Genomic DNA, 72,089 nt, shown 5'->3' with positions numbered 1-72,089 from the left:
ACTAGTAGTTTCGATTTTTGAAGAGTTGTGAGATACTTATTTCACCAAGTTGTGACTCCATCACTGCCCCTGACTAATTCTGTTATGCAAAATAAATAACTAACCGCCAGTCCAACAATATCCAAGTCAATCTCTTACCGTCCAAAATTTCTGATCAACTCCATCAAAAAGATTAACGACCAAGATTTAAAAAAAAAAAAAATTAGAAGAACAGTATATAAGCAAGCAATACTGACAGCTTTTCCCTCCTAAATATTCAAGCTCTTCAAAATCTCTCTCTCTCTCTCTCAAGGTGGAAATGCAAGATCGTGGGTACAAGGACAGCGATTACATTCTTCTCTTCACAAACAAAACTTATCCTTATCAAGGAGATCACTGGTAATAAATTTCTTCGTTTCACTTTGAAATCTCACCTCTTCAGCGTTTTCTAATGATCTTCTATGTGAATTTGAGCTTGGAATTTGAATGTGTTTCTGATTCTTTTGATTTGATTGTAGTATTTCTTACATAAACTTTGGTTTCTGAAAGTTTGATCTATTGAAAGAGATGAAAAAATAAAGTAGAGTGGACTTGGATTTTTTCTAGTTTAAAGAAATGAAGTTTTAGGTCTCAATATTTTGATTTTGTTTAAGAAATCGTTTCGTTGCTTGAGAAAATAATCACACCAAAAAAAAAAAAAAAAAGATTTCAAGTAAATCATTTGTTTAATGTTAGTGAATGAAAATAATAAAGTTCAATCCGATTAGATGAGATCCGTATTGAATTCTATTCATATTGTTTGTGAGCAACAAAGGTTGTGTATGCTTTTTGTGAATGCCTGAGATAATTAAAAGAAAAATACTTTCTACTCAATCTTTGAATTTGTTAAATTATTAAAAGTATAGATTCAGGAGGAAAAAAAGTTATTAAAAGTAGGCAACTTTCTGTCTCTTTTTCAGTTTTTCCACTACCAGTCAGTATTGCTAACAAGCTATAAACTGGAAAACACAAATTCCACCTGGTTAGTTGGTCTACAGTGAGTAAGCCAACACAAGAAGGGGGCTAAGGTATTAGAAAGTATGCTCTGTTTTAATGGTGCTCTACTGCACAAATGGCTATGGAGGTATGGTTTATATGTTCACTTGAAGATGTTTTTAAAAGTAGTGAAAATTCTTGAGTTTCACGTAGGAAAGGAAAAAGATAGTATATGAGTTTACATGTGGAAAAAAATAAATAAAAAATCAAAGTTCACATGTACCAATTTTAAATAGATGGGTATGGATTAATAATTTGCAGTGGCTAACAACAAAAATTGTATGTTGATTGTTGAAAGCAATCATTGCTCCAATCTGCAGTCTACGGAAGGAATAGCAGAGAGACAGAGAGGGAATAACATTACTCACTCATACAGTAGAGTTAGAGTACCTTGGGTAACCGATGGCCCCGGCCTGGCCCCAACATCTGAGCCAGTATCAGTCAGTTTTGGCCCATAAGGCCCCAAATTCAGTGACCCAATAATGGAAATGAGGCCACTCCAACAAACCCTTTTAAGAATTTCTTTTGTTAACGAGGCACCCGTTAGGAAAGTTTCTAAAGTATCCTACTTACATTGCAAAATAGCAAAAAATTAATAAATAAAACTCAACTAGATGTTTAAAGTGGCTTAACACCTTATAAAAATGAGGATAAAAGTATTAGGTGCACCAATTTTTGTCATTTTGATGGACTTATGATCTATTTGAGATTTGCTTATTTTGCTAAAACTGAATTTTTTTTGCTAAAAGTACTGAAAATAAAGGCAAATATTAATTGAAATAGTACAATAGGATCCATAAATAGTACCAAAAAGTGTAGTGGAACCTATGAATAGTAGCAAAAATAAGCTGAATAGTAACATAAGTTGACAAAAAATAAGCTAGCCAAACAGACACTTAATAATACGCATTAGATAGAACTAGCATAAAGAAGTACACTGAAAATAAAATAAAGTAAAATGACTAAAATGGGAAGAAAAAAATTAAATGATTAAATTGAAAATAGATCAAAGTTAGGGATTTGGCTTGGGTTTAGAATCTTGGAATTGATAGGATCACGGGCGGAGGGAGGCTTGGACAATGAGGGGCAATGGCCCCCCTAAATTTTTTTTTTTTTAAATATTAGTACATACATAGGTATCAATTTAGCAATTTTTTTTATAAAATTACACTTTACCTCCTTTAACAACTATCATCGATCTTTTTAAGAGTAATGTTATAGTCATAAAATTTTCTCACAACATTTTTACAAACTGCTGAGCTAGTACATTCTTATTGATTTGTATCTGCGCACCACTTACATTTAGGGGTGTTCACCAAACCGCATTACTTACCCAAGCCACTAAAACTGCCTGCAAAATGAAGTAACCGCACCGCACCACATTGTGTAATGCGGAGGTAGTTTTATAATATGAAAACCACACAAAACAACACTGCACCGCACCCATATATATATATAATATATATATTAATTATTTAATATTATAAGAAGTAAGTGGCCAGCCTAATGCTAGTGCATTCCAGTTTCACGTTTAAACGACTTCGTTTTGGTTAAATACAAAATCAAAAGTTCAAAACATCATTCACTTCTTCATCTCACACTCTCACTCTCACTCTCAGAAAATCAAAATTTCAAAAGTTTAATATAAATTTTTTTTTGTATATATACTATATATTTGTGATATTTTTAGTTGATTGTCAATCTGTCATGGATTTTTTTTGTTTTGTTTTGTATTATGGTATTGCTTTTTTTGTTACATATGTTATATTAAAAAAAAAAAAAAAAAAAAAAAAAAAAAAAAAAAAAACTTACTGTCATATGTCAAGATTATTAATAGTAAATTAAAAATTGACCATGATATCTTGAAAAATATACCATCCCAAAACCGTTCAAATTGCACCTTGAACCACTTATCACACAGCACCTCAAAAGTGTGGTTATAGTTTTGACCAAACCGCACCGCAAAGTGTGATGCTTAAAATGACCCCCAATCGCATCAAACTTGTTAGGACATATGTGAATCATGTTAAAAACATATGTCATTTAAAATTGGCTTATCCTTTGACAAAATGCACTTTATTTGTAATTGGTAAATTTAAGATGGTTTATGTCTTCAAGAAACATGTTGTTCGAGTCAAGAGTTAAAGCCATGCAAATCTGTCCAAGAAATAAGTGAAGAAGTGTTGTATTTTAAATCTCGACAGCTAGCTCAACAGATTGTATCTATCGAGGTTTAAAAGGGAAAATTTAGCTCGATGCTCGACAACTTCTCGACAAATACCCTATTTATCGAGATTTACAAAAATCAGTTTTTCAGATCTAATTTCATGCATATCCATGTGTATGTTTAGGCTTTCTTTTCTCACAACCCTAAACATATATAAGGATTATTTAAGGGTCGTCATAAGGTTGTTGCAGTTGTTGTTGCAAGCATATTGTGACCGGAGACACATGCCTTAGTTCATCTTTCACTTGAAGAAGCTGCTGCATTTGTACGCCGTATAGGGTTTTTTAACAATGAGCTTCTTGATCTTCATCGTGTGGATGAACTGAAGAACTTTGCAGCCAACATCCTCTCAAGTTGGTGTGTTAGTCACGTACTTGGATCCGTGCATTGATTGGTTAGTCACGTACTGGGAGCTGTGCATTAAAAAGGGATATTGTCACTACAAAACAAGTCCAATTGTGTATTGGGGTAAGGGTTCAACTATAGGTTGGTATAAGCTACTGAGATTCCTTTACTTGTAACCGCTTGTTGTGATAATAGTGGATTCTCATAAGTTGTGACCTTAAATAACTCGGTGGAGTTTTTGCCTTGGAGCTTTCCCCATTCGTAAACAAATAACCGTATCAACTTTATTTTCGCTGCATTTAACTTAGTTGGTGATTTGTTTGTGTACCACGCATATTGCATGTTAATAACTTAATTAATTCACTTGGCTAATTAATTAGTTAATTTATCACAAGGGTCAATAAATTCTTGGCCTATCGAAACTGTACCATGAATACCAGTTACATCAATTATTTATATTTACTAATAACCACTGACCACATTAACAATTTGTAAAAAAGTTTGTAACTCTAACATTTTCTCTTTTAAAGGCCAAATCTAAAATCTAAAACAAAATAAACAAGCTCAAAAAAATTAGCTCAACAAAAATTACCAATAGTAAAGCTAAAAACAATTAACCCAACAACGCCAATTTTACCTAAAACAAAAATGCCTCCCTTTTAAAAATTTTCAACAAAATAATTTTGTCTATACCTTTTTCTCATAGAATACAAGTATTTTAACACACACACTCACGATAAAGCTTGTGCTGTGTATCCAAGAGTTAGGTCATCTAAGATATACACTTAAGAACTTCTCCCTTCTCCCATGTGAGTATGTGTTAAAATACTTAGTATTCTCAAAAAAATAATTTTGTTCATACCTAGACGCACTCATAAAACCACAAATAAATAATAAATCAATAATAAAAAACCCTTAGGGGTTAAGCAGTAGATCCGGAGGCAGGAGTCGCTGTACGCAACTAATAGCAAAGCCTCCTCTCCCCCCCCCCCCCAAAAACTTAGCCTCACTGTCCTGGATGGATCCTGCCATGTGTCCAAGAATTGCCACATGGTTGCATCCATTAGATCCAATGCACTGGACTTAAGTCTTTCCCTAAAGTTAGAGGATATATTTTGTACTTTAGCCTAAAAATAATTATTTCTTAACTAATGATTACTTAGATAAAAATTATGAGTATTGATGGATAATAACTCCTAGGCCAACCCTTTTTTTTATATTCTTTTTACAACAATCAATGATTATCCATGGTATTTAACTATATAATTTATCAAGTGAGTTAAAAAAAAAAAAATCACATAACTATGAAATAAGTCATATAATTAAGTGAGTTTTCAGTTAGCTTAACTGGTAAAATCTCTAATGGATTGAATAAGAGATCTGAAGTTTAATCTTCGCCTACACCAAAAACCGTTTGTATCTTGGTTTGATGAAAAGTTATTATCAGGAGGGAATACTATATGTTGAAACTCTAAAAAAAAAAGAGTCATATAATTAAAATTATATTGTTTTCTCTAAACTAGTTTGGACAATTTTGGTATTTTTCTTAATATTCTTTACCGATACCCCCCCCCTCTCCACAAAAAAAAGGGAGGCCAAAAGTAAACTTTAAGAATTTTTTTTTCTTGTCAACATTAGAATGAAGCCAGCTATTAGATGAAGAGAGACACAATGATGGATTAAAAAAAAAAGTAGAACATTTTATTAATACACGGGAAGTATAAAAAATGGTTGAATAAAACTAGGGCATCCCTCTAATTAACTACATTGAGGGCTATTAATGAAGTATTAATTATTCTAAATTATTTATTTAATTTTATTTGAAAATAATTTGTGTTTGAGCTTAGCAAAGAATTAAATTATATATTTAAACTTGGTTGATTTTATCATCAAATGCAAGTCTGAACGTATTCACAAGTTATCACGACTAAAATTTTGTATTCGTTCATAAATCTATGTTGATATTGATAAATAAATTATAGTTGAAAATATATTATTTGAGTTACATAGATATAATGATTTTCATTTATGAACTTAAAAAATATAGATTCACTAACTTTATGTTATAAAAAATTATATCTCAAAGTGAATAATTTTGTATATGATATATTTATGAGTTATAACTAATTTGAGTATTAGAAAATTAAGAGTCGTGGCTTCAAAAAAAAAAAAAAAAAATTAATATTTGCATTCACACAAACATGTGTGTGTGTGTGTGTGTTTTGAGTTTATTTTACTTGATTTATCACTTTAATAATTTGAACCCCAAACAATTTTTTTTTACTCTATAATTGCTTATTTGATACTAATGTTATGATGATTTTCGAAGTAATGTCAACAACTTTTGACACAAAACCTCCTTATTTTTACTATTAATAAAGAGAGTATTTTCCTTTTCTAAATGGTCATCTTCTTTTTTCTAAACTACTACTATATTTTGTTAATTATAAAATTTTTTATTAATTTTAATTGTTCAATAAATAATCTTAAGCATATGCATCGTAACCAGAAGATAATATATATATATATATATATTGCTGAATCTAAAAGAATCTAAAATGATAATTATGAATGCTATGAAGTATAGTATAATTTTTGACAAGCTAGGGAACTAAATTTTAAAAGAAAAATAAAAAGCAGGAAAATATATCACCATAACGTCATTAATAAATGAACAACTATGAGAGTGTCAAATTAAAATGAAAAGACAACTTTGAACACAATTTTATTTATTTATTTATTTTTTTATTGTGAGAAAAGAGAGGAGGCATAGATTGCCATTAAATTCAAAGTACACAAGAAAAGAAGGAAGTCTTAACTCTTAAGTGATTTCTAAAGAATAAAGTGAATTAAACCACCTTTATTCTTTTCACCTCAAAATGCCACTCTCTTTTGAGGACTATCCATATATTAATGACAATATAGGTGCTTTGCTTTCTATCCTCTCTGGAATCCTTCCTCTCTTCTTTTCTAAGTTGGCAAGATTTGAATCTATTCTCTAATAAGACGTGCATGGCTCATACTTTAATTCATTCTAAATACATACTTGCTGTATCAAAATTAAAAAAGGGGATATTGTTTTTGTGCTAGCATCATATGCTCCTCTTTGGTTCCCTCTGTCTGTATTATTAAACCAAATCTCATCAACAAACAATCTTTTACTTCAAAGTTAAAACAAGTTAAAAAAAAATTTTAATAAAATTTCTTCATCCTTATTTATAATTATTTCTTTAAAAAAAAAATACTAAGCCATTTTATTTATATATAGACAAAATTTGATTACAAAATTAATTGCAGCATCGGGCATCAACTTCCTCTAAGAAGTTGGCATGTGTATAATTATTCGAACCCCAAATAATAATTCTTGACTTTGTCATTGCTTATTTGATAATAGTTATGAGGATTTTTGAAAGAATGTCAACAACTTTTGACACAATACCTCCTTATCTTTACTAATAACAAAGAGAATTCTAAATTACTGTATTTTCCATTTCTAAATAGTCATCTTCTTTCTTCTAAACTAGTAAACTGCTACTATATATATATATATATATTTTTTTTTTTTTTAATTATAAACAATTATATTTATTTGAAATATTTTATAAATAAACTTAAGCATATGCATTATAACCAAAAGATATTATTTAATATAAAAAAAAAATCAAAATTGTAAAAGCATATCTAAAATGGCGATTTATGAATGCTATGAAATATAGTATAAATTTTGACAAGATAAATTTTTTTTTTAATAAAAAAAGCAGGAAAATATATCCGCACAAATGACATTAATAAATGAACAGTTATGAGAGTGTCTAATTAAATTGAAAAGATAATTTAACTAGAATTTTTTTGATTATGAAAAAAGAGATGAGGCATAAGTTACAATTAAATTCAAAGTTATGAGAAAAGAAAGGAGTCTAAGTGATTTGTAAAGAAAAAAGTGAATTAAACCACCTTTTTACTTTTCACCTCAAAATGTCACTCTCTTCCGTGGACTAGCCATTAATGACAATATAGACGCTTTGCTTTCTATCCTCTCTAGAATCCTTCCTCTTTTCTTTTCTAAGTTGGCAAGATTTGAATCTATTCTCTAATAACACCGCACATGCCTCATACTTTAATTTATTCTAGATATATACTTGCCGTATCAAAATTTAAAGAAGCGGACATTGTTTTAGTGTTAGCATCATATGTTCCTCTTAGAGGGCACATGATGCTAACAATGCGACTACAAAGTTGTTACCTTTTGTGGAGAAGTATGGCTTTGTAATATATTTGCTTTCACTTGAAGAATTATTAATATTCTTTGCGCAAGCATCATTAGAAGACAATTATAAGAAAGCCTATGGAAGTCCGTCCTAAGAAGCCTTCAAATTGAATATAGCAAAAGCCAAAGTGAACTTTCATACGTTGGTTACTTTAATTTATTTTTGATACATGCGTTGGTTCTTGCTTTATAATTTATATATTTACGTAGATGGCTTGAAGTACTTGCATCCCACATGGAATAATTGGTTTATTGATCGCACAATCACCATTTTTTTTTTATCAACCAACAATCCTGGCTACACAATAAGTTAGTTTTTCCCTTCCAAATCCATCTACTATTCCCTTTCATTAGCTAAATCTAGCCCACTATTAATAATTAAGAATGAAAAACATGATTAAAAATGGTGAAAACAACAAAAATATATACCTATAGTTGGTTCAACGTAATCTAAGGAATTTCTTGATTCCTTACTTGATATACCTCCCAATAATCTTAAGGATCACAAAAAATGGATGAGAATTGAATGGAATTCGACTAAATTAAAGGTACCACAGGAAGAAAAGAACCTCGAACCACTCACACCATACATGAAGGAAGGAACTATTGCAAAAGTTAAGTGTTACCTTTTGTCGATAAGCATGGCTTTGTAATATTATTTGCTTTCACCTGAAGAATTAATATTCTTTTTGCAAGCATCATTAGAAGACGATTGCAACAGACTAGAAATGAAATTAATGAGCTACTCGACAGTGAGGAAACTTACTGGTGCCAGCAGTCAAAGGCTCACTGGCTCAAAGAGGGAGACAGGAATACGAAATTTTTTCATGCCCGAGCCTCAAAAAGAAGGAAGCAAAATACTATTTTGGGCATCTGGGACAAATTTGAGAATTGGTGTGGTTGCCAGGATAGTATTGCTAGAGCAGCTGTTTCCTATTTTGAGGAAATATACACCACTTCCTCGCCAAGCCAGCTGGAGAAGGTAACTGATCTCATTCAGGTCAAAGTGACAGAGGAAATGAACAGGGAGCTTACCAGAAGTTTCACAAAGGAAGAAGTAGTTGCAGCCCTGAAGCAGTTGCACCCAACTAAATCTCCTGGCCCTGACGGTATGTCCGCACTTTTCTTTCAAAAGTATTGGAGCATAGTAGGCACTAATGTATCTAACTTAGTTCTGAATGTTCTTAATCATGGCATGTCTATCTCTGAAATTAATAAAACTAATATAGCCCTTGTGCCGAAAAATAAGAACCCTCAAAGAATGTCTGATTTTAGGCCAATTAGCCTTTGCAATGTGGTTTATAAGCTGATTTCAAAAACTTTGGCTAACCGTCTCAAAGCTATCCTGCCATTTATTATTTCAGAAAATCAAAGCGCATTTGTGGCTAATAGGCTCATCACTGACAATGTCTTGATTGCCTATGAAATTATGCACTATCTAAAGCACAAAAGAAGTGGAAAAGATAGTTTTATGGCGGCAAAGTTAGATATGAGCAAGGCATTTGATAGGGTTGAATGGCCATTCATTGAAATGGTTATGAGGAAGATGGGCTTTAATGAATCTTGGATAAATCTGGTGATGAAGTGCCTAACTTCTGTTACCTATTCAGTAATTATTAATGGCTCGGTCCATGGATGCATTGTGCCCACTAGGGGACTCAGACAAGGAGACCCTTTGTCTCCTTATCTATTTTTGCTGTGCTCTGAAGGTTTCTCAGCTCTCATAAATGAAGCGGCAAGGTGCAAGCAACTAAATGGTATATCCATATGTCGGGGGTCTCCAAGGATAAATCACCTGTTCTTTGCTGACGACAGTCTTCTTTTCTGCAATGCCAATGGTACTGAATGCAACAAGTTGAAGGAAATTCTTGAAATTTATGAATCCGCCTCAGGGCAAAAGATCAATACTGAGAAGTCTTCAATCTTTTTCAGCCCAAACACTTCACATGAGCTTAAAGAAGAAATTTTAAACATACTTGGGCCTATGAATGATTCTCGTCACACAAAGTACCTTGGCCTTCCTTCTATCATTGGTCGATCAAAAAAGCTTATTTTTGCGGAGATAAAGGAGAAAGTGTGTAAGAAGATGGCGGGTTGGAAGGGTAAGTTGCTCTCCTTGGCGGGTAAGGAAATTCTCATTAAAGCGGTGGCACAAGCCATTCCCTCTTATACGATGAGCTGTTTCCTTCTCCCTAAGGGCCTATGTGATGACCTTGAACGAGAAATGAGAAGCTTTTGGTGGGGCCAAAAACAACAGGAGACAAAGATTGCCTGGGTTGGTTGGAAGAAAATGTGCAAGCCTAAATCACTTGGCGGGATGGGCTTCAGAAACTTGCAAGCTTTTAACCTTGCCTTGCTGGCTAAATAGGCTTGGAGGATTCTTACTAACCCTTCCTCTCTTGCTGCTCGTGTGCTAAAAGCCAAGTATTTTCCCTATGGTGACATCCTAAATGCAAGCCTAGGCAGCAGCCCCTCTTATACTTGGCGGAGCATCTTTCATAGCCTCGAAGTCATTAGGAATGGAACACGTTGGAGAGTGGGAAATGGGCGGTTAATTCACATATGGGAGGACAAATGGCTCCCCACCCCCTCCACTTACAGAGTCATCTCCCCTCCCAGGAATTTTAATGACTTTCCCATGGTTTCCTCTCTAATTGATCAAGAGGCTAAATGGTGGAAAACTAGTGTTGTAAGGGCACTCTTCTTGCCTTTTGAAGCGGACACCATCCTAAAAATTCCTCTAAGTCAGAATTTGCCGGAGGATAGTCTAATTTGGATTGGGAACAAAAGAGGTGTGTTCACGGTCAAAAGTGCTTATCACATAGCTGCTAATCTCCTGGATGATTATGCTTCTGGGGAATGCTCTAATGGAGACCCAAATGCTTATCTTTGGAAAAGTTTATGGAAACTAAAACTCCCTGGAAAAATCAAAATTTTCTCTTGGAGAGCTTGTGTAAATGGGCTCCCGGTGTATGCAAGGATGGTGGAGAGGGGTATTAAGGCCGACTTTGATTGTCCTGCATGTGGAGAAAAGCCCGAATGTCTTTTACATGCTTTAGTTTCTTGTGATTTTGCTCTCTCGGTGTGGTCGCTTTGGCAAGACTGCCCTTTAGATTTGCTGTTGAATGCAAAGGATTTCACAGGTCTAGTGCACCAAGTATATTTAATCTCTGGCGGGGTTCTACTGGAATATTTTTTTGCAATCTCTTGGTCTATATGGCATAACCGAAATCAGCTAGTTCACAATGAGCATGGTCTTTCCCCTTTGCAAGTCTGGGAAATGGCAAAGAATGTAGTTGAGGACTTCCAGGAAGCTAACTTGGCGCACCTATCCTTGAATCAGCCATCAAGCAATGGATGGGAGGCACCTCCCCGGGGATTTTTCAAAATTAATGTGGATGGTGCTTCGTCTTTGGATGGTCATGGGGTTTCGGGTGTGGGAGTTATCATCCGTGATGCTAATGGAGGTGTGGTTGCTGCCCTTAGTAAAGCTATGCCTCTGCACTATCCTGCTGACTGGACTGAGCTCTTTGCTATGGAACAGGGAGTTCTCTTGGCTCGTGAATTAGCTATCCAGTTAGCCATCTTTGAGTCTGATGCTTCCTCAGTCATTCAAGCTATTTCTCTGGACCTCTGTGGTGGTGAAACTGGCCATCTAATCCAGGAGATTCAGTTGGCAAAGTCGAACTTCTTGTGTTGCTCTTTTAGACATGTGAAAAGGAACTCCAACAGGGCTGCCCATGAGCTTGCCCAGTATGCAAAATGTAATAATATCAGTTGTGTTTGGAAGGGTGTTACTCCACCTTTCTTAGATTCTCTGATTAAATCAGGTCTGGGTTGAATGTTGTAGGCCATGGCCCTGTTGTAATCCTTTTCCTGTTAAATGATATTACTCATTCTCTCAAAAAAAAAAAAAAAAAAGAAGACGATTGCAAGGAAACTGTTTAACAATGTTAACCTCTAGGCTTTTAAATATTGATGTGATTATTCTAAGTTGGGCACAACGCAACAACCTGCTTCTTGTTCCTTTCGTCATCCTACTAACCCGTATAGTATTCCTGAAAGAAGAAAAAAAGGTGCCCAGTTAATCGATGTCTTTAGATATTTTTTTGTTAATAACAATTTTAGAAAAGTTTTACTAACATTTTTATGAAAAATATTTATAAAAAAAATGCAATTGTTTTTTTTCTTTATACAAAATTTCTAAAAATATATCCTAAATCAATACTCTTGGCTATTTTATAAGGAGAGTTGAACTAATATATGTCAAGTTGTGATTGATGAACATAAATTGAAACACAAAAAATTGTACACAAAATTTGTATTTACACAAAAAAGCCACTGATCTTATTTTCTCATTGGTGGCTGCAGCCCAACTTTATTTTATTATTCTTAGGTCACACACTAAAGCTATACTATTAATAAGAGAATTTTCTGTTTGAATTTCATTATTTTGCGTACTAAAATATTCTTATACAAATTCTTAAACTCTCTAAAATGAACTTGGTGCATTGCATGTGGTCATCTTTTGGAGGCAAATTTGGTCTTTAATGGTGAAAAAAAATAGAAAGTGCAAAATTTCAAGGAAAAATTATAGATACAACCTTCATGATATACTCTTAATTCTTAAAACATGGAAATATCCTATATTTTATATTTTTAAATGCTTATTTCCCTTTGCTTAGCTCCGTGATTCTCAAAAAAAGAAAAAAAAAATGCTCCGTGAGGCATTGTCATTAGCTTTAACTCAAGTATTTTATTTAAATCAAGAAGTTCTATTAACTATGTTTGTTAGCTAATTTGTAGATAATATTTGGTTGGAAAATTCTCCACTTTGGCTGAAATATCTTTTGTAAGGGAACGCCTAATTGTATATCTTTGTCTTCGGTTTAATCAGCAAGCACCTTTTATTTATTTATTTTTTATAAACAATAAGCATTCCACAACATTTTCACAACAAATCATAGGTGAATAGTTGTTATTGGTTCAAATTTGAACCTACCATTGAGATTACTATTTTGCCCCATTAATAACAATCACTAACAACCTGCCACTTAAAATTTGTTATGAAAATATTGTGGAAACTGCATTTCTCTTTTTATATGCCATGGAAAAGTAGAGAACTAAACGTGTCGTTAGGGTTGACAGCATTGCAAGGGACCAAAAGTTACTTTGTATGCTTCTCTCATACCTAGAATATACGGTGAATATTTTCTATTTAATTTTTCTAAAATTTATTATTTTGGGTAAGTAATAAGTAACTATTACCTATATATAATTTTATATAGAGAGAGAGTTAACAATATATAGACTACCACCTTATTTGAAATTCTAAATGATGTAAAGTTTATACACCTTTAAATTTGTCAAACTTAATTTGAACTATCGAATTATCAAAATCTGAAGAATGAAATAACTCCCTTTTTCGCTAATGATCATTTTCATGTATAATACATGATTGTTGTATTTTTTTTTCCAACATGTATTTTATTATATTTATTTTTTAAAACCATCTTCAAAAAGCTTTTTTTTTTTTTTGAAATATTAATTAAAACTTTTCAGAAGTATAAGATCTAAATTTCTTATATTACCTATTATTATTTTATTTTAAAATGTAATAAAATTTTAATCAAAAATCAAATCACTCACTTTTTTTTTTGGCTAGGTATAGAATAGATTTAAATCTATGTTGCCTACTCTACAGTAGCGATAATAACACATTTTAAGCGGAGCTAACTCTTAACTCTTAAGCGGAGCTAACTAAAACTAAGTATCACTCGTAACTTAAATTATATAATACATATGGTAGTCTGATAATAACTCTTAAGTGGGCCCCCATGCATCTTTGTCGGCCATGATGATTATAAGCATGCTCCAATGGCTGCAACAAGCAATTAGATATTGAAAGTTGAAACACAGGGGTTTTTTTAGAAAATAATTACAAAACCTAAACAATATTATTAATTAGGCAACGTTTCAAACATATTGCATTTCTAACAATTCGACTTCAGATGAGTCGATTTTACTGTTCATATCGCCTATTTTTTGAGTCGCGTAGATAAAGAAATCGAGTCCTTTATACTCATTTTTTATACATAGAAATCGACTTCAGTGGAGTCGTTTTCTTTGCAAAGAAAACGACTCCAATGGAGTCGTTTTCTTTGCATTGAATACGACTTCACTGAAGTCGATTTCACTGTATAGAAATCAAAGATATCCATTTACGTCATTGCCATTCCCTGAAAAAAAAAACCTCACAACCTTCAAATCCAAAACGGAGTCGTACCCACTGATCCGATTCGATCACCTGAAGTTCGCCGGGGTTTGGTCAGAATCGACGCCTGGATTCTTCGTGCTTCGCCGTCGGTGTTGCTCGTCTGGGTCTGGTGAAATTGTCGCGCCTGGGTTCGTCGGCGCTGGGTCTGGTGAAATCGTCGCGCCTGGGTTCGTCGGCGCCTGCTTGCTCGTCGGTGTTGCTCGTCTGCTAGCTCGTCGGTGTTGCTCGTCTGCTAGCTCGTCGTTTGCTGGGTCTTCTGTGAACAACTGAAGCTTAAGTGTGGAGCTCAGGTGAGTTAAGAGAAAATCGACTTCAGCGGAGTCGTTTTCAATACAAAGAAAACGACTCCACTGGAGTCGTTTTCTTTGTATTGAAAACGACTCCGTTGAAGTCGATTTTTATGTATAAAAAATGAGTATAAAGGACTCGATTTTTTAATCTACGTGGCACAAAAATAGGCAATATGAACAGTAAAATCGACTCCTCTGAAGTCGAATTGTTAGAAATGCAATATGTTTGAAACGTTGCCTAACTAATAATATTGTTTGGGTTTTGTAGTTATTTTCTAAAAAATCCCGAAACACAGCCATAACCTAACAAACAAAGCAAGCATCTAACTCAAGCTAGCTACAAGTTTCAACTCACAAGACTCATCAGTCTCCTATCTAATGATTAAAACAACAGTCAAACCTTCTCTAGAATCTGCCATTACTAAGAGGGATTGGCGCTCTCTATAAAGAGACATTATCTACAGTACTTTCCACTCGCTACCGACCACTTTGTTTAGGCATGTGAATAAATAACTCATGTTCAAGTTTTTCATATACATTTATAATTCCCAGAAACAATGACATCCATACCTACCTACATAAATTCACTTAATACAAGTTCACAACCACTAAAATCTATAAATGGTTTTTAAGAACCACTTCAGAGACCAATGTCCCATTCAAGAGCACACGCAGAGGACTTGTTTCTTACAAATTGAAAGTCTTTTGTTTGAATGTATTCTTGGTGGCAAACATATTGAGGTAAAGTGGAGATTTCCACAAATCCAGTGTTAAGCCATCAATACAAGTAAAATTAATAAAAGTGAACAATCTGACATCTTTGAAGTAAACATTGCAATGTTATCTATTTAAAATTCTAATAATTAAAGAGGGAGAAATATACTATTCACAAGACAAGGGATATACGACAGGCCGCTTTAAGTCAGGTTCCTCATATACGACAAGGCACTTCAGGTTCCTTTTGGTAATCGTCTAGATGATTTTAAGATGTGTCGTTTAATGTCTAAGGTTATATGTAGTCCAGCCGCACTTGAAGCTACAAGTCGTTTCTCTAAAGTTCAGTAATGAACTGGCTTAAACTGTATGTCGTTGGAGCTGTTATTCCTTAGACGGAACAGTTAAGTTTGTTACTGTTTTTTATTTCAGACCGTTGGTTAGATTTCAGTTTTGCCTCTGTTTTCAACTTTAAGATGCTCTGTTTTGAGTATATAATAATCATTCTATTTCCCCTGTTTTTTGGTGGGTTAAACAAATGTGAAGAAATTTTCTTGCTCTTTCAGTTTTGATGTCAGTTTCAAAGTTAAGTTGTAAATTGATCTAGCATCAAGAAGCACGATATGTGATCAGCTAATTGCAAATTCTTTCTGCATCTAATACACACACATTGATTATTTTTTATCATATTGGGGTCTTTTTCATAACCAACATGGACTATTTATATTATTAATAAATAAAATAATAATAATTTAATTTTTTATGAAGTTATTACAAACTCAATCAAATCTAAAATATATAGGTATATATATATATATATGTCATTTACATATACTTAAAAATCAAGCATCATACTAATTTTATTCTTAGATATATTATTATGTTTGAACTTAATCTACAGTTGTGTCTAAACTTAAGTATGAGGCTCTGACTCAAAAGTATTCATTTAAATCCTAAAGGGTAAAATATCATTTTCGTCCCTAAACTATCACAAAAGTTCGTTTTTCGTCTCTAAACTTTCAAAAGTTCTATTTTCGTCCCTAAACTATCACAAAAGTTTGTTTTTCGTCCCTAAACTTTTAAAAGTTCTATTTTTGTCCTTAAACTTTTCCAAACGTATTGATTTTCGTCCCTCCTACGTCAGTACTCTGTCAAGCCACGTCAGCACTCCGTCAGAACTTTTGAAAATTTAGGGACGAAAATAGAACTTTTGAAAGTTTAAGGACGAAAAATGAACTTTTGTGATAGTTTAGGGACGAAAATAGAACTTTTGAAAGTTTATGTTATTACAAACTCAATCAAATCTAAAATATATAGGTATATATATATATATATATATCATTTACATATACTTAAAAATCAAGCATTGTACTAATTTTATTCTTAGATATATTATTATGTTTGAACTTAATCTACAGTTGTCTAAACTTAAGTATAAGGCTCTGACTCAAAAGTATTCATTTAAATCCTAAAAGTTTCACATTTATTTATTTTTAGCCGCCCACTCTGTAAATACAAAATACTGACACGACACCAGCAAAAGGAAAAGAAAAAAAAAGTTACAAAAAAAGACTTTGGAATCAAAACTTTGGGCATAAAGTATTGAGGTTAGCTGTTGTGCAATTCTTGGCTCACTTTTTCTTTTGTGAGGTGCTACCACCATTAAAAAAACAATTACAAGTAAAGTGCTCTACAAGATTACCCTCCAGGCTTACTATCTATTATTCTAAGCAAGACACAACAACAGCTATCTCTCATTACTTTCACTACTTCACAAACCCATCTAATATTCCGGAAAGAAAGAAAGAAAGAAAAAAAATGGCGGAAGGAGCTTTGTTCCATCTTGCAGGGAAAGTCCTTGAACTGCTGGGCTCTCTCATTGTTCAAGAGGTCAAACTGGCCTCTAGTGTCAGAACTGAGATGGAAAATCTAAGGAACACAGTCTCCACAATCCATGCTGTGATTCTAGATGCAGAAAAGAAGAGTTCTCATAGCAATCAGATCAAAGACTGGCTCAGTAAGCTCAAAGATGTCCTCCTTGATGCTGATGACTTGCTGGATGATTTCTCCACGGAAGTTATGCGCCGCAAAGTGATGACAAAGAAGGTACGTATTTTCTCTTCAATTTCAAACCCGCTTGCTTTTAGTCCTAAAATGGGCAGTGAAATAAAAGCAATTAGGGAGAAACTAAATGCCATTGCAAAAGATAAGGAGGATTTTCACTTTAGCCAAAGCTTCGTTGAGCCACAAGTCATGAATAGGAGTAGAGAAACTTATTCTTTTGTACTCGAAGATGAAGTTATTGGGAGAGAGAATGATAAGAAAGAGATTATGGAACGTCTTTTTGATGACAATGTTGTAGAGAATATTTCTATCATTCCAATTATTGGTATCGGAGGATTGGGCAAGACAACACTAGCTCAATTGGTATACAATGATGAAAATGTCAAACAAAATTTCGAGCCAAAACTTTGGATTTGTATCTCTGATATCTTTGATGTAAAACGAATTGTTAAAGAAATTGTAGAACAATTGACAGGGACAAAGCATGAAGAAAGCCTTGAGATCTTGCAAAATCAACTTCGAGAAAAACTAAATGGAAAAAAATACTTGATTGTCTTGGACGATTTGTGGAATGAGGACAATAATAAATGGCTTCTCTTGAGAAATTTGTTAATGGTTGGTGCAAGGGGAAGTAGGATACTGGTAACTACTCGCTCAGAAAGTGTGGTGAGGATATTAGGTGCAACTTCATGGCATGCTCTAAGAGGCCTACCTGAAGAAAAGGCTTGGAATTTGTTTGTAAAAGTGGCATTTGAACAAGGTCAACTAGAGAACGAAGCCTTTATATGTTTGGGAAAGGATATTGTGGGGAAGTGTGCTGGGGTTCCTCTTGCCATAAGGACGATAGCAAGCTTGCTACGCACCAAAGCTTCAGAAAATGAGTGGCGATCCTTCAAAGATTATGAACTCTCAAAAATAACTCAAGAAGAGGAAAATGGTATTTCATCAACGCTTAAGTTGAGTTATGATCATCTACCATTACACTTAAAGCAGTGCTTTGCTTATTGTAGGTTGTTTCCAAAAGATTATCTAATTGATTTTGAGACATTGATTTATCTTTGGGCAGCGCAAGGTTTTCTTAAGTTATCAAATCCAAAGCAACGCATTGGAGATGTTGGGAGAGAGTACTTTATGGAGTTACTTTGGAGATGTTTTTTTCAAGATGTACAAAAAGATGAATACGGCAATATATCATATTGCAAAATGCATGATCTCATGCATGATCTTGCAACTCTTGTGGCTGGAATGGAGAGTACCATGCTAACTTCAGTTGACGAATATAATGGTAAAAAAGTTCGTCATGTATCATTTGATCTTGAAGATTCGCCAAGGAATCTTTCAATTTTCAAGGTTAAAGGAATGAAGATACGAACAATTCTTATAGCTAGTGTAGGGGGGAAACTGAGTAACTTAACTTGTGATGCACTTGTTTCAAATCTCAATTATTTACGGACATTAGATTTGAGTGGGTTAAATCTACATGTAGTGCCCCATTCAATTGGAGAATTGAAACATTTAAGATATCTTGATCTTTCTAGAAATGAAGATTTTGAATTTCTCCCTAATTCCATTACCAAACTGCTAAATTTGCAGACGCTAAAACTCCGTTATTGTCAATCGCTTAAAGAATTACCCTGGGGCCTTAAGAAGTTGGTCAATCTCAGGCATCTAAACATTACCGATTGTCACAAATTGACTCATATGCCCCTTGGAATTGGACATCTTACTTCTCTGGAGATATTAACATGTTTCGTCGTGAGGCAAGAGGGTTTCAAGGCTAGCTCTTTTAGTCGGTATAAGAAAAAACAAGCTAGGTCTGGTGGTGGGCTAAGTGAATTGAAGGAGCTGAGCAATTTGGGAGGACGTCTATATATTTCAAATTTGGGACATGGAGAAGATGACATGGTGGAATGTAAAGCCACAAATATGAAGGAGAAACAACATCTTCAACGTCTGAGATTATGTTGGGATAAAAAGTGGGATGATGGAGAAAGCGAATGTTATGATGAAATGTCACTGGAAGGCCTCCAGCCACATCCAAATCTTAAAATGTTGGAATTGTCTTATTATATGGGTGTGAGAATTCCAAGTTGGGTCTCTTCTCTCTCTAATCTTGTTAGTTTTGAATTATATAAAAATAGGAGACTGCAGCACCTCCCACCGTTAAATCAACTCCCTTTTCTCAAGGAGGTCTATCTGCAATTTATGGAAGCACTTGAATACATATGGATAGATGAAGAGAGTGTTAGTAACGTGTTGGGTGCTTCCTCTTCTTCTTCTTCTTCTTCTTCAAAAACACCATTCTTCCCATCCTTATCTTATCTAGAAATGTATGCTTGCCCAAAACTGAAGGGATGGTGGAGTAATTCAGATGATGATGATGATGATGATAATGAGCCACACCATCTCTTACTTCCATCATTTCCTCCTTGTCTTGTGGAATTAAAGATGGTCGGATGTCCCAACCTTACTTCCATGCCCCCGATTCCCGATCACACTCTTGTATTATGTTTGTGATTGTCCCCTCTTACGGCAAAGAGGCAAAGAGTGAAAATTGGCCCATCATTGTTCATGTCCCAAATAATCCAGCGAGAAAAAACAATTTATTCAGGTATGCATCTATCTTTTATAATCCCAAATTCAAAATCAACTACTAGTTTTTTAGGGTTTTTATACTTTGAACAACTTCTGAAACTATTCAACTTCTTTCTTTTCATTTTTTTTTTCTTTTTCCTGTCTATAAACTGTTAATTGAACAAGAAAAATTAGGATAATGTAATCCATCCCTTTTTTTTTAATATTTCGTTTAATTCTAATAATTTATATCTTTGTACCTAAGAGCATGTTGATAATATGGTTGCTTCTTAACTATTGCAGAGTTTGAGTTAGAATCAGAGTGGGTTTGTTCGCTTCCGGTGGAGGACTTAATCTAATAACTACCATTGCAGAAATTAGCTTATTTTGCAGGTATTTTATTGGTTCACTCTCTATTTATTTATTTTTCTTATTTTTTGGGGCTATATAACTACTAGGATTAATTTTAAAACTCTCATTTGAATTAGTTTAATTACCGTTTTTTATGGCATAATTAGAGATAGTATTTATCTGAGTTGTGCATTTCTTATCTTCTAATAATTAAATACTTCTAATTAGATGTTAAACATTTTGAACAAAACCTTTGGTGTTTTCAATTTTCTTTCTTCTTAATCTGTTTTTTTATGTTAGATTTCTAATGCCCAGAGCATCACGCAATCATAAATTTTTTGGTTTCCTTGTGACTTTTGGCTCTTCCTCTACCTCCAACAGCCACTTACAGCCTTTCTTTCATCTCCAAGTATTTCAAAAAGAAAAATCCTACCCTTTTTTTTAAAAAAAAAAAAAATTCATCTTCTCATTGTTGTCCTGCAACCTGCCAGAAATGGAAAAGTTCTAATTTTTTAATGCATAGTTGCACACTTCATGTATTTTTTATTTTTATTTTTTATTTTGGTTCTTGTGCTAAAACAGATGGTTCACAACACTTTCATCATGTGTGTAAACAATACAGTGTATCCAAGTACTAGAGAAGGGTCTAATCTGTTTAGTCGTGTATAATTCATGGATAGATTGGATTGATTTTTTATTTTATTTTATATTACTGCCAATAAAAATTACTAATTAATTTTTTTATTACTTGAATACTAACTAAGACTCCTCATTTTGCTTACTTTTCCCCCCTTTTTTGAATAATAGGTTGTTAATTACAGAGCTACACTCAAGTTTAAGAACTTTTGGTTTTTCAAGTGCTTGTTATTTTGTCACTTTCTCTGCCTCCTGAAGCCATAGTCCTTGCTGCATTTGGTTGTGAAGTCCCTGTAAACTTGAGGCTGCAGAACATCTATTTTTTTTAATCAATGGGGTCCAAACAAACATGAGTAGGAGAGAATATTGGATAGAAGTTGGAATCTGATGGCATCTTTAACCACTTCAGGTATTTGACTTTGAAGAGACCAACACCAATAATCTTGTTTTGATATATCTTGGAGAACTTATCAGGCATTGGACTTTTCAGTTTTCATGTAGAACTTAAAATTCAGACCTTTCTCAAAACTTTCAGGCCTTGCAATTGTGCAGCATGTCCCAGAATTGCAAGTGGATTATCGGAATCTGCTGAAAACAATTTATTCAGGTATGTGTCTATCTTTTAATTCCAATTTTTCATGGACAATCATATACAGATGCCCTTCTTCTTGATGCAATTTGAGGTTTATCATATTTTGGAGAACTTCTTAGTCATTTGATTTCTGATGTAGAACCAACTGAGGCAAAGAACAAGCTTGGGTGCAAAATTTGGACCCTATTCAAAAACTGCAATTGTGCGACAGGTCAAGAACTTAGTGGTAATCATTTGTTTCCCTTTTTTCCCATCAAAACTTTAATAAGACGCACGATTTCTTCAATTTATTAGGAGAATAAAAAAGGATAACTGTTCTATCATTTGTTCTTTTATTCTAATGATTTATATCTTTTCATCTAAACCTGTGTTAATGAAATGACATATATGGTTGCTTGTTCATAATTGCAGAATCATAGCAAATTTCTTAGAACTTTGAAGAAAGGACTTGACCAGGCAACTAACACTGCATGAATTAGCTTACTTAACCGGTATTTTGGTAGTTTAATTTTTTTTTATTATTATAAAAGTTTCCAACATATATCTTCTAAATGCTTTTCATGAGATGATTAAACCAAAATACTCCCCACATGTTTGTGTGTATACTTGCTTTAAAAAGTCAAAAAAGAACAAGAGAATAACTGAATGAGCCTAATCTGTTCATACATGCACTAGTTCAAAGATAGTTTGAATTGAATTTTTATCTATTAATAGAATATAATTACAAATTATGTTTTAACTACTTCAAGTATCTTGCTTTTTATGCTCAACTGAAAACCAATTTTTTTGTTCTTCTTCATTCTGCTTTTTGAGTTTTTGATATTTTGAAGAATTTCTCAATCATTTGACTTCTCACGCAGAACAAATTAAGGACAAACTTGGCTTATTTTGTTCAAAATTTTATGCCCTAGAAATTATCGCAAGTACAGTCTTGGACTCAACGGTAATCATCTTTCTTTTTTTTAATAAATCCCTTTACTTTTTTTTAACATCAAAACTTTAATTAGATTCATGATTTCTTTAAATTATTAGGATAATAGAAAGGGATAATTGAAAGTTCTTCCATTTGTTCTATTATTTTAATGATTTATATCATTGTATCTAAGCTTGTGTTGATGAAATGACATATATGGTTGCTTCTTAATAATTGCAGAATCATAGCAAATTTGGTATAGGAGGGAAAGAGTTGAATCTGATGGTGTCTTTAACTACTTCAGGTATTTGTTTGTTTATGAAGAACCGAACACCAATTTTCTTGTTCTTGTTTCTTCTTCTTCATCTTTGCATTTTCAGTTTTGATATTTTGAAGCTTCTCAATCAATTGATATCTCACACAGAACAAATTAAGGCAGCAACTAACCTGGCGCAAAATTTGGACCCTATTCAAAACTTTTTGGCCCTGAAATTGTGCAACAAGTCATGGACTCAATGGTTATCATCTATTTGCTTTATATTATTTGGGAAATATCTTTCTGTTTTGTTTCCCTTTTGTATGTGCAAAGGACTGTTGCTACTTATATGATCTCATCACATAAAAGGAGAAGAAAGGATAACATCTATATCGTTGTACGTAAAACTTCTTTGATGTCATGAGGTGATGTTCTTGGTTTCATTTCTGATAGTTGTAGAAATCGAGAAAGTCTTTTAACACTTAAGGGAGTATCTACCCTGCCAACTAAGACTACAGCAATTAACTTATTATAATGTATTCAGTTTGGTCAAGTTTTTTCCTTTATATTATAAGCTTTTGACATGTTCTTGTATTTGCTAAATATTGATTTACACATTGTCATGTGGGTAATTAGTAACTAACTAATGACTTATGTAGTTTATGCGGTGAGATAATAAGGCTGAATAATATCTTCTTTTCCCAAATGTTTTTGGAGAATTCGTTTTTGTCAAAAGCATAAAATGAGATCGAGTCCAATAGGTTTATTTAGTCTAGTGTGCCTATACATGCACACAAATCCTATGGTATATGTAACAAAACAATTCTCCATCATTCCATTTCTTATCTCTTTATTTGAAAAAATATAAAATTTCCAATCATATTCTGGACATGTTCTAAAATTCCAGATAAAACCTTGGTAATCTGTCAACTTTGTTACTTTTTTTATTTTTATTTTCCTACTTTTATAAGCCAAGTCCCTTTAAAAACTTTTTTCCCTAGTGGTTGAATCTTTTGGATCTTGTGGCACCTGCTACTACTACATCCTCTACCTCATCTCCAAATATATCAAGGTAAAATATTCTTATCATCTTTATTGTGCCTTAGCTTCTTATTATTGTCCTCCCAAAAAGAGAAGTTCTTTCTTTGGTAAATTCAATAATTGTTTTTGCTGTTCTTGTGCGGAAAATGTTTTATTTTTGAAGATACTTCATAACTTCCATTATTGTATGGATGAAAACTGAGCATCCAACTACCTTGTAGGAATTAGCTTGTTATTCCAGGTATGCTTTCAAATTTTTTTTTTGGGCGTGTTCCCTGTTATGTATTTATGTTTAAATTTTTCTCCAAAATTTCAAACAAAATGGTAGAATATCCTCTTTTTTCTTACTTCTTTACCTATTATTTTTTGATGGTTTATTAATGCTGAAAACTTAAACTTGAAAACTTGTATTTACATGCACTAGAATCCTATTCGTCTAGTCTAGGAAGATTTCAAGCTTAAAGAGAAATAACACAAAGAAAGAACAAAAAGGGGCAGAAAAGTATCATCAAGCGTATTAGAAAAAATTGATTTTTTACTAAGAACACAATTAATTGGAGTTGTGCTAATGATAGGAGTGTCTGTTTCAAGTTATAGTTTTAGTTTCCTAATAATATTCTCTCTTTTGCAGTTGGGATGAAGGTCACTGCAACAATTTCTTTGAAGTAAGTGCAAAGTGTGAAGATGATCCTATCTTTGTGTACTATAGAGAGTAAAGAGAACGGAGAATTTTGGTTGCACTTTGAGGAGTACGTTGTCTTTCACCTGAATTCTCCTATTACAGTTTGTTGTTGTGAGTTATAATCTTGGAATTTTCCTTATACAAATATTGCTGCTTGGTGAAGTTATTAATCAAGGTAGAATTGGTGATTGAAGCTTTGTCCTATTGTATTCTCTCTAGAAGCAAGTTTTGAGAAGCCTTCAAAAAAGGCAAATTTGAGTTCAAACAAAAGCTGGTATGCAACTTTACATATTTCTCACAACAATTGAAGTTAAATCCAACTAATTCTTGCCACTTTAAGTGTGAATCTATGCCTTCCAAATCTTGTTGATAGTTCACTCCTTTTACCTCTTGCCAGTTTCAGTTTCAGCTCCCAATGTTACACTCATCCTTTGCCCATATGTTTGCTGGAGTTCTCTTGGATTTTTTTTGGTCCAACTTATTTTGGTAAGCTTAGTCATTTATTACTTCAAGATTTTTTTGTTGGTTTATTCTTCTTTTTTTCTTGTTGAAGACTGTTGCATTATATTTTGTAGGTAAGATACTTGGAGCCTCTGTTCTCATTTTGCAGACTAATTGCTTCAATGTTGGACAGCTATTATTTTAGGTTATTAGAGTGCAAAATAGAGGTAGCTATAATATTTTGAGTATAATGATACAAGTGTGCTGTTATTGATTAGTATCTAATATGATATTTTAACCACTATTTCCTCTGTAGATGGTGGTTCCATCCTTCCATTGAGCACACAACTTATCTCATAGCTCCTTTTCCATGAGAGGTGAGCCTACATGTTTCCTCTCTCACTAATCTTGTTTTTTTTTTCAATTTTGGGGAAATAGGAGATTGCAGCACCTCCCACCGTTAAATCAACTCCCTTTTCTCAAGTTTGTTCAGCTTTCTGGAATGGAAGCAATTGAATACATATTAGATAAAGTGAATGTTAGTAACGTGTTGGGTGGTTCATCTTCTTCTTCTTCAAAAACACCATTCTTCCCATCCTTATCTTCTCTTGTGATAATCCAATTTCCAAAACTGAAGGGATGGTGGAGGAATTCATATGATGATGATAATGAGCCACACCATCTCTTACTTCCATCATTTCCTCCTTGTCTTTCTCAATTACGGATTTTTGATTGCCCTAACCTGACTTCCATGCCTTTGATTCCCAATCTCACTAACTCATATATTTGTGATTGTCCCTTCTTACGGCAAAGAGGCAAACAGTGAAGATTAGCCCATCATTGCTCATGTCCCAAATAATCCAACAAGAAAAAACAATATATTCAGGTTTGCATCTATCCATCTATCTTTTATAATCCCAAATTCAAAATCAACTACTGGTTTTTTAGGGTTTTTATACTTTGAACAACTTCTAAAACTATTCAACTTCTTTCTTTTCAATTTTTTTTTTCTTTTTCCTGTCTATAAACTGTTAATTGAACAAGAAAAATTAGGATAATGTAATCCATCCCTTTTTTTTTAATATTTCTTTTAATTCCAATAATTTATATCTTTGTACCTAAGAGCATGTTGATAATATGATGTGTATATGGTTGCTTCTTAATTATTGCAGAGTCTGAGTTAGAATCAGAGTGGGTTTGTTCACTTCCAATGGAGGACTTAATCTAACAACTAACATTGCAGGAATTAGCTTATTTTGCAGGTATTTCATTGGATCACTCTCTATTTATTTATTTATTTTTCTTTTTTTTGGGGACTATCTATTATTAAGATAAATTTTAAAATTCTCATTTGAACTATTGATCTATAGAATATAACTAATGGTTTAATTATCTCAGAATTTTTTGTTTGTTTTGGAGACTTTGTTTTAGTCAAAAGCAGAACAAAGATTTAGGTCTACCAATGTAGACATTTACAAATCTAGAGATAATATTTATATGCGTTGTTCATTTCTTATCTCCTAATAATTTAAATACTTCTAATTAGATGTTGAACATTTTGAACAAAACCATAGGTGCTTTCAATTTTCTTTCTTCTTAATCTGTTTTTATGTGTTAGATTTCTAATGCCCAGAGCATCCCAAAGTCATAAATTTTTTGGTTTCCTTGTGATTTTTGGCTCTTGCTTTACCTCCAACAGCTTGCTTTATCTCCAAGAATTTCAAAACGAAAAATCCTACCCCCCCTTTTTTTTTAACCTTCTCATCATTGTCCCGCAACCTGCCAGAAAAGGAAAAGTTCTAATTTTTCAATGCATAGTTGCACACTTCATGTACTTTATTTTTTGGTTCTTGTGCTAAAACAAACGGTTCATAACACTTCCATCATGTGTGTAAATAATACTGTGTATGTACTAGAGAAGGGTCTAATCTGTTTAGTCGTGTACAATTCATTGTTAGATTGGATTGAATATTTTATTATATATATATATATATATATTACTGCCAATAAAAATTACTAATTAATTTTTTTTATTACTTGAATACTAACTAAGACTTGAAGATCCCTCATTTTGGATAGAAGTTGGAATCTGATGGCATCTTTAACCACTTCAGTTAATTGACTTTTAATGAAGAAACCAACACCAATAATCTTGTTTTGATATATCTTGGAGAACTTATCAGGCATGTGACTTTTCAGTTTTCATGCAGAACTTAAAATTCAAACCTTTTTCAAAACTTTTTTCCCTAGTGGTTGAATCTTTTGGATCTTGTGGCACCTGCTACTGCTACAGCTTCTACCTCATCTCCAAATATATCAAGGTAAAATATTCTTATCATTTTTATTGTGCCTTAGCTTCTTATTGTCGTCCTCCCAAAAAGAGGAGTTCTTTCTTTGGTAAACTCAATAATTGTTTTTGTTGTTCTTGTGCTGAAAATGTTTTATTTTTGCAGATACTTTAGAACTTCCATTATTGTATGAATGAAAACTAAGCATCCAACTACCTTGTAGGAATTAGCTTGTTATTCCAGGTATGCTTTCAGATTTGTTTTTGGGTGTGTTCCCTGTTATGTATTACATTAAAAAATTTCTCCAAAATTTCAAACAGAACTGTAGAATATCCTCTTTTCTTACTTCTTTACCTATTATTTTATCATGGTTTATTAATGCGAAAAACTTGAACTCAAAAACTTGTATTGATGTGCGCTAGAATCCTGTTCATCTAGTCTAGGAAGATTTCAAGCTGAAAGTGAAATAACACAAAGAAAGAACAAAAAGGGGCAGAAAAGTATCATCAAGCGTATTAGAACAAATCAATTTTCCACTAAGAACACAATTAATTGGAGTTGTGCTAATGATAGGAGTGTCTGTTTCATGTTATAGTTTCAATTTCCTAATTATATTCTTTCTCTTTTGTGGTTGGGATGAAGGTCACTGCAACAATTTCTTTGAAGTAGGTGCAGAGTGTGAAGATGATCCTATCTTTGTGTTGTGTACTACAGAGAGGAAAGAAAAGGGGGAATTTTGGTTGAATTCCACTTGGAGGAGTACCTTGTCTTTCACCGGAATTCTCCTGTTACATTTTGTTGTTGTAAGTTATAATCTTGGAACTTTCCTTATACAAATATTGCTGCTTGGTGAAGTTATTAATCAAGGAAGAATAGGTGATTGAAGCTTTGTCATATTGTATTCTGTCTAGAAGCAAGTTTTGAGAAGCCTTCAAAAAAGGCAAATTTGAGTTCAAAGTAAAGTTGGTATGCAACTTTACATATTTCTCACAGCAATTGAAGTTAATTCCAACTAATTCTTGCCACTTTAAGTTTGAGTGTATGCCTTCCAAAACTTGTTGATAGTTCACTCCTTTTACCTCTTGCCAGTTTCAATTTTAGCTCCCAATGTTACGCTCATCCTTTGCCCTTATGTTTGCTGGAGTTGTCTTAGATTTTTTTTTTGTCCTACTTATTTTGGTCAGCATAGTCATAGATTGCTTCAAGAAGTCCTTGTTGGTTTATTCTTCTTCTATTTTTCTTGTTGAAGACTTGCATTATATTTTGTAGGTAAGGTACTTGGAGCCTCTGTTCTCAGTTTGCAAACTAATTGCTTCAATGTTGGATAGCTGTTCTTTTGGGTTATTAGAGTGCAAAATAGAGGTAGCTATAATATTTTGAGTAAATGTTACAAGTATGCTGTTATTGATTAGTATTTAATATGATATTTTAACCATTGTTTCCTCTGTAGATGGCGGTTCCATTGAGCACACAACTTGTCTCAGATCCTTTTCCATGAGAGGTGAGCCTACATGTTTTTTTTTTTTTTTTTTTTTTTTTGTAAAATTGACAGTTCCATTATATTTTCAAATATCTAATATTCAAATTTTAGACTCTATTCTTTAACCAGCTTATTATGGAAAAACTCCCTTGTTTCCTTTCATCGTGGGGTGAAAGTTGTTTGCATGCATGATCATATCTCTAGCTATTTGAAGAAAACAAAATGTTTCTCTAACTCCCTTATTCTTTGTCAGGGATATCAGCCATCATATGGTTGTGAAGTTAACCATTGGAGGGTCATCAAAAGGGGATTATTTGACATTAATACAGAGAGCAAAATTTGTATTAAGTCTAGAATTTGACCTATTACAAGGAAGATGGTTAAGATCACACATGATAATGTGGATTGGCCATTGTTCTCCTTTGGAAAAGTATTAGTCATCTTCAACAGTTGCCCTAGAGAATGAGAACATTTGAACAGATACATTCATTTCATTAGGAATGCTGAATTTGCAATTCTCAATATGTTTAATGTTGCTGTCAGTTTGTCTATCAAATATCCCATTTCAACAGTTGCGCCAGAGAATGAGAACAACTGAACAGATCCATTCATTTCATTAGGAATGCTAAATTTGCAATTCTCAAATTGTTTAATGTTACAGTCGGTTAGACTATCAAATATTTCATTTCTTCTTCAACAGTTGCACTAGAGAATGAGAACATTTGAACAGATCCATTCATTTCATTAGGAATGCTGAATTTGCAATTCTCAACTTGTTTAATTTTGCTGTCAGTTTGACTATCAAATATTTCGTTTCTTCTTCAAATTTTATGATTTGGGTGGCCAGCTTTGTGTGGCATTTTCGTGTGAAACCAGTTTATTAGGTTCTTCTTTGCTACCTGGATTTGATTATAGCTAGGGTGCTCTCCATAGTCCATACTTGTATGTCAATTTATGTTTTGTATTATTATTTTTATATGGTGAAGGAATATTCCAGAAAGAAAATCTTTTTTTTTTCATAATAAAAATTCAGATTTATACATTGTGTTGTATCATGTATGACTCAAGTTTTACATATGTATGAATACCTTCACTGTAAATGAGACTATTTTACGTCTGAAAGTGATACTTTATTGTAGCAATCCTTGTTTCAACTTTTTTTTTTTTTTTAAAGGATTTTTATGAAATTTTTTTAAAGAGAATTTAATAGTATATTAGCATTAAGAAAAAGTTTTTTTCTTTATAATGGAAATAGGCATTTTTTGGAATGTAGGATTAATGGTGGCAAAACACGTAAATTTTATGGACTGAATTATAAAAATGAAAGAAAAAATGTTATTTGTATTTTAGCCTAAAATTTTTGTTGTGTGCTATTTTCTTTTTTAACCTATATTATTTAATGCTACCAAACTTAAGAAAATGATGACTTGAAATTTGTACATTTCCATTTGAAAGATAATGTATTAATTAACAATCTTCTAAAAAGTTGGATTTTTCAAATAGGACTAATAGTGTATAGGACAAATAGAGCAATATGTACTAAATATTAGGTATTATACAAGATTACGTCATATGAATACACGCTTCCACATAAATGTTACATTTTGTAGGACATGTTTTTTATATATAACACACTTCTAAGTATAATAATAAAACATTGTCCTAGGCGAAACCCTCTATATTTGATTTTCAAGAAGAATACACAAGTGCAATTAAAATCCTAATACTAAATTTCTTTTGAGAAATTAATAAGAAGTTTGCTTACTTTTTAAAAAAGTGCGTGAATCATCTACCATCTTTGTTTTTTTTTTTTTTTTAAATAAAAATTGGGATTTATACATTATTTAACACGAATACATTGTGAACACCTTTGCTCTAAATGAGACTCTATTCCAGTAATGCTTGTTTCAACTTATTTTTATTTATTTATTTAGTCTATTTTAGATAAATATAGTTTTTAATTTTTACTATTTTATTTTCACTACTCACGAGTTGTTATATAGCAAAATTGTGACAAAGTTATGAAAAAGTTTGTGACATTAAACTTACTCTTATATAGTTGTACTTTTACACAACTTTCTCCCAGTGTCAGCATCTACAGAACCGTGTGGGGTAGTGTGTGTGCCACCACCAACCATTCAAAGACAAACTACAAGATTTTGGATTAGAATATAAATGCGTGTGCGGCTACTCTAAGCTCATCTAATACTCCTGAAAGAAAAACAATGGCTGAAGGAGCTTTGTTCCACCTTGCAGAAAAAGTCCTTGAACTGCTGCGTTCCTTAACTCTCCAAGAGGTCAAACTGGCCTCTAGTGTCAAAACAGAGATTGAAAAACTAACAAACACAGTTCTCAAGACCATCAGATCAAAGATTGGCTCAAAAAGCTTAAGGATGTTCTCCATGATGCAGACGACTTGCTGGATGATTTCTCCACTGATGTTTTGCGACAGAAAGTGATGATAAAGAAGGTACGCATTTTCTGTTCAAGTTCTAACAGGCTTACTTTTAGTCCTAAGATGGGTTATGAAATAAAAGCAATTAGGGAGAGACTAAATGCCATTGCAAAAGAAAAGGAGGATTTTCATTTTAGTCAAAGCTTCGTTGAGCCACAAGTCATGAATAGGGAAAGGGGAACTTATTCTTTTGTATTTGAAGAAGTTGTTGGGAGAGAGAATGATAAGGAAGTGATTATAGAACGTCTTTTTAATGATAATGTTGTAGAGAATATTTCTGTCATTCCAATAGTTGGCATTGGAGGATTGGGGAAGACAACCTTAGCTCAGCTAGTATATAATGACGAAAATGTGGACAAAAATTTGAGCTAAAGCTTTGGATTTGTATCTCTGATATCTTTGATGTAAAACGAATTGTTAAAGAAAGTTTAGAACAATTGACAAAGAGGAAGCATGAAGGAAGCTTTGAGATATTGGAAAAACAGTTCCGAGAAGGATTTAATGGAAAAAAAATACTTGCTTGTCTTGGACAATTTGTGGATTGAGGATAAAAGGAAACGGCTTCTCTTGAGAAATTTGCTAATGGTTGGTGCAAGGGGAAGTAGGATAATTGTGACCACACACTCAAAAAGGGTAGCATGGATAATAGGGTCAATTTCATGGTATGCTCTAAAAGGCCTACCTTTAGAAAAGAGTTGGAGCTTGTCTGTAAAAATGGCATTTGAACAAGGCCAACTGCTAGAACACCAAGCCTTTATAAGCATAGGAAAAGAGATTGTGGAAAAGTGCGGTGGGGTACCTCTCATTGTAAGGACAATAGCAAGCTTGCTACTTTCTAAACCTTCAGAAAATGAATGGCAATCCTTCAAAAAATATGAACTCTCAAAAATAGCATGACAAGAAGAATATAATATTTCAATAACACTTAAGTTGAGTTATCATCATCTACCATCACACTTAAAGCAATGCTTTGCTTATTGTAAATTGTTTCCAAAAGATTCCAAAATTGATGTAAAAACACTTATTCATCTTTGGGCAGCACAAGGTTTTATTAAGCTATCAAATTCAAAGCAACGTATTGAGAATGTTGGCAAAGAGTATTTTATGGTATTACTTTGGAGGTCTTTTTTTAAGGATGTAATAAAAGATAAATTGGGCAATATAGTATTTTGCAAAATGCACGATCTAGCAAATCTTGTGGCTAGGGTAGAAAGTACCATGTTAACTTTAAGTGAGGAAAATATTGATGAACAACTTCGTCATGTATCATTTGATCTTAGGTATTCATTAAGGCAATTCCCAATCCCCATGGTTAAAGGTATGAAAATACGAACAATTCTTGGAGTTAGTGTAGGGCAAGAGTTGGGTAAATTAACTTGTGATGCACTCATTACAAATCTCAATTATTTACGCACATTAGATTTGAGTAAATTAAAGCTCTGTGTAGTACCAAATTCAATTGGAGAATCAAAGCATTTACAATATCTTGATCTTTCTAAAAATGAAGATATTGAATTTCTCCCGAATTCCATTACTAAACTGTCGAATTTGCAAACACTAAAACTCAAGTATTGTAAGTCGCTTAGAGAATTACCAAGGAAAATTAAAAATTTTGTCAATCTCAAGCATCTAGATATTTTTGAATGTCAGAGATTGACTCATAAGCCCCTTGGACTCGAACTTTGTACTTCTCTTGAGATACTACCACTTTTTGTTGTAAGCAAGGCTAAGTGTAGTGGTGGATTGAGTGAATTATAGGAGTTAAGCAATTTGGGAGGAAGCCTAAGTATTAACAATTTGGGACATGGAAAAGATGACATGCTGGAGATGGAATGTAAAGTTGCAAAACTAAAGGAGAAACAACAACTTCAACAATTGAAATTATGGTGGGACTCAAGGTGGGCTGAAAATAATGTATGTTATGATGAAATGTCACTAGTAAAGCTCCAACCGCATCCAAATCTTAAAGCTTTGAAGTTGGGGTTTTATATGGGTGTGATAATTCCAAGTTGGGTCTCTTCTCTCACTAATATTGTCGATTTGGAATTCTATAGAAATATCAAATTGCAACACCTCCCACCATTAAGTCAACTACCTTTTCTAAAGTCTGTCATCCTTAAATATATGGATGCACTTGAATACATATCAAAAGACATTCTTAGAAAAGCAGCTGGTTCCTCAAAAACAACATTCTTCCCATCCTTATCTTCTCTCATAATGTATGAATGCCCAAATTTGAAGGGTTGGTGGAGGAAAGTTGATGGTAATGAGCTAGACCATCTTTTACTACCATCATTTCTTTGCCTTTCTTTTTTAAAGATTACTGAATGTCCTTATTTGACTTCCATGCCTTTGTTTCCGTATCTCAAAGAAGGGCTAATATTAGACACAACTAGCTTGAAGGCCTTTCATCATACAATGACTATGGGATAAACAGAGAGCCCATCAACAGCAGGAACCGCATCAACCTTCTCCTCATTAGAAGAGGTTAACAATTTAGAATCTCTTCTGGAGGAGAAGTGTGTGCAGAACCTTATTTCTCTCAAGAAACTTTCCATTTACAACTGCAATGGACTCAAATCTCTCCCTTGTAACGGTATTCAACATCTCACATCACTTCAAGAGATGGAAATCATGTACTGCAATGAGCTTGCTCTACTAAATGATGAAAATGATGGCATGCAATGGCAAGGCCTTAAGAGCCTCCGTTTTCTGCATTTAGAGAGAATTCCAAATTTGGTGTCTTTGCCAAATGGGCTTCAACATGTTACCACTCTTAAATATCTCCAAATTATTAATTGTCCTAATTTGATGGCACTACCAGGATGAATAGGCCACTTGACATCACTACAAAGCCTTGAAATTGATAAATGCCCTAAATTAACATCATTGCCTCAAGGGATTCGCAATCTCTCAGCATTACAGGAAATAATAATTACCAATTGTCCCCTCTTACAACAAAGATGCCAGAGGCAAACAGGTGAAGATTGGCCCAACATTGCTCATGTCCGATATGCATATGTGGATAATAAAGCAACACAAAACTTCTTAAGGTATGCATCTATCTTTTAACCCCCAAAATTTGAACCTTATTCAAAAATTGCAATTGTGGATCAAGAACTCAATGGTAATCATCTTCTTTTGTTTTTCTTAATATAAAATTTATTTAACTATTTTTCTATAGAATTGAACTTTAATTAGACACATGATTTCTTCAAAATGCTAGAAGAAAAAGGATAATTTAAATTCATTCATTTATAAAAGTTTCCAACGTGTCTATCAAATTCTCTCCTTTTTTGTGTGGATAGATATCGACATGTTGGTGACTTGGTGTGAAAAAACTTTTAGAGTCAAAGAAGAATGAGAGAATGATTAATTGAGTACAATTTGTTCATACATGCACAAATTCAAAGGTAGATTGGACTAAAGGATATTGTTATTTTTTCCCAAGTGTTTAAGGAGAATTCATTAAAGTCAAAAGAATTTGCTAATTTGATAAAGCTTTCTTAACCTTACTATTTCAAAGCACAATTTCTTTTAAACTTTATTTTTTTCTTTTTAAGTAAAATTTTTTCGAATAACTACATTTATAAAAAGCTATACCAAATGATGAGACTGACTATAATTTAGTCTAGCATGTCTAGACGTGCACAAATTTAATGGTAGATTTAAAAGGAAAAAGGAATAAAACAATCTTCGTCGTCGCATTTCTTATCTCTTAATTTAAAAAAGAATAGCTAAGTGTTTTGTCGGTGTTTCCAACAAAGAGGTTGAGAATTCATAAATCCTCTACACCAACTATCAAATTATTTAAAAAAATATAAAATAAAGGAATAAAAAAAAAAATCCAATTAGATTTCTAGATGTATTCTTAAATTTCAGAAAATCGTTGAACTTCCTTATGTTTTTTGTTCTTTTTTGTTTCAATTTTTATAAGTCAGGTTGCTAATGCCCAAAGCTGACTGTAGGAACTTTTTATTTTCCAATGGTTGAATCTTTTGGATTTTGCCCCACCTTCTACTGCTGCAGTCTCTACCTCTTCTCCCAATATATCAAAGGTAAAATATTCTCTTCTTTTTATTGTGCTTAGCTTCTTATATATATATATATATATATATTTGTCCTAACAAAAAGAAAACTTCTTTGTTCTTTCTTTGGTAAACACAATAATAAAATAGGTAAAATATTCTCTTCTTTTTATTGTGCTTAGCTTCTTATATATATATATATATATATATTTGTCCTAACAAAAAGAAAACTTCTTTGTTCTTTCTTTGGTAAACACAATAATAAAACTTTTGTTCTTGTGCTGCAAATGTTCCATTTTTTCTGGTGCTTCATAACTTCTATTATATGCTTTTCAGTTTTTTTTTTTTTTTTGGGTGTGTTCCCTGTTATACATAAGCTTTCTGTATTAAAGTTTGAATTTACCTCCTAAATTTTAAATAGAATTTTAGAATACTCTCTTTTTGCTTACAAATTTATCTATGAGTTTTTTATGATGGGTTATTAATGCTCAAAGTAGCAAAATCTTAGTTTAGGATATTTTCATTCTCTATGTTTTGATGTTTTGTTAATATCTCTACCTCTACCTCTACCTCTACCTCCTAAAGCCTTAGTATTTGGTTCTTAACTGTTGGTTGTGCAGTCTCTGTTCAAACATTCGGCAACAATGTGCATGTTCTTTTCTTTAATCACTAGAAAGAAAAGAATATGGGGAATTACGAGATGGGTGGATAGAGTTTTTGGGCCAAAGAGAGGTGGAACGAGTACGAATAGTTGAGCCGTGATAGGTAAGAGAAGCAATTTGATTAAATGTACCAAAGATGGAGTAATTTGCTACAAAGCGATGCAGAGGTGAGCAAATTCTAGCCTTTTAATTATTCTTACCTTATCATTTTTGTGCCAACTTCCAAAAGAATATATAGAAACCAATATCAACATTCTTCCCGTAGATCATTTAGAAACCAATACAATATCTCTCTCATGAATTCATTTCTGATGGACATGTATGGCCACAAATTTAATAAATTATTGGTTAAATTGGTCAATTCTATATGTTGATCTCACATAGGAAGGGGTGGCTTGTATGCAGTCCTACTGATTTGCACTTGCCCTTGAGTATACCCTTTTCTGATATTAAATGACATTATTTTCTTACAAAAATTAGTGGAAGTTGTTTCTCAATTTTAAAAACTTTGAATTGAGATTACAGTTTGAAGGTAGTTTCTTTTGTAATTATAACTAGAAATGCATGTAGTGTATGCAATTTTACACTTTAGGTTAGCTCCATATGTCAACCCTTTTGTGCTTTGGAAGTTGTTGATACCCATATTTACGACACATGTTTTACAAGCCCGATTCAACCAAGCCCGACTTCCTTGTGGGCTCAATTCTTGTATTATATTATATTTTATTCTTTTAAGCATGCCCTAAGCACATGCGACATATTGGGGGAAATTGAGGAAGTGTGATTTGGAAGGTATAGGTCGGTTTCTATTTTCTATTTTCTATATCTTTTTGATGAGTGCGTAGGACAAATTGAAATTCTATCGTATTTAAATAAAAAGAAAAAAGCCTATGATACAAGCCTATGAAAATAAAATAGAAAAAAGATGTAGAAAATAGAGAGGTAAGCTATAATGTCTTTGAACAAAATGATAAAAGCCTATGAAAATTTGTCAGTATTTCATATGATATTTTAACTATTGTTTGCTTTGCAGATCCACTAAGCATGTAGCCTGTCTCATAACTCCTTTTTCTATGAGAGGTGAGCCTACATGCTTCTTTGTGGTAAATTTGGCAATTCCTTTATATTTTTAAGTATTTGGGTTTTTTAGTTTAGATTATTTAAAAAAAGTTAATATGTCTCCTTACATTGTATGGTGTAAAGTTGCTCTAATGCATAACCATATTTATAGGTATTTAAAGACAATAACATATTTCTCTATTTCCTCTCTTATTGTTGGTAGGGATGTCAGCTATATTATATGGCTGTGAAGTTCCCCATTGAATGGTTATCGAATGGAGACCAGGGACGGACCCAGGTGCAGGGCAAAGGGGGCCCGGGCCCTCCCTGGGTCCAAAAATTTTTTTTTTTTGGTATGTAAAATTTTAAAAAAACAGGTTTGGGTCCCTTGGTTTTTAGCTCAGGCCCCCCAGCCAGCCAGCCCAGGAGTTTTCAAAAGCCCATGAAAACCTTTAAAAAAAAATATTGTATAAATCTATTTATAATAATAATAATATAATATATAATAATGTGGTTTATATTAGAATATTAGATTATCTATTTATATTTGATAATAGTAGGAGGACAAATAATTTTTTAATTGTTTGATTTGATCTAATTGCACTTAAATAGTAATTTGCACTTCATTGTTCACACTTTTTTTTTAACAAAAATTATTGTATAAATCTTCAAAATTTCATACCTATTAATCAATTTTTTATCATAAATGCTGAAACTTTAGATGTAACTCCTTAGAAAAGCTCTAAAATGTAAAAAGGTAAGATCAAACCTATTAACCTAAGTACAAATAATTTAGTACAGTGAAAAAAATGTAGGCACAAATTTACTTAAAGTTAGTTTGTGAAATAAAGTAATTTAATTTTGGCCATAATTTGGGCCAAATTGACTTGAGTTTTTTGCATTTTGAGCCAACGTAGGCTTAACCTATTAACACAATGTAGGCATAACTAACTTGCTCCTCCTAAGAAAATTTTCTAGCTCCGCCAGTGACTATATGGATGTGCGTTTGATTTTTTTTTTTTTTTTTTTTCGCTTATCTCCGGCCCCCCCTAGCTTGAAATCCTGCGTCCTGATGGAGACTATTCAGCACTAAAAAGACTTACGGAAATTTACATCATTCTTGACTCTAGCTATCACAAAGAAGATGTTTAATGATGTGGGCTGGTCATGTTTTTCCTTTTGGTGAAGTATCAATCATCTTCAACAGATTTGGTAGATAAACGAGGACAATTGAGTAGATTTAGTCATTTCAACTGGAATGTTGAAATCATAATTCTCAACTTGTTGAAATATGTTGTCAGCTAAACTATCAAATATTTCATTTCTTCTACAAATTGTATGATTTGGGTGGCTAACTTATTGGGTTCCTCATGCAATTATTGAACAAAGAAGCAAAAAACTGGGAGAAATTGATTGAGAGGAAAAACAGAAAAGGAATTCTATTATTTCTGCAAAATGACTAATTCGGTTACATCATTGAGCTCTGCTATGCTTATATACATAATCAGAGAGAGAGCTTAAATCACGGAGGTAGTTATAGCTGATTAACCACTATTAACACGTGTGAAATAACTACATTTTGGAGCTAAATATCTGACCAACTCAAACGCTGTGTTTTGGCCTTGAATCATAAATAGACTGAGATAAAACGAAAATGTTTAGGTTTTAGTGATACGGTGCGTTTAGCTTCTCAACACGACACCGTTTTCATCTTCCCTTTTGCAAGTTTGAGAGTGGGAGACGTTCCAGCAGCTGAAGGTTCTTTCATCACCAAAGATGGCTTCCTCTACTGTCTTCTGCTCTTCAATTATAATTTGCGTGGTCTTTGTACTTGTTTGCGAATTAATGTTTGGAGTTTTTTCTTTTTTATCTTATGCAAATGGAATCTTTGGAAAGGAATGTAACATATCTATAAACTTAAGAAATTTAAGTAAATCATTCGCTTTTTTTCTTTCTTTTTTATTTTTGGGTTTTTTTATTTTTTATTTTTTATAATCCAGTTAGCTTCTACCTATTCCATCTAGTAAAGAATCTTGCCGATGATGCATCTTGCTAATTTGTATAAAATGAACTTGGTGCATTGCATGCAGTCGTCTTTTGGAGGCAAATTTGGTCTTTAATGGTGGAAAAAAAAAAATAGAAAGTGCAAAATTTAAGGGGCAAATTATAGATACAATTTTTGTGATATACTCTTAAAACATGGAATTATCCTATGTTTTATATTTTGTAATGCTTATTTCCCTTTGCTTAGCTCTGTCATTCTCAAAAAAGGAAAAAAAGAAAAGAAAAAGCTCCGTGAGGCATTGTCATTAGCTTTAACTCAAGTATTTTATTTATAGCAAGAAGTTCTATTAGCTAAGTTTGTTAGCTATTGTAGATTATATTTGGTTGGAAATTTCTCCACTTTGGCTGAAATATCTTTTGTGAGAGAACTCCCTCGTTTAATCAATAAAAACCTTTTATTTTTTTGATAAACAATAAGCACCTTTTTATATGCAATGAAAAAATAGAGAACTAAATGTGTCATTAAAGTTGACAATATTGCAAGGAATTTAAAGTTACTTTGTATGCTTCTCTCATGGAATCCAAATCTTTTATCCCTCTCTTTCTGGTCCATTTATTTTATTAAATGTTAAATTTATGTCTTTTATTATTTCAATTATCTAAATATGATGGGTTATTTATTTATTTATTTTAGAAAATTAAAATAATAAAAGGCATAAATTTAGCATTTAATAAAATAGATGGACATGTGGCATGTTTTTATTTGTGGAGAATATAGTGAAGCATGAAGAGTGAGACCGAAGATTTGGACTCTCTCTTATGCCTAGAATATACAGTGAATATTAATTTTTCAAAAATTTATTTTTGTTGGTAAATAATAATTACCTATTACCTATGTATAATTTTATATAGAAAGAGAGAGAGTTAACAATATATAGACTACCACATTATTTGAAAGTTTAAATGATGTAGTAGTTTTATATACCTTTAAATTTGTAAAACTTAATTTGAACTATCGAATTATCAAAATCTGAGGTATGAAATAACTCCCTTTTAATTGTTGATGATCATTTTCATGTATAATGCAAGATTATTGTATTTTTTTTTCCAACATGTATTTTATTTTTATTTTTATTTTTTAAAACCATCTTGAAATAGCTAAAAAAAATTTGACAATATTAATTAAAACTTTTCAGAAGTATCAAATCTAAATTTCTTATATTACTTATTATTATTTTATTTTAAAATGTAATAAAATTTTAATCAAAAATCAAATCACTCATACTTTTTTTTTTTTGCTTGCTAGGTATAGTAGATTTAAATCTATGTTGCTTACTCTACGATAACAATAATAATACATATTTTAACCAGAGCTAATTGAAATCAAGTATCGCGAACTTGGAACTTAAATTATATAATACATATGGTAGTCCGATAATAAGTTAATAACACCAACCTAGTGGGCCCCCATTCACCACGATTTAGCTGGCCCAGTTTTTCTAGGCTTCATCAACTTCAAGCCCCAAAAAAAAAAAAACCTAACCTTCAAACCTCCATGTCGTGTTAGATATCCATTGGCTAATTCATGCACGTATGTGTGTCGGCCTTGATGATGATAAGCATGCTCCAATGGCTGCAACAAGCAAATAGATATTGAAAGTCGAAACACAGCCATAGCCTAACAAACAAACCAAGCATCTGAATCAAAGCTAAGCTACCAGTTACAACTCACAAGACTCATCAATCTACTATCTAATGATTGAAACAACAGTCAAATCTATTCTAGACTCTGCCATTACTAAGAGGGATTGCCACTCTCTCTATGACGCATTATCTATAGTAGTTCCTACTCGCTACAGATCATTCTGCTTAGGCATGTGAATAAATAACTCATGTTTATGACTTTCATATACATTTATAATTCCCAGAAGCAATAACATTCACAAGTACCTAAATTCACTTAATACAAGTTCACCCCCACTAAAATCTATAAATGGATTTTAAGAAACAGTACTTTCAGAGACCAATGTCTCATTCAAGAACACGCACAGAGGACTTGTTTCTTACAAATTAAAGTCTTTTGTTTGAATCTATTCTTGGTGGCAAACAGATTGAGGTAACTGGAGATTTCCATAAACCCAGTTCTAAGCCATCACAAATAAAATTAATAAAGTGAACAATCTGACAGTTAAGTTTGTCATGGTTTGTTATTACAGAACGTTGGGTCTGTTTAATTATGGCATGTTTGAATGTTTAAAAAAGGAGGGAGAGTAGAGTAGAGGGAGGGAGAGTAATGCAATTACCTTATTTGGAAGTTTTTTAAAGAATGAGGGGGAGGAGTTTGGAGGAGTTTGGAGGGGTTTGGACTCCCTCTACCCCCAATTTTAATTCTCCCAAATTGGAGAGATTTGGAGGGGAAGTAGAATACATAAACTATTGACTAAGTAAATTACCTAATTTACCCTTATTATATTAACAAAATTACACAAGGGGAAGGGCTAATTACTCCCTTCCCCCTTACTAATTTTAAAAACATCCAAATAAGGTGGAGGTGAATCATTCTCCTCTACTCTCCTCCCCACTACTCCCCTTCCCTTTACTCCCCTCTACTCTCCTCCCTCTCTAAACTTCCAAACAAGCCATTAGTTTGTTAGAATTCAGTATTGCTTCTATTGTAGGTTATGGTTACAAGGGTAAGGTGTTCCGTTTTGATTATATTAAGCGGATCAGCTAGCAGTTTATCTTATTAACTATTCTTCGTTGAAATCTACGATTAAGTGAACTGCCATAATACATAATACAAACAAGAAGCAAAAGCTCTCTCTTTTTATATATAATAAATTAATAATTAGTACGAAGATAAAAAGATATGTTTTTATTTTTATTTTAATTAGTTGATAAGAAGATAATGTTAGCTTTTACTTATTGTAGTTATCATATTTTATTCACTTGCTCCCATGAGTCTACTCATTTTTGGATTGAGGTCCAGTATTGTACTTAATGCAATACTTTTCGATGGCTGAGATTGAGAATTGAAAAAAACAATTTTTAATCTTAACCATTAAATAATTTTTTTTTAAATAAAACAATTAAAGGTTAAGAAGGTGTATATATATTTGGTGAGAGGGAAGAGAGGTATTGTACCTAATCTTAATCCTGCAATTTTAATAGTACTAAGCCAAAAAAAAAAAAAAACTCATTTGTAATAGTGATCCCTACTCTCTTAAGCTCCAATCAAGTCTTCATTTTTCAACTTGTGAGTGTAGCATACAAAGCATAAATTACAATATGAGCTTTCTGTTCATTTTTCCGTTTCCATTGCTTTTTACTCGTTTGATCAGATTCTGAGTGCAAATCGGATGGCTCTAGTCCACCAATAAGAAGACACCCCAACCTGAAAACATCACATGCAGAATGACAAAGTTTAAGTGCTATATATGTTATATAACAATTTTAACTTTCAATTTTACCATTGACAATTTAATTATTAAATACATGAATTATACATTAAAAATTTTTTTGAATTTACTTGTGAGATATATTATTAATTATGGGATGCCGCAAAATATGGTCATTTTTGAAAATCCAATTAATATAGAGTTCTTTAGGTGGATTGATACCTCCCAAGCACGGGCTATTATTGGGTACTCCTGGAGGAGTATACTCCCTCCCTCTCACATAGAAGTGAGCCCCATAGTGGGTGGGATCTAACACTATGCGAGAGAAAGGCAGTATACTTCCGGAGTATCCAATAAATTTCCCCCAAGCACTTAGCATAAATTCGATATTTCATGCTGTCACATTAGCATATTTAGTAAGAAATATTTCTAATCATCTCCAAAAAGATTTAAAAAAATAAAATTTATTTGATACTCATTTTTTAGCAATATTTCAAATCATCTCCAAAAAGATTAAAAATAAAATGAGTATTGAGAAGTCAATACTCATTTTTCATTAGTTTTATTTGAGTTTAAATTGAGAATGATGGCTTTGAAAAATTATACATTTTTATTTGAAAGATAATGCATATATATCAAATTATATTTTCTTAAAAAGTATATTTTCTAAATAGGACCAATAATATAAGATAAGGAGTACCATACAGTATATAGTAAAAAGTTATGTCTTATATGAGTTTGTATCATATTGAAAGTTCAAATAGCGTTGAAAACACTATGAACGTTTAGACCCCCAATTACAAATTACCAATTCAAGTTTATTATCAAACAATTAATGTTCGGAATATGAACATAAGCTAAACACAGAATTGATAAACAATCTAAGCCAATTATAATCACATTCATAGCAGAAAATAAAAGGCAAAGATAAGGGAAGAGAGATGCAAACACAAGGACAACACGCAATGTGTTATCGAAGAAGAAACCGATGCCCTCGGCGTAAAACCTCTCCGCCGCCCTCCAAGTGGTCAATAATCTACTAGAAAATGTAGTTGAGATACATGAATAGCAATAGACCCTCAAAGCCTAATCTACCTAGGTACCTAAGCCCTCCAAGCTTCCTGCTCCAACGAGGTTGCGTTGAACCTTTTTCTTTTCTAGCTTACCGGATTCCGCTATAACCCATAGCATCAACCAATAACCATTGGTTCCTTCCAAACTGCTTCCCTTAGTACCAAAAGACCTTCTCACAGACGTGGGTGTGGTGAGAAAAGAATTTAGTCAAGAACCTCTCAAGGATGTATCAATGGAGAGGAAGAGAGTAGAGGAATTTGAAGAGTCTTTTAGTGAAGATTGGGGATGAGACAATCTTGTTTTTCTCTAGGGTTTCTCTCTCAAAATTCTCTTTGGAAGCTTTCTACATTTCGTGAGTATAAGGGTCTATATATAGTGGTGTGTATTTGGAATACAAAGAGACAGTTTTTCCCAAACAGGGTGAGTTGGTAGCTTGGCCTCACGACTGGTCTAAGTCGTGAGTTCAAGTCACGAGCTAACGACCTGACCAGCCTAGGACTTTTGTCCTATAGTGCGACAGCTGGCGTGACCCTTCATCTCCCCGCATACTTCTCACGTGTGCAGCAGTTGACAGCTTGCAAGTCATGAGTCAGCCGCGAGTCCTAGCCGCGAGTCCCTGCTTTTTTGCACATTGTTGAGCAATTCTTCACACTCTCTTCACACACTACCCTCACATGAATCCTACCTAAATACAGGGTTACTAAGTGCTAAATTATAAATAAATTGGCACGAAATAAAGCCAACAAGGTGGTTGATAAAATTCAACCTTACACATATGATTCAACATAAGTGTTACACTTCCTATGAGTAGGCTATGGCATGCTTTTCTATATATATAGCGTGCACTGAAGTACATTAACAATATTAACATAATATTCTAGGTGAAACCCTCTATATCAAGATTTCAATCATTTTAAAATAAAATGCCTATTACTGAAATTTTTTAGCAATTTAAAAGAAGTTTTTTTTTATTTTAAATTATTTTATTCATTTACCATAATTTGTAATTTTAATAATAAAAGTCTATGTGCCTTGAGTTTTATTTGTATTATATTATTTGTATTATATACTTTCATCATGTAATTAATGTAAATAAATTAAAAGTATTTAAATAATTTGCTCTATGTGAGACTTTATAATTGATTTGTTTGTTTAAGCTAATTTTCTTACAGATCTTGTTTATTTTGCCTAGACCTTCTTAAAACCTGATTTTATAAAGAAAAAATTACAACTGTACTTTTGTATAATTTAATGCATTCTCATTCCCGCGGTGTTCCAAATTATAGTTTTTGCTATTACCATAAAAATTGTTCGTTTAGATCACTGTAACATGATGTATTGCAAATGAAGTGATTTTTTGTTCTAGTAATTTTTTTATATTTTTAAAACAAAAATTGATTTCAATACTCTTACTTAAAATTTTTTTTAAACATATCCAATAAAAATAAGCTAATTAAGTAGATCATATCCAATTTCAAGAAAGTTTAAAATACAATCCCCATAAAAACTCATTTAAAATTAATAAAGTCTATGGAGTAGTACTTTGACTACTTTCGTACTCTTAACGTCTTAAGTTTTAACCTAACCAAAGCAATGGCAATTTGCAATAATTTTTTCACCCACTACATTTATTGCCGTGGGTACACATTTCTGATTTCAGCTACACAAATTTATTCGGCTTGCCATCAGTTTAAGAGGAAAAATAAAGATGCTGAATGGATATGGTCAAGTTGAAGTTATAATTTTTTTATTCATTTGCTCTCATGATCTTACTAATTTTTAATATGAGAAAAATGAATGGAGGCCCTAAAATTGTCCATATCAATCTTGTACAGTAAGACTGCATTGGAACCCATTTTCTTTGCTATTGAGAATCATTATACGCATGTAGGTTGTCTTCGAGGTATGAGCTTTGTAATCCTCATAGAATCTGGTTGCATCTTGTATAATGATCAATGTTTGCACTTCACTAACTGCAGATATGTGTGCGTGTGTTTCAATGGTACCAACGATGGCCATGCAAGAACAACAAACTTCTCCAACTCTTCTTTGCTGCAGTTCCCAACCTCATTTTCAAACACCATTCTAAAATATTTCTAGGTATTTTGGCATATCTTTTATATACGCTAACCACCTATGCTCCCCTCAATGGAGGACATTGCCACAAGGTAAGAAGGATTGTCTCATTGTCTTGCACAACCCATTTTCAGCACATCATCGACAATAGTCATTAATTTTCCTTAGTGGGCAGGGTGTCTTGAATAGCGCTTCAAAATGTGGTGTGTAACCCATCTTAGATAATATTTTCTTAAAAAGTTGGATTTTCTAAATAAGAACAATAGTTTGGCATAGATTAGAGTACCATAAACCAAATGTTAGGTCTTATATAAGCTATTGTCATATGATTCAAAAAAGTGTTAAGCTTTCTATAACATGCTTTTCTATATAGCACACTTTTTAAATATAAGAAAATTACTAAAATAACGTTCTAGGTGAAAATCTCTATATCAATTATCAAAGTTTAATAATTTTAAAATTACAATTTTGATTAAAATCCTATTACTATCTTTTTAAAATAAAAAATAAAATCAGTTTGCTTATTTATTTATTTATTTTATAGCGTTTTGATTTTTGGTATAAATGGGGATAAAACCTTATATCTCTAGTTTCAAATAGTTTGCTTATTTATTTAAAACTATTTCAATCATGTAATTTTTTTTGTTTAATAATAAAATTGGGATTTATAATATGTTGTGTTTGTGATGTGTTACACAAGTGTTCCATATACACAACATGCTTTCATAATGCAAAATAAGTGCTTTAAAATTACTAACACCTTTGTTCTAAATGAGAGTCTACTACAAGTTTGAAAGTGAGACTCTATTATGTGCTTTTTTTCAACTTATTTTTAAAATTATATAATCATATATATAAAATTGAAACCTTTACCATTTTGTTAACTTTTTATTAGTTGTCACATAAGACTTTGATACTTCACAAGTTTACACATCATTCTTTTAATTATATATGGAAAATGTTAATGGATACCCTAAGGGTATTGGTTTTGGAACTATTTTAAGAAATTTTTTATGAGAAAAGAAAAAAATAATTAATTGTTTTGACGTCTTTTTACATTTCCTATGAAAGTGATATAAAAATTTTCCTAAAATTTTTTTTATTAACAATTTCTCTAAGAGCACCTATTAATAAGACCCATTATATATTTGTTAATTGAGTTTAAACTCTATTTTATATTTAAGCACTTCATTTGAATATTATCAAATTTATATTTTCATTAAATGTAAGAATAGATGGTTCCATATTCAAAGTCATTGTCAATCATAGTAAAAGCTTATTATAATTATTATAACTATCATAATTATCAAATTTTATATTCATACAAAAATAAAAGAGATAAACAATCATATTTTGATAAAATATATTGCGTTACATGAATTACTCACTAGTTAATTTATTATTTTGGGTAAATAAAAAATTTTAAAGCACACTTTTTTATTATAGATATTGTTGCGCTTGAAAAAAAAAAAAAAAAAACTCCAATATACAAAAGCTCAACTGTGTATAATGAAAGTTTTCGACTTCTTTAAATTATTCAATATTGTGATAAAACTATATTAGTGGCCTTCTTTAAATTTTAAAAATAGATTGGGCGGATTCCAGTTTCCTCTTATAAAGATTTATTGTGACAACATTTAAGTTGCTATGCCGCAAAAACCACTTTTTTTTTTTTTTTTTTTTAGTCAAATCAAGATATTTTTAGTCGCATGTGTGTGCTAGGACTACCATTCAAAGACAATTACAAGGATAGGATTACTCTCTCAGAGTCTTATATGTATATGTGGCTGCCCTAAGCTGGACACTACAACAGCTGTCTTTCATCACTTTTACCATTATTCCGCAAAACTCATCTACTAGTCAAAAAGAAGGAGAAACTATGGCAGAAAGAGCTTTGTTCGATCTTGCAGGGAAAGTCATTAATGTGCTGGGCTCTTTCATTGCTCAAGAGGTCACACTGGCCTTTGGTGTCAAAACTGAGATTGAAAATCTAAAGAGCAAAGTCTCCACGATCCAAGCTGTGCTTCTAGATGCAGAAAAGCGGAGTTCTCATAACCATCAGATCAAAGACTGGCTCCGTAACAAGGGAGTCAATACCGTACCGGAGGCTATACCGGTTTGCCCAGCGGTACGGTATATTTCGGATACCGGTCAANGGTGTACCGTTTCGGGTTTACCGCTATTTTTTATATTTTTAAATAAATATATATATGTATGTGTGTGTATATATATTATAATAAATATAAAAGTTTACCATAAAACATTTCCTCAATTCAAAACTAATTATTCATAATTTTAGACTTTAGTATCAATTAAAAGAAAAAAAAAACATACAATATAAAAAATAGAAAGCTTAAAAGTCACTATTGCATACTAAGAAAACAAAATAATAATAATAAGTTAATGCAAATAAGTTATCATTCTACCCTAATAAAAATTCAAAAATTACAAAACTTTAAAAAAAAATTTAAAAAAAAAACTTTTTTCTGTACCAACCGGTATTGCCCGAAATTGGCCGGTATGGCCGGTACGGCCGGTATTTAAACCGGTACGAAACTTTAATGTTTCGATACCGGTATGCAACTGGTACAGCCGATACTGGTACGGTATCGACTTCCTTGGTATGTACTCATATATTAGTATTTTTTCTTCATCTTGAATGCAAAACCCCAAAAGCTTAACAAGATTAGTGTGTTGGAGTTTGGTAATGAGAATAGCTTCATTCTTGAACTCTACCAAGCCTTGCCCAGAACATCTTGACAGTCTTTTTATTGCTATTTCTTGCCCATTAGGTAATATACCCTAAAAGTACATTGTGTTAGTCATATTTTACAAAAATGTACTTAACTCAATCTCTACTTACATTATTTATTTTTTTATTTTTTATCAAGATTCTACATATAGCCCCGGTCTCAGCTCAAGTGCTATGTTGTAGATCAGATGGATTGAATACCTAGGTCTTATGTTTGAATTTACAACCAAAAAGAAAAAGAGAGGATCAAATTTTAAGAAAGAGAGAGAGAGAGCTAACCTTGTAAACTGGTCCAAAACCACCCTCTCCTAATTTATTTTCAATTGAGAAATTATTTGTAGCAGAACAAATGCTTTCAAAGCTGAAGATTTTCTCATCATTATTTTGTTTATTTACTTCACCATTTACAGTTGAAGCTTTTACATTACCTCCAAGTTCTTTAATGAGCATTTTTTGTTTCTTCTTTCTCTCCCCTAATTAACATACATGCAAAATACGACTTAAAGATTTGTCCTTGCAACATCTATAAGTTATCCAAAAAAGCTATAGTGAGAGCATCGATTACCTTCTACTCTGTGTTTTTTCCATCGTGCATAGAATAAGAAGCAAAAGAAGGTCATAATAATTGCCCCTACTGCCACGATGAGCCATATCCACCACTTGGTCACTTGCGACCTATTTGCCTTCCTGTTTTCTTTAATTTTTGCTACATCCATCGACAAACAAAGTGTTAATGTTCTATTAGCTATATTATCCTTCTATTCATTTTTCCTCTTTTTTTCATTTACTATATGCATCAAGATACATGGACTACTTAGTGCTTTAGAAATCAAAATTATAGAAGACATAAAATATTTTACTTCGGACTTGAAAACTAGGGTTTTAAATTTAAGATTCTATCCTCATTGTTAAGTTAGGACATAAAAGGGTGGTAACTGGTAAATTGGTAATGTCTCATCCAAACCTATTATACCCCTACCCACCCATCCACTAGTAAGTTATAACCGGCTCAATTAAATAAATGAGTTTAATACACTACAACAAAATGTATTTTTAGTGACGAAAATTAGTGAGAAAATATTTTTCGTCACTAAAAATACAACTTTAGTGACGAAATATGAATTTCGTCACTAATAATGAAAAAAATTATAACATTTAATGACGAAAAATAAATTTCGTCGCTATTGTGATCTGAAAAATGGGTGCCAGTGGAGGGAAACTTTGGTGCCAGTTTAATTAATCTATAGTGACAAAATATTTCGTCACTAAAAGTTGAAATTTTTAGTGATGAAATATTTCGTCACTATAGGTATTACTATGGGTAGTATTAGTGACGAAAATCCTTTCGTCACTATAAGGAAGAATTAGTGACGAAAAATATTCGTCACTAAAAATAATAATAGTTTTGCACTTATATGTTTTTAGTGGCGAAATCATTAACAAAGCCCGGTCTTTAGTGACGAAACTAGAATTTGTCACTAAAGACTTAAAAAGCCTAATTACAATACCCAGAGAGCCATTTCAATACCCAAAGAGCCATTTCAATACACAAACATTTCAATACATGTTTCGGTCAAAAAAAAAAGAGAAGCAGAGCCGATTAAGCTCAGCCAAAAAAACCCAAACCATCGTCGCCGTTGAGCTGCCACCAACGCCAATTAAGCTCAACCGTCGCCGATGAAGTTCACACCATCGCCGATGAAGCTCCGTTTAGAGCAAACCGTTGCCGATTAACCTCAACGACAACGCTTCAGCTCGTCTTTGCAACCCACACCAATACCTCAATGACGACGCTTCCAAATCGCATCGGCGACCCTTCGACTTCCCGGCGACCCTTCGCATTCCTTCGAACTGGCGATCCTTCGACTTCCCGGCGATCATATGCATTCCTTCTTCCCGGCGACCATTCGCCTTCCTTCGAATCGACGACCCTTCGCCTTCCCGGTGACCGTTCGTCTCCTTCGAATCGCGACCCTTCGCATTCCTTCTTCTCGGCGACCGTTCGCCTTTCTTCGAATCGGCGACCATTCGCCTTCCCGACGACTGTTCGCCTCCTTCGAATTGGCGACCGTTCGCCTCCTTCGAATTGGCGACCGTTCACCTTCGCCGGCGACCGTTCACCTTCGAATCGGCGATTCTCGATCCGCTGCCTATCGTCCCCAGGTTTGGATTGGTTTTTTTTCTTTCTTTCTTTCTTTTTTTTATTTTTTTATTTTTTTTAATTTCTTGCAGTTAGTTTTTTTATTTTTTTTTAAATTGTTTTTTTATTTTTAAAATGATCCGCTGCCTAAATTTCTCATCGTGTAATGGTTAAGAAGGATAAGAAAAGGCCCGTTTCCAAGTCCTCCCGTGCCAGTATCCAGGTTGCCAAACACCCCCCTACTTCCTTTTTTATTTTTTATTTTTTTATTTATATATGCAATCTCTTTATATTAATTTTATGAATTTAAAATTCTAGATGACGCAACAATATATCCTTTGTTACCTAAAGTTGTTAATTATTCATAAAAACTTGTCGGTTTTTGTAAAGAGACTAGGTGAGCTGTCATGTGTGTTTCAATAAAAATGGATTATGAAAGTCTCAAAAGTAACTTATGTGTTTGTCTTTTGGTGTAAAGAATTTTTAATTTTGAATACATGCTTGTTTTTAGAATTGGGTCCCAATTAACTGAGGTTGATGATGGTACTTAGTTTTTTGAAGTATGGTTAATTTGTGTTTGGTTTAATTGGATTGGTTGCTTCTATTTTTGAACGACCATTTGTTGTTTGTTGGAAACTTGGAGTTGGGCTAAGCCCTGAGTTCATTGGAAAATCTCCATACTACATTAGCACTATTTTATAGAAAATTGGATTTTGGGTGCAATAATTTGAAATCCTAAACAAGGTCATCCAACTACTTCTTTTCATTTAACAAAAAAGAAAAAAAAAAGTTCATACAACTACGCGGAGTTTCTTCTCTCTAAAAAAAAAAAAAAACAACACACGGAGTTGGGCTTGTTGCCCAAAATTCCTCAAAGTTGGGCTCATGACACATAATTCTCTTCAATTCCCAAGGTGGGCTCAAAACCCATACTTTTCGACCCACGTTATTTTTTCACTTCACCGAGTGGGTTTAGCGGACACCATGTGATGAGTTCATGCCTCATGGGTTGTGCTTGTAAGCACACGTCAAACATGTTTTTTTTTTTTTTTAATAGAACCTTTCCCGATAAAACCCAAACTATTTACAAAAAGAAAATGATTTTGGAGGAAAATTACCCAATTATAAGTTTTTTTTTTTTTTTTTTGTTTGATAGGTACCCACCCATTTGCACTAAATAATGAAAGCACTAAATTGGCGTAACTATCTTCTCTTCTCTTTCATTTCTGATTGATTATGTATATATGGTTATTTAATTGTGGAACTTAATGTACGTGGAATGTATAATTTGAACATTCCACGTACAAATGGACTTGGATTACTCTTTCTTGTACAATGGAATGTAGTTTCATTCGGCGACCTTTCTCAAATTGGATTACTCTAACAATGGACTTGGGATTTGGGATTCCAAGAATTCCAAATTTCCAACTGTACTTGGAAAATTTTGTTTGTCTTTCAATCCCAATTTAGCTAAAAAACTCCTATCCAAAGAAAAAACCAAAAAGGAAAGCTGCATTCATCATACTAGAAATATAGATGGAAAAAAATTAATTACAATTTCTTATATATGTAACATCTTTTTTTTTTTTTTTTTTTTAATTTTTCAATTAAATTCAAATACATGAATGTATTGATTAATAAAATATAAATAATATTATTTTTGAAATTAGCACAATTAGTAAAATCTCTTATCATTGAAAAAGAGATTTGAAGTTCAAATCTCGTCTATATTAAAAAGCTACACAAGTAGCTTTTTAATAAACTGTTTTCTTAATTAGTAGTTGGTTTTAAATTAGAATGCTACACTAGTGCTACCTGAGTTGGATGCAAACTCCTTTTGTTTAATCTTTCATTTTCCTGTTGTTGCTGTTTTTTTTTTTTTTTTTTTTTTTTTTTTTTTTTTTGTTTTTGTTATGTGGGCTAAAGCTAACTAAAAGTTATCTTTCTTTTATCTCCAGCTCTGTTTCTTTTTTGTGGCTGAAGAAATTGTGAGGAACAAAGTGAAGAACACAAGTTAACTTTGGATTTTTTCTGAAAGTTGTAAACTTAGCTTGAGCAAAGTAAGTAAATTCTAATTAAACACTTATAAAACTCTATATATACTTGTGATATTGGAAATTGGTTTTGTGGTGTGTTGTTGTGTTGGAGCAAGCGGGTGGCTTGCATGGTGTTATAAGGTGGTTTAAATACATATTGGGAGTGTTTTTCATTTTTTACGAATGTGAATGAACCTTGTTAATTAGATGTAATAAATAGTATTTTATTTGATTTCAATACTTGTAAGCATTATAGTTGTGATGTTTGTGATTAGTTTTGTGGTGGGTTGTTGTGTTGGAGCAAGCTGGTGGCTTGTATGGTGTTATAAGGTGGTTTAAATACATATTGGGAGTGTTTTTCAATTCTTGCAAATGTGAATGAGTATTGTTGATTAGATGTGATGAATAGTATTTTATTTGATTTAAAAGTTATAAAACTCTATACATACTTGTGATATTGGAAATTGGTTTTGTGGTGGGTTGTTGTGTCGAAGCAAGCGGGTGGCTTATATGGTGTTATAAGGTGGTTTAAATACATATTGGGAGTGTTTTTCAATTCTTGCAAATGTGAATGAGTATTGTTGATTTGATGTGATGAATAGTATTTTATTTGATTTAAATACTTGTAAAACTTTATATTTGTAATGTTGGAAATTGATTTTATGGTGGGTTGTTGTGTTGGAGCAAGCGGGTGGCTTGTATGGTGTTATAAGGTGGTTTAAACTAATATTGGGAGTGTTTGAGTGTGCAATGTATATTTGTTTAAGTATTAATATAGACTTGTGCATTCATGAATGGAATAGAATTTTATCTAAGTAGCTTATAGACTTAGATGTTAGAATATATTATGCATAAGTTGTCCTTATTTTACTAAAGTAGCATTCATCTTGTAATTGTAGTCAAACATGGATAAAAGTTGGATGACAATGGGTAAGACACCCGATGGCAGATTAAGTCATCCATATATTGAAGAGGTCAATGCATTTATTAATTTTGCAAGAGTAGTTGTGGACTTGAGTGGTAATATTATACGCCCGTGTATTCACTGTGGGAATTGCTATCGACAATCTCTTAATACTGTGCATATCCATTTGCCTCATCGTGGGATTATGCAATCTTACATTAATTGGTATAATCATGGAGAACCTCATGTATTGAACGAGAACATTCATGATAATAAAATGTCGGATGGTGATCATATGGATGGTATCGATGCCTTGGTAGGTGATCGAATTAAAGGGGAACCAAGAAATGCAACCGAAGATGAGGAGGTGCGTCATTTTGACAAACTTGAGGAAGATGCAAAGCGTGAGTTGTATCCGGGTTGCACTGATTATAGTATCTTGAAGTTTGTTATTGAGATGTTGAATGTAAAGGTAATGACAAACTTGAGTAATAAGGGACTTGATATGATGCTAGAATTGCTGACAAAGGTTTTACCGAAAGGTAACTTGGTTCCAAGGTCAACTTATGAAGCAAAGAAGATATTACGTGACTTGGGCATGTCATACGAGCATATAGATGCATGCAAAAATGATTGTGCACTATTTTGGAAGGAAAATATAAACCTTGATAAATGTCCGGTGTGTGAAGTGCCTAGGTACAAGGATACACGTGCCCAAGGTAAGATGATTCCTCATAAGGTATTGCGTTACTTCCCGTTGACACCGAGATTGAGGAGATTGTACATGTCAAGCCAAAGAGCTAAGGACATGAGATGGTATATAGACAAACGTGTGGACGATGGGATAATGAGGCATCCGGCTGATAGTGAGGAGTGGAAGGAGTTTGATTTGCAACATCCTAATTTCGCCCTCAAACCTCGCAATGTAAGGCTAGGGTTGGCTACAGATGGATTTAACCCTTTTGGGAATATGAACAACAACTATAGTATGTGGCCTGTCATACTTATCCCCTATAACCTACCGCCTTGGTTGGTTATGAAAGAGCCATATTTTATGTTGTCCTTGCTTATTCTTAGTCCCCATCAACCGGGAAATGAGATTGATATTTACTTGAAACCATTAGTTGATGAGTTGAAGGAGTTGTGGGAAGAAGGTGTAGAAACTTATGATGCTTATAATAAAGAGCATTTTCAGATGCGTGCAACTTTGTTGTGGACAATACATGACTACCTTGGATTTGGTAATGTGTCTGGGTGGAGGACAAAGGGTTATCATTCTTGTTACACTTGCAACGATGAACCATATTCAGAAGCTTTAGAAAGTAAAATTGGATTCATTAACCATCGAGCTTATTTGCCTATGGAACATCATTGGAGACATAGTCGGTTGCATAATGGTTTATCAGAGAAACGGAAGAGATCTTTAGAGTTACAAGTGGGAAAAATACAAGAGCAGTTAGATAGAATGCCAAATATAATTTTAGGAAAGCATCCAAGTAACAAGAAGAGACAACTCATTGGGGAGCCAAATTGGTCAAAGGTAAGTATTTTGTACAAGCTTCCATATTGGAAGAATAAGAAGCTTAAGCACAACATTGATGTCATGCATGTAGAGAAGAACATTAGTGAGAGTACTTACGGTACTTTATTGGGCATTGATGGGAGAAATAAAGATACTGACAAGGCATGGATAAGCTTGCAAAATATGAACTTTAGGCACACGTTGCATTTGAAACAATGTCCTGATGGATCATATGACAAGCCTCGAGCTTTCTTTTCATTAAGCCCAAATGAAAGGGATGGTTTTTATGACTTTTTGAAATCAGTCAAGTATCTGGATGGCTATGCAGCGAACATATCAAGGTCAGTGAATGCAAAAAATGGTAGATTATCTAGTTTGAAAGCCACAACTGTCATGTGTTACTATAACGAATTCTTCCAATTGGGTTGCGAGGGTTTGCACATAAAGATATTAGTATTGTATTGTTTGAGTTAGATAGCTTCTTCCAAGACTTGTGCTGAAGGATCCTAAAGCGGAGTGAATTGGAGAAACTAGAAGAACGTATAGTTCTTATACTATGCAAGCCTGAGAGGTTTTTTCCTCCAACATTCTTTGTTGTTATGGTTCACCTTGCTGTTCACTTGCCTCGAGAAGCAATTCTAGGAGGCCCGGTACAATATCGGTGGATGTACCCTATTGAAAGGTAATTAGATCCTTTGATGCATCCATCAATTGCATTTTTTCCATGTGGATGTACCCTACTAAAGATGTGGTGTTTCAAAATATTACGGTAAATTTACATTGATAACGTCTAACTCGTTTAATTCATATAATAATATTTTTATAATACATATGCACTTCATTTTACAGGATCAGTTTGAGTTAGAAGGAGATTCCAACTTGGTAACGAAAACATTAAATACAAAATGTGGAAGATTATTGAGTTCCAACTCCCATAAGTTGCATTAGGCTTATAAAAAGCTCAAACAATCTCATGGTGATGACTATGCAAGAAGCCACCCGCAAATGAATGCTACACTTAAGTAGTGGACTGAACTCATTGATGGGAGATGGATCAATGAGGATTGACTGGTAAATTATTTATGCGTATATTATTATTATCTAATGTTTACTATATTATGTTGTCAACTGATTAGATTAATACTTAGATGAAGTAAATGTATACTGTTTTATTCATGATCTAATAAATATCTTGAATGTTGTTTGTTAGAAAAAATCAAGAAAGAACTCTGAAAATAGGAATAAAATTAAAGGCAAACATAGATGCGGGACAAAGGCACTTGCTGTTAGGGTTGATGAGGAGGTGCGTATTTTTTCATTTTCTTAAACCTCAGTATATTGCATGTTGTGATTAATTAAGTATATCTATCTAACACTTGAATGTTAATTAATTAGACAAATAATAATGATGGTCAAGTTCCTGAATTGGCAAAAATCTTCAAAGATGTTCATTTCAATCCAAATACAAATATGTGGATACACCTTGAGGATGAAGCGACATATGTATGTGTATCATTCCATCCCTATCATGTTTGTAAAGTTATAACATATGTAGTATTAATGTTGTGATTATTTGTTTCTTTCTCTCTTTCAAATGATAGGAAGATATTCTCAAAGTGCAAGCGGAGATCCTAATGCAATTCCCCTTACACAAGAGGAGGTCTCAAACTTGGTGTTTAAGAAGAAGTCCGGTATTGTAAAAGGACTTGGCATGAGACCTTCTTCTTCTCTAGTAACCACCGCCTCCTCTAATTCATCGGTGGAGTATATCCAACGGTTAGAAAATGAGATAATTGAGCTCAAAGAGGCAAGAGCTAGAGATCAAGAGGAGCGAGCTAAGGACCAAGATGCACGAACTAAGCAAGATGAGATCCAAAAGAATATTATTAACTTTTTGAGGAGCAAGGGTTATGATGATGCTCTTACTTATGGGGGTGGTTCAACTTCAAGTTAAAACACTTTTTGGTTAGTACTTTATTTGCTTTCTACAATTTATACATTAGGAGTTGTGATTTTAATTTATTGGTGTGGTTACTCTTAATGCATTGTTAGAAATGTTTCTTATAACATAGTTAATGTTTTTTCTTTACGATTTTAACGAAGCATTGTTTTTATATTTGTGCAGATTTCTTATTGGTGGTTTTTAGGGGATTTACTTTTGGCATTACTTGAAGACATACGAGGACATCTTCCGTTAGTTCTAAAATAGGGTTTAGGTAGAGTTATCATGTATTGCAAACAATTATTGTATGGAAGAAGTTTGAATTAGATACTTATTTTATTTTTTACTTGTGAAATGTATGGATCTTTTTTTATAAATGTGTTGTTGAAATAAATGTGTTATTCAAATGTGAGGTTTTAATAATGTAATGACAGGTTACAGGTTAATATTAAAGTCATGAAAAAATAAAAACAGAAAATAAGTTTTAGTGACGAATTTTTTCGTCATAAATATAGCAACAAAAAATTGTTTTAGTGACAAAAATTTCGTCACTAAATATAGCAAAATTTTGTAAGAAATGGTTTTAGTAACGAAAATTTTCGTCACTATATGTGCCTGGATTTTCTTAAAAATAGTTTCAGTGACAAATTTTTTCGTCACTATATGTACCCGAACATAGTTTTAGTGACAAAATTATTCGTCACTAAATATGATTTAGTAAACTAAAGTGTTTTTAGTAACGAAATATGTTCGTCACTGAATAGTGTTTTTAGTGAGGAAAATATTTAGTGACGAAACGTTTTCGTCACTAAAATTTTTTTTTTTTTTTTTAAAAATCAAATCGGATTTTTAGTGATGAAATTTTTCGTTACCAGGACTTTTAGTGACGGGGCTACAGTGACGAAATGAGTTTCGTCACTAAAAGTTTAATTTCGTCACTAAAGGTCCTTAGTGACAAATTTTTTTCATCACTGAAAATACATTTTGTTGTAGTGATAGATAAAGGCCTATATATTTATATACTTTCTTATGAGAAAATAGCTATTTATGTACACATTTTAAATGGGTATCATAAAGGCAACTACCGAATTGTTTTTCTTCCATCTAAACATTATTAAAAAAAATTATAAAAATACCTTAAAAACCTTCGTAATAACTTAAATACCCCTTATATCTTCAAAATGATCAAAAGAATTGAAACCTCCAAAAACAACAAAATATTCCGAAATATCAATGATGACCCAAATAACCCCCAAAATTGGATGGTCATTAAAAATAAAAATAAAAAACTGCGTAATAATACTGATTGGGTTTGTTTATGTTTTGCTCGTATTTTAGATGTAGAACAAGTAGTCGCAAATCTCTTAACGGGAACCATTTACAGATTCGGATGATTCACAATCTACTAAATTTAAAGCTTACAGCTGATATTCAACCTTTTTTTGAGAACAAACATTTCAATTAGCTTAGAAATCATCAACAATGCGTATTTATCTATTTTTTACTATGTCCTCAACAAAATAGTTCATTGATTTAGCTTTTCATATCAAGCAGCCAGGTTACCAATACATGTACATGTAATACATCAATTATATGCATTAATGTTAATAATTAAGTCGACCATGTTTACTCAAAAAAGAAAAAAAAAAGAAAAAAAAAAGGTCAACCATGGAGTAGACTTCTTACCAAGTGCTGAAGTAAGGAAGTATATTGTCCTTGCATTAGGATTTGAAAATCCAATAAATCTATCTGTTGTGCCCCAAATCTCACAACCAGTTTGGGCAACCTGATTTGTAGATGCATAAGCAACACAAGAACAATTGTCGAAGCACTTCGCCTCACAATCCTTACGGGTCAAGTTGTTACTTTCATCAAACTTGAATCCATCCTTCATGGAACTGGAAACTCGAGTAAATGTATCATCATGACTCCTGCACCGCGCCTTACATCCTAGATGTATATAAAAATTAGTAGAATTACAATGAAGTAGAGTGACAAACTCATCAGAAAGTCTTCCAAAGTAATCTATCTTTAGTGGTAGTTTAACTTCTATTGTGTAATTTTCTTCCAGACCAGTGTAATTTAAGTACGTTTTATTCTTATTCGATATGTAGCTAAAATGGTGGCCATAATATGTTAGTCAAATAGAGGCTCTCGTGCCACAAGATGACCAATCGATTTTTAAGGTTAGGTTCCAGAGCAAGGGTAAAGGACCCTACTGCAGGTACCAGCTCGCCTCTCCATGATGTTAGAGACCAAGTATGTCTCGTTTTCCGGTTGACTCCAAGTCTCATTCCTGGCACAAGTACACGAGTAGGATAATCAAAGCTTTTCCACAATTGTCGCACTGAACTCATTTCGCGCAGCACAAAATTACCATTATCAAGTAGAACAACACTTGCATTACTTGCTTATTGTCCGGAATAAAATACGATAGAAGGTCTCCCATTGTATGAAATTTTCAAGTTCCCATAATCATCAATGGTAAGACTTTAGAATTGTTAAAGATTGGAGCATCTCGATTGGCAACCCACACTAAATTTTGAAGGCGTGTATAGTTGTCGTTGAGCCATATTCCTAAGTAGTAATTGTTACGTGTAAGCTTGAAGAATCCTAGAGTAAAGATTCCTTGAGCAGAAACTAATTCATCCCCATCCTTGAGCTCCTGTCCTTGCAATAATCTGTCTAGCTGGGAAGATGGCCCCAGGAAGAGTAGCAAACAGACAAAACCGAGCATAAGTTTCTGTGATTTGCTTGCCATAATAGAGACTTTGATTTTCTTTTCTTTTTTGTTAAAAAAACTCAGCTGGATTATGTAGTCCGAGACCAAAATCCACGGACCTTTCAGAAAATGGACGGAAATTTTTGAAGAAAAGAGCTCCTGAAAGAGGAGTTGTAAGAAAACAAGAGAGAAAAAGACTGAGGTAGGGAGGAGGAATTGTGCACAAGCAGAAAGCCTAAACGGTGGAGGAAAGTCTATATAGGGTGGAGGGCCCCGCTACTCATTTCATATCAAGGCAGAAATTATAAGCTAACCTCATGGACTTAGAAGTAAACTTACATTATAAACACAAAAAGAAATGGAAACATTTACAATTTTTGTGTATTTATGTACCGTAAGTTTATATTATCGCAACTACAATATAAACATATAGAGGTAAAAACACCAAAAAGTTACTAAAACAATATTATTTCAGTGCTTGATGGCTCAATGTATAAGGCGAGTGAGTTTAAGGGTCCGTTTGGTTCGAGTAGTGGAAAAGTGGGAGGATAGAAAATGGTGAGAAGATAGAAAAGATTTTATTTTCTCTCATATTTGTTTGGTTGGGAGTGGAAAAGTGGAGGGATAGAAAAAATGGGATTGAATAAATTTACTCATATACTCTTGTTAAAGAATGATGCCCAATTAAAATAAAAAAGTGACAAATAATCACAAAAAAAGAACAATTACCCAAATTTATTAAAAAAATAAAAATCACGTCCCAACAAAAATCACGTCTAGTTAGAAAAAAATAAAAACTATCATGCCCAGTCCTAGAAAAGCAAAAGAAGAAAAAGAAAAGAAAAGAAAAAAAAGAGGCAACGTTCCCCCCCTCCCCCCCCCCCCCCCCAAAAAAAAAAAAAACACATAAGCCAAAGCAATGAGAATAAAAAAATAAAGCCAACGGGAGCTTGGTTGAGGGTAAGGCTCGGACGCTTCGTGCAACACACCTAAGTTCGAGTCCCGTTGCCCGCAAGTTTCCGTTGGTGGGTAAACTTAGTGGTGAGGTGTACTCACAAATGTGAGGTGACTCCCGCACAGTTTGGCAGGCGCGTACCTTCAGCTGGGAGGTCTGTCAGCTGGCTCCCTGCCGGAGGTGTAATATAGCCATAAAAGCCCCATTTTCTGTTTCTAAAAAAAAAAATAATAATAAATAAATAAAGGCAACTTGAAGAAGTGTGTGTACATGTATAGGGCATTTTGTCAATCAAGATAAAATTTATCCTCGCTTAGTTTTCTCTCCAAAAAAATTTATCCTCGCTTAGTTTTCTCTCCATTTTGGAGAGAAAACATTTTGGTGGCCCAGGAGAGAAAATACATAGACCCCACCATTTATTTTCTTTCCTCCTCACCCAATCAAACACACTTCAAAAAAAATTTCCCTCCTATTTTCTCTCCAAAGTTTTCCATCTACCCTGTTTCACTTCCAAACAAACACACCCTAAGGTCCGAAATAAAAAAGATTTCCAAATTTAAATAATAAAAATATCTATTTATTTATGAAAATATTAATTAGGCCCTAATATTAACCAATAAATAAAAGTATTTTTTTTCAAAGAAAAACAAGGCCCTCAATTTTTTATTTTTTTTTAAATATATATATATATATGTGTGTGTGTGTGTGTGTGTGTTAAGATATTAATTAGAACCCAAATATTAATCGGCAAATAAAAAAAAAAAATTTGTCAAAGAAAAATTAAAAAAAAAAATTCTTTGAATGTCTGTGACTAACTGTTGCTGTTGAGGTTGGGCTGCCGTTGAGTCTGCTCCTTCAAGCGTCTTCTCTAAAAAAATCTACGTTTCTTGTTTTACTTTGCTTTTTTTTCTTTTTCTTTTTTTGGGTTCATTTTCTTAGAGTAGCATAGGTTTTATAAAACAAAGCGCCTAAAATGTAATTACATATCACTACATTTCATAGTTATCTATTACATTTTTTATTTTTAAAATAACTTTCCAACTTCAATTTTTTTGTTTCTTTATGAGATGATCCACGCCCAAAAATTCAATTGAGCATATAATATCCTAGACGTTAACAAAATAATAATAATAATAATAATAATAATAATAATAATAATAATAATAATAATAATAATTTTCGAATTATAATTTCATTAAATTTTCCAATCACATAATTTTTAGTGAATTAGTCATAAAATCAATTGAAAAAAAAATGTTAGCTAAACTTAAAAAAGAAGAAAGAAAAAATCTTATACGAAAATGAAGATAATAATGATGTGGATGAAAGGATTAGGGGATTAGCCATAAAATCAATTGAAAGAAAATGTTAACAAAAATTGAAAACAAAAACTTAATTAATAGTTTTACATCTCTAAAAGTAAAAAAAGTCATACAATGAAAAATATATATCAAAAGTTAAATAAAATTTTTAATTAATATTTAAATATATGAAATAGGCCCACTTAGTATTATCGCCTTATTAGGCTCCCATATAACATTGAGTCGGCCCTATTTCAAGGCAATATAGATTCATGGGTAAAACTCATCATTAAAAATCAGCTTGCAAGGAAAGCATGCCCAAGAGTTTTTATACATATGCTTAAGTTTATATTTTAGCCATGTGGGACACTAGAGTTATAACATACCAAAATGCTTTGTAATACTCATCTATTTGTTATTCATTGACCTAGCAAGACATTTTAATCTAGCCTCTAAGTAGCCCCCTTTGACTTTTGATCACATAGTTGCAACTTATTTGATTTTATACTCAGTGAGCTATATCTAATTACTCGATGTGGTGGTGGGCTCTGATACTAAATAACATAAAACTATGGGTAGTGTTGAGGGTCATTTTTTTGAAATAGGCAGAAGGTAGCCCAACCCAGAAATATGGGCAGCGGATAAGCGGCAAGCTAAGAAAGAAAAGACCATTAGGCTCAAACAGCAGGAATAATGGATCACAGGCCCTTAATATGAATAAACGGGTCTTGAAGGAGTAAGTGGGCTTAAAAGGCCTGGAAAGAGAGAAAACAGTACCCATGGGAAGTATGTGGTATGGAAAAGTGAGAATGGGCCGCGGCAGGCCCAAAATAATGTAAACAAAGAAAGTAGGGGATAATGGCAAATCCATGAACCCCAAGGATGAGAATGAGGAAATTGGGCCAGGGAAGCCCAATTGAGTTAGTAAATGCCTATGGGATGCAAAGTTAGTAAATGGACTGAGGAAGTCCAAAGGAAGTAAATGGGCCGGATAAGCCCAAGTGAAAAGAGAGGGACATTGGAGCCCACGAGCGAGAACACCAGTGGCCATATTAAGCCACTGGGGGAAAGAAAGGAACGGCAGGCCTGAAAAGAGGCCCAGCAGGAACAAATCTCCGCGGCAGGAAAGACCGAGTAACACGGTGGGAAGCTAAGGCAATTAAAGAATTGGGTTGAAGAGAACACAAAGCCCAGTACTTGGTAAAGTCCAGACCCTATGGGGGTGGGAAATCAGAGTAGCAGCTCGGGAAAAGCCAAGAATGGAAGACAGGCAATGCAAGCAAAGTGTCCAGTGCACGGTAGATGCATGAAAAGTAGGCAAATTTTAGACATATAAACGCGCAAGGCCCAGGCACCACCAGCCTGTACCCAGCCAATACAGGACGTGGTGGGGTTGTGGGTCAGAGGTAAGAGGGCATGGTTTGGAGGTGGAGAGAGGGGAAGGCCTGTTTTGAGGTTCCTACTCAAGCTCTTTTGGGGGGTTACGTCCTGCTGGGATGACATACCACCCAAAAGAGGCAAGGCTGAGTTGGAACCAATAGGTGCATGCCATGAGGGATAGAGAGAGAGAAACATCACCGCGGCAGGAAAAGGTGCCATGGCAGACTAACAAACAAAAAGTTGTCTGTGTCTGTAACAGGGGAACTCACAGACGGAACAGTAATGGTCGGCAAGTACGCCCAAACCAGACAAAGGCGGTTAGGGGGTTGAATAGTAAAAAATCGGTCACGGCAGGCATTATAAAGGAAGCCTCTGCCGTGTACAAAAGCAACAAGCACGAGAGCAATACAACACAACGTAAAGAAAAAAAAAATAGTCTGTAACATACTTAGAAAAACAGAGGAGCATAATACTAAAACTACCATTGTGGAAATCACTAAGAAAAGACTAGAAAAGTAAGAAAGAAAGAGAGAAAAGAGCAAGTGTTAGTGGCATGCACCGATAGGTCTCTTTCCTTCTCTCCCTCTCAAATCCCTGCTCTCTTCTATAATTATTTTGGGTATTGTCCATTCGGGTCTGCCTCCCTTAAACCCATTAACTTCCATGACAGGAATTCTTTTTTCCTCGGAGGTTAATCGCGTTGAGAAGAGGCGTTCTTCCTCTTCGGCCTTACTCTTGCGGACCGAACTGAATTTATTTACATATCTGTTGACTAATCTTTATTACTATTTGCCCGTACTATTTATTTGTCAAAGATTGTTAATGTTATTGTGATTATGGATCATTCGGTCATTTCCTATTAAAAGAACTATCTGGTCATTCCAGAATACGTGATTCTATTTTATCAATTATATCTGTCTGCCGTAAGCTTTCTCTGAAACAGCCCTGCCTGTCGTAAGCTTTCTCCGAAACAGCTCTGCCTGCGGTAAGCACTCCCTTGGCAGACGAGGCATAGTTCGCGCACAAGTCAGCCAAGTTGAGTTCCAGTTGGCCCGGTGTCGACTCCTGCAACCCAGAACACTTGGGCCTACAATCACGAAGGGGCAGCCCAGCCCAACATAGCAAAAAAAGGCCCCCACAGGTAGAAATCATCCTTAAAAACTGACTTATAAGAGGTGGGTACCCTACTAGAGTCACGTCATAAAATTTTCTCCTTTTTTTCCTAAGACTTTGGTTGAAGGCTTTACTGCACGGCAGACAGCTTTAAAGCAAGGCAGACAGTCTTACTACGCGGCAGACAAACTTGCTGCATAGTAGAAAAGTCAGACCTGTGGCAGAATTGGAGAATAGTTCCTTCTGCGGCAGAAAAGTCAATCCTGTGGCAGAAACTGGAGAAAAGTTCCTGCGGCAGGAACAAAGGATAAGCCCACTTCGCAGCGCCTTCCTTTGGACTTGGACTCAATGTTTGCGGACAAGCCGGCCCAAGTTGAGTTCTAGTTGGACCAGTCTCAACTCCTTTACTTAGAATACTCAGGCCTACTACCGCGGCAGGCAGCCTAGCCTAACGCACACAAAAAAGGCCCTTACATTAAAATGGCGACTTCACTGGGGAGTTGGGATCAAGATGGGGAGAATGAGAAATTTCTCCCTCGCAAACATGTTTCCAAGTCCTTGCCTAAGCAAGACATGCAGATGTTCTTAAACCTTCCAAGCTATACTCTCAGGGAAGTATCCAAAACGTCATAGCAGTCCTATAGCAGAATCCTGCGGCAGAATACAACAACGTAGCCACAGGACAGTACCATAGCAGAATTCTATGGCAAAACGCAGCAGCGTTACCGCAGGACAGTACCACAGTAGAATTCTATGGCAGAACGCAGCAGCGTTACCGCAGGACAGTACCGTAGCAAAATTTTGTGGCGGAATACAGCAACGTTACGGCAGGATAGTACCGTAGCAGAATTTTGTGGCGGAATACAGCAACGTTACGGCAAGACAGTACCGTAGCAGAATTCTGTGGCAGAATACAGCAACGTTACGGCAACGTTACGGCAGGACAGTACCGTAGCAGAATTCTGTGGCAGAATACAGCAACGTTACAGCAAGACAGTGCCGCAGCAGAATTCTGTGGCAAAATGCAGCAACGTTACAGCAGGACAGTATCGTAGCAGAATTTTGTGGCAGAATACAGCAACGTTACAGCAGGACAGTGCCGTAGCAGAATTCTGCACAGCAATGTGAAAACAAAGCAGAAATATATTGAGAACTCTACAATAGAAGGCCTTCACAATACTTGGTCCTATTCTTTAAATGCCACTTGTTCTCCTTGTGATGCATGTGGGACATGTGGCAAGCCACTTATTCAAACATGCAAAACCAAAAGTTCCACCACTTTTTGCTCTCATTTATTTTAAGGAAGCACTAGAAGCTTTCTAAACTCTTTCCATCTCCACCTTCAAGTCTAGCACTTAGAGGAGAAAAAACCCCTTCCTTCCCTCACAAGGTTTCGATCATTTTCTCATGTTAGTGATTCTAGCTCTACTTCCCTTCAAGAACCAAAAGCTAGAAAAAAAAAAAAATGAAGCTATTATAGCCAATTGAAAATTTTCATCATTACTATACTGTTGCAAATAACTATTTCCTCCGTGAAGTATCCTCCAATAGACTTTTCTAGAAGTGCAAAATGTCCCTCCGCAGAAATTTTGTAGCAGAAAATATTGGTCCTTTGGCAAACTGTTCACAGTAAAATCTGCTGAATTCTAGAAGTGCAAAATGTCCCTCCGCAGAAATTTTGTAGCAGAAAGTACAGGTCCTTCGGCAGACTGTTCACAGCAGAATATTCTGCGGTAGAATATTTTGCAGCAGAATTTTGTATTCCAGCAGTCCCTTTTACAGAATATCCTACCACAAAATTTAGCACAACAAATTTGAGATTTGTTCTCAAGGGAGGAGGGAGAAGTAATCGATTCGGCGATATCGAAACATCCGCTTTCAACCAAAGCATACATTGAAGGCATGTGATATGGTGGTGAAGTGTCCAAATTAAATCCAGACCTTAGAATGAAGCCAACAACTTAGTTATTGTGTACTCTCCATGAAGAAGCCCAAATCTACAAGCTGCTTGCAAGCTGCTCTTTGTCCATTATCGAGTCTAGCAAACCGATTCAACAACCTTGAAGAGTTGAGAAGTTTTCTGTGAAGCACCTCAGAAGATTTATGCCTAGAGTGGCATTAATGATCATTAACTTTATGATGTTCTAAAAAAGAATGTATCAGATTACTTGTTCTACAAACTATGCAACTCCACCATCACTCTTCAAGTCATGAAGCTCATTGATGCCCATGTCTCATCCTAGAAGAACTCTGAAGCAAAGTGCAGAAACAGTTGCTCACTCACATCCTGCCGTAAATAGAGTTGCTTGTCTTATTGCCGCAGAAAGCTATTACGTGGTTTTTTATTGAAGGCGTTCTGCTGCAAGGGCATTCTGCCACAAGAATAAAGAAGCATGCTGTCCCAGGAAGATGTTGGCACGTCATGGGAAATTCTATATTAGAAGCCGCTGACTTTTACTAGCCAACCATGAAGCAAGAGACGTAGCAAGCTCCATCTAAATATGCCCATACTCAAAGCAAGCGAAGAAGAAACCCATGAAATATGGGTCTTAGAAGCAATAGCCAGCAAAAGGGTCGTGGTTATGAATTCTTGGCTAAAAGCCAGCAAAGGAACCATGGTTGTGAGTTCTTGGCAAAAGCCTATAATGGGGGCTACACTCAATCAAACCCGCAAAGGAGCCATGATCGCAAGTCTTTAGAAAGAATCTACGAAAGAGCTATAGCCACAATCATATGTAGCATAAAATACATGGGAAGTAATTGTGCTTGCAGTGGAACGAAGTCAAAGCATGCTTGGGAAGTAACTTTTTCCCAAATTCCTTAGCAATGAAGAATTTCTACAATATGGCAACTTGTAGATCTATGGCATCTAATTTTTTTTACTGAAGAATGCATGAACCACATGATGGAGCATCAACACCAAGAGAAGGTGATATCAAGCTCATCTGGTTGTCTCACACGCTGGGGGCTAAAGCTCATTCTACGGCAAACACGGGAAGCCTCCTGCTGAAAGCTAAGGGCTTATTCTCGTATATTAGGGGCTGTCCCATTTTGCAACAAAATTTGGGAAGTCTTCTTCAAAAAGCTAAAGACTCATCCAGTTGTCTCATGTGCTGGGGGCTAAAGCTTATTCTGCAGCAAACATGGGAAGCCTCCTGCTAAAAGCTAAGGGCTTATTCTTGTATACTTGGGGCTATCTCATTCTGCAACAAAATTTGGGAAGTCTTCTTCAAAAAGCTAAAGACTCATCCAGTTGTCTCACATGCTGGGGGGCTAAGGCCCATTTTGCAGTAAATTTAGAAAGCCTGCCGCAAAGCGCTTAGAGATCAATATGAAGCAGCAACATCATGTATCTTCTACAAAAGCTTGGTGCGTTGCGTGGTTCAAGAAAGCTTGGAGGAGGAGAGTGATGAAGAAAAAAAAAAAACAAAGAAGTGTGGCAGAAAAGGATATATAGGTTGTGGCAGAAGAAAAATTGGAGGAAATTTAACCTGGGGTTGGACCCACAGGAACCAAGACCCATCTCAATTAGATCAAGACTTTCAAAAAGAGGAGAAATCATAATTGATACTATTGTTGAAAAAATTCAAAGATGTCTTCGCATGGGATTACAGTGAAAATGCTAGGATGGGATCTTAGGCTAATAGTGCATACATTGAATGTGGACCGCGAGGCTAAGCTAGTAGCCCAGCCTGCTAGGGCATTCCACACAGCCTGCCAGGGCGTTTCACACTGCCTGCCAGGGCGTTCCACGCTGAGATAGAGGGGGCAAAGTTTTGAGGAAAGAAGTACAGCAGGCAGCCTTCAAAAAGCTACAACAGATCATGATGAACCTTCCTACTATGCAAGCTCCAATCCGCAAAAAGCCATTGTTACTCTACCTAGCCACCAATTCATGTGCCATTGGTGCATTAATGGCCCAGAAGATGGAAGAAAAGTTTTCAACTTTTGAAATAGAATATGCTCCAAGGAATGAAAATTGGTTTGCCAATGCTTTGACCGCACTAGGCTCGCAAATAATGTTTAAAGGGGATAGCACCAGAGTAGAGGTCAGCAAGAGAAAAGAGTCCATAATTGAGAGGTTGAAAGAAAGATTTAAAGAAGAACAGTGCGAAGGGGACTGGCAAATCCCCATAAAAAAGCTTTGACGAAGGAAGGAAATGACGCAAAACTAAAAGTATTAAAAGACTACGTCCTGGTGAGAGAAGAATTGTACCACAGGATGCCGGGTGGTGTATTGTCCAGGTGTGTGCGGCAGAAGGAAGCCCAAAGAAAGTTAAAAGAAGTATTGACAAGACTTACGGATCCTACGGGGAAGTCAGCCTTTACCGCAGACTCCAGAGGGCAGACTTTTATTGGCCAAGTATGGGTAAAGATGCAGATTAAGTCCAAACCCAGTGTGGGACCTACCAGCTTACGGCAGATAGAGAAGAAAGTTACACTGCGGGGAGGTTAGCCTTTACCGCAGGCTTCAAAGGGCAGACTTCTATTAGCCAAGTATGGGTAAAGACGCAGATCAAGTCCAAACCCAGTGTGGGACCTTCCAGCTTGCGGCAGACAGAGAAGAAAGTTACATTGCAGGGAGGTTAGCCTTTACCGTAGGCTTTAAAAGGCAGACTTCTATTAGCCAAGTATGGGTAAAGATGCAGATCAAGTCCAAACCCAGTGTGGGACCTTCTAGCTTGCGGCAGACAAAGAAGAAAGTTACACTGTGTTCGTCAGCAGAGACTGGAGAAGCCCATTCACGCAATACCTGACAGAAGGCATTCTGCCACAAAAACACAGCAAAAGATACAAGCTTAAGCGGTTGGCAACACGATATTTTTTGCGTGATACGGTCCTTTTCAAAAAAGGGTATGGTGGGGACCCCTTAAGATGTTTGGGCCCTAAAGAAGCAAAAGAAATTATAAAGGAATACACTCAGGAGAGTGTAGGGAGCACTAGAGGAAGAAAAAGCTTTACAGATGTCTGCTGCAAATGGGTTACTACTGGCCTGCCATGAAGAAAGATATGACAGAAACATATGTAAACGTGAACCAACAAGCACTACAACAGAATATAAATGCTCTTCGTGAGACTTTAAAACTCCAAGAGTGCTCCGCAGAAAAGCTGAGTGACAAAGGAACTCACAACAGAAACAAAAGGTGGAAATCAACGATGAAGTCCAAACATCTCTTGAGCAATGCATTCAATGGCAGACCACAAGAATTGGAGAGACACAGCCAAGCTTAGCAACATGAGAAAGAAGAATTGGGAGAAATAAGATCTACGGAAGACTACAACAAAGTTAAGAGATTTAGTTCACAACATCTATGCCTTTTTCATCAAAGAGGCAGTGATATCCTCACCAACAGAGGCTATGGCAGAATGACAAGAAGAATATGTTAAAGAAAAAAAAAGCAAACACGAAGGAATCAATAGTTGCCGTGGCAGAATGACAAAGAAAGTGTTTAGAAAGTGAAAATTTCTCATAAAAGCATCCTCATTTCCCCTTGGAAAAATATCTATAGTGGCACCACTTGTAGGCGCCTTAAAATGAGTGGCAGACTCAGTCACTTCTGCGAGAAGATCACTTTTACAACAGAACCAGACTTTATGGCAGAATTAGAAACAGCCCGTAATGCAAACAGCAGAGGTACAAGAGTATTGATGATCTTAGGGGCTAAAAGAAACTTCATCCTGGCAAAGAATACATGTGTTTTTCAACACAGCAGAAAGTATTATCAGTAAATGAAAGATTACTCCATTATGATGAGGGCTTGCAATGTTAGCTTTACGCTTTGTTTTAAGAAAAAGAAATGAAGATACGTGAATGCAAAGAGAAGAAGAAGGCACAAGAAAAAGGAGTGAAGTCACCCTTTGATCTACACACTTAGAGGAAGCTTTCCTCTTGTGAAAGAACTCTACTTGAAGGAAGTGATGTGGCAGAGTTGTTTTGATGAAACTCTTTTCAATCGTCGGCTTAGATGCGAAGGTAGTAGAAGACAACACTTTCTCTATTTTTAGAGAATGAATGAAGCCCGAAGTGAAGCAACTTTAAGTGGCTAAAAGAAAAGAAAAATGAAGACTGTAAGAAGGATCCTTGCTCTGCAAAAGTGTTGTTCACAAAGTTGGCAGAAAGAAGAGTTAAAGAATCCAAAGAGCCAATTTTGAGCATTCTGCAGAGATGAGAAAAATGTAAAACATCATAATGAAGAAAAACCCAACAAGAAAGGATGAAGAGATGAAAAGATGATGCTAAGGAATACGTGGGGAAAGTAAGCAGTCAAGCCTAATTCTTCTGCCGCAGAATCTGCTACAACCTTCACTTCCTACAGTATAGATGTTGCTTTAGCAAAAGCAGAGTAAGAGGTGTATTGACGCAGAGAAATAAGTGCATGTATTGCGGCAGAAAGTGTCTACATATTCTGCGGAAGTAGAAAAATGAGTATTTATCCCTACAAAAGCAAAGAAATGAGTACCTACTGCTGTAGAAACGTGAAGAAATAAGTATACAAATTGCCGTAGACATAAAGAAATGAGTACCATTGTAGAAGTTCAAGATCACAAGGAATTTCCAAGAAGCAAACCAAGAAACAAGCAAAGAAATGATGAAGAGAAGGATGCACACATCATCATCATCAACAATCCTTTTGAATGAAAACCATATGGGAAGAAAAGAGTTAGTAAAGTGAGAAAAAAACCATTAAGCCCAAGCGGCAGGAATAATGGATCACAGGTTTATGAAATAAACAAATGGGCCTTGAGGGAACAAACGGGCTTAAAGGAGCCAGGAAAGAGAGAATAACAAACCCATGGGCAGTGTATGACGTGAAAAAGTAAGAATGAGCCGTGGAAGGCTCAAAAGTAATGTAAGCAAAGAGAGTAGGGGCTGATGGCAAGCCCATGAACCCCAAGGATGAGTATACAATAATTGGGCCGGGGAAGCCCAATGAAACTAGTAAAAGCCCATGGGAGTAAAGAATTGAAACGGGCCGAGGATGCCCAAAAGAGTAAAATGGGACAAAGGAGCCCAAATGGGACAAAGGAGCCCAAATGGGACAAAAGAGCCCGAAAGTGATGAAACGGGCCGAGGATGCCCAAAAGAATAAAATGGGACAAAGGAGCCCGAAAGTAATGAAATGAGCCAAGGAAGCCCGAAACTGCATAGTACAAGCCCAATGATAGTACTGGGCTAATGGAATTTAGCAAAAGGAAAACATACAGCAGGCCCAAAGAGGCCCAGCAGGCATAAGTCATGAAGAGCAAAAGGAAAACATACAGCAGGCCCAAAGAGGCCTAGCAGGCACAAGTCATGAAGGGCAAAAGGAAAGCATACAGCAGGTCCAAAGAGGCCCAGCAGACCCAGCACCACCCTCATGAACAACAACTTTTCGGCTACCCTTGGAGGGTCGTAAAATTGTAGAAAGAAAGAAAACAACTTGCCTAAGGAGAGTAAATATTGAAACAGTAGGCACGCGAAGAAAAGAAGAGAAGCATTCGCATGTGAGTTGTTAAACAACCCGCAAAAGAAAAACTGCATGAGTTTCGCATACGAATTGCAGGAGTAATCCGTATGCTCAGGGGGCTAAATGTTGATGCCCATTTTTGCAAATCTATATCCAAAGGCTTATGAGGAAGAAAGCCCAATGAAGAGTAAGGCCCAAAGGCCCACCAAGAAGACCAAAGAACAAGAAGGGTCCAAAGAAAGAAGTGCAAGTGAAAGCAATCTACGGCAAAATGCAAATCTACAGCAAAATACAAGTCTGCCGCAGAATACAAGTCTGCCACAGAATACAGTTCTTTGGCAGGATGGCTTCGGTAGATGAAGATAAAATGAGTCCAACGCCCTTTTGATCCAGTAAACATTATTTGGCCCATAAGGCCCAAATCCTTTTGTATAAAAAAAGATAGGTGTGAGAACTAATATGAAAAAGAATGATAAAAGGAAACAAGGAGCAGCAGGAAGTGTTAGCAGCAGGAATTGCGTAAAGGAAGAGTTAAACTAAAGGAAATGACAAATGCAGCAGGAAACGCGTGAAGAAATAAGACAAAAACCCGTAGCAGACGAAATAGAACTAATCTGTTGCGGCAGGAATGGCGTGGGAGACAAAAACAAAAGACAATGGAGTAAG

At 34.2% G+C, this 72,089-nt stretch overlaps 2 protein-coding genes and 1 long non-coding RNA gene across 21 annotated transcripts; all 3 read left to right on the top strand.

Annotated features, from left to right (window-relative positions):
* Nucleotides 1-16,755: 16,755 nt before the first annotated feature.
* Nucleotides 16,756-29,468, top strand: LOC112017216 (putative disease resistance protein RGA1). Of its 19 annotated transcripts, none has more exons than XM_065767650.1 (21): nucleotides 19,705-19,809; nucleotides 20,076-20,165; nucleotides 20,931-21,168; nucleotides 21,295-21,366; nucleotides 21,491-21,577; nucleotides 22,212-22,294; nucleotides 22,505-22,568; nucleotides 22,689-22,782; nucleotides 24,193-24,310; nucleotides 24,463-24,517; nucleotides 24,641-24,729; nucleotides 24,819-24,911; nucleotides 25,001-25,061; nucleotides 25,498-25,570; nucleotides 25,857-25,946; nucleotides 26,895-27,005; nucleotides 27,138-27,215; nucleotides 27,615-27,775; nucleotides 28,242-28,334; nucleotides 28,423-28,473; nucleotides 28,706-29,468. In XM_065767650.1, the coding sequence occupies exons 3-9, from the start codon at nucleotides 21,147-21,149 to the stop codon at nucleotides 24,275-24,277; spliced, it is 507 nt and encodes a 168-aa protein (XP_065623722.1). In that variant the 5' UTR covers nucleotides 19,705-19,809; nucleotides 20,076-20,165; nucleotides 20,931-21,146; the 3' UTR covers nucleotides 24,278-24,310; nucleotides 24,463-24,517; nucleotides 24,641-24,729; nucleotides 24,819-24,911; nucleotides 25,001-25,061; nucleotides 25,498-25,570; nucleotides 25,857-25,946; nucleotides 26,895-27,005; nucleotides 27,138-27,215; nucleotides 27,615-27,775; nucleotides 28,242-28,334; nucleotides 28,423-28,473; nucleotides 28,706-29,468. The 19 variants fall into 19 exon arrangements, 15 of the variants coding, with proteins under 15 accessions (XP_065623717.1, XP_065623722.1, XP_065623720.1 ...); XM_065767648.1 differs by having other exon boundaries at nucleotides 24,407-24,517; nucleotides 24,647-24,729; XM_065767649.1 differs by having other exon boundaries at nucleotides 24,407-24,517; nucleotides 26,935-27,005.
* Nucleotides 29,469-30,645: 1,177 nt separating this feature from the next.
* Nucleotides 30,646-36,328, top strand: LOC111988292 (uncharacterized). Its single transcript, XR_010626671.1, has 3 exons — nucleotides 30,646-33,960; nucleotides 34,876-34,965; nucleotides 35,556-36,328. It is a non-coding gene; the product is annotated as an uncharacterized LOC111988292 (long non-coding RNA).
* Nucleotides 36,329-47,087: 10,759 nt separating this feature from the next.
* Nucleotides 47,088-55,427, top strand: LOC136065019 (uncharacterized). The gene is made up of 4 exons (XM_065767641.1): nucleotides 47,088-47,324; nucleotides 53,036-54,903; nucleotides 55,065-55,244; nucleotides 55,412-55,427. The coding sequence occupies exons 1-4, from the start codon at nucleotides 47,088-47,090 to the stop codon at nucleotides 55,425-55,427; spliced, it is 2,301 nt and encodes a 766-aa protein (XP_065623713.1).
* Nucleotides 55,428-72,089: the final 16,662 nt, after the last annotated feature.

This window comes from Quercus suber, unplaced genomic scaffold (genome assembly GCF_002906115.3).
Source record: "Quercus suber isolate HL8 unplaced genomic scaffold, Cork oak 2.0 scaffold_832, whole genome shotgun sequence".
NCBI classification, from domain to species: domain Eukaryota; kingdom Viridiplantae; phylum Streptophyta; class Magnoliopsida; order Fagales; family Fagaceae; genus Quercus; species Quercus suber.
Note: the sequence above shows the minus strand (reverse complement) of the source record. Positions and strands in the feature narration are given on the sequence as shown.

Bases quoted from the DNA above. Each gene is read 5' to 3' on its own strand.
- LOC112017216 (XM_065767645.1), top strand. From the start codon at position 16,953: ATGGCGGAAGGAGCTTTGTTCCATCTTGCAGGGAAAGTCCTTGAACTG.
- LOC136065019 (XM_065767641.1), top strand. From the start codon at position 47,088: ATGGCAGAAAGAGCTTTGTTCGATCTTGCAGGGAAAGTCATTAATGTG. The intron at 47,325-53,035 runs GTTTGCCCAGCG...TTGTAATTGTAG, and splicing joins CCGTACCGGAGGCTATACCG to TCAAACATGGATAAAAGTTG. The intron at 54,904-55,064 runs GTCAGTGAATGC...CTTGTGCTGAAG, and splicing joins TATGCAGCGAACATATCAAG to GATCCTAAAGCGGAGTGAAT.